This window comes from Dioscorea cayenensis, chromosome 5 (genome assembly GCF_009730915.1).
Source record: "Dioscorea cayenensis subsp. rotundata cultivar TDr96_F1 chromosome 5, TDr96_F1_v2_PseudoChromosome.rev07_lg8_w22 25.fasta, whole genome shotgun sequence".
Lineage (NCBI taxonomy): Eukaryota > Viridiplantae > Streptophyta > Magnoliopsida > Dioscoreales > Dioscoreaceae > Dioscorea > Dioscorea cayenensis.
Genome location: NC_052475.1, coordinates 10,542,355 through 10,614,443, shown reverse-complemented (window position 1 = coordinate 10,614,443; position 72,089 = coordinate 10,542,355). Strand labels below are relative to the sequence as shown.

At 37.1% G+C, this 72,089-nt stretch overlaps 2 protein-coding genes and 2 non-coding genes across 4 annotated transcripts in view; 2 read left to right on the top strand and 2 right to left on the bottom strand.

Annotated features, from left to right (window-relative positions):
- Window positions 1-1,884, bottom strand: part of LOC120260715 (surfeit locus protein 2-like) — a 6,298-nt gene extending 4,414 nt beyond the window's left edge. Inside the window, 4 exon segments of the mRNA XM_039268271.1 lie at window positions 683-967; window positions 1,432-1,477; window positions 1,479-1,530; window positions 1,599-1,884. Of these exon segments, the coding sequence (XP_039124205.1) occupies window positions 683-967; window positions 1,432-1,477; window positions 1,479-1,530; window positions 1,599-1,831 (616 nt within the window). The 5' untranslated portion in view covers window positions 1,832-1,884.
- Window positions 1,885-43,032: 41,148 nt separating this feature from the next.
- LOC120259975 lies at window positions 43,033-55,035 on the bottom strand. The gene is made up of 5 exons (XM_039267425.1): window positions 54,784-55,035; window positions 44,732-45,674; window positions 43,812-44,615; window positions 43,253-43,354; window positions 43,033-43,175 (listed from the first exon to the last, which is right to left on the bottom strand). Exons 1-5 carry the CDS (start codon window positions 55,033-55,035, stop codon window positions 43,033-43,035), a joined length of 2,244 nt encoding a protein of 747 aa, XP_039123359.1.
- Window positions 49,921-50,027, top strand: LOC120262651. The gene has a single exon (XR_005536912.1). It is a non-coding gene; the product is annotated as a small nucleolar RNA R71 (small nucleolar RNA).
- Window positions 55,036-60,386: 5,351 nt separating the features above from the next.
- Window positions 60,387-60,493, top strand: LOC120262532. Its single transcript, XR_005536801.1, has one exon. It is a non-coding gene; the product is annotated as a small nucleolar RNA R71 (small nucleolar RNA).
- The last annotated feature ends 11,596 nt before the right edge of the window (window positions 60,494-72,089 follow it).

Below are 72,089 nucleotides of genomic sequence, written 5' to 3'. Positions count from 1 at the left end.
AAATAAATCTTCTAACTTCTTTGTATTGGTTGATCATAAACCCTCAACACAGTCAAAGACTATCATATATGTTTATCCATCCTTTTATCTTTGCAAGAGACTTTGAACAATAAAATTCTATTTTCTAATGTCTCCTTTTTTCCCCAAATTGCCATTCATCCATTAGCGCATATCCATTTTTCAATGACCATTCTACAAATAGTTTAACTTCTTTAAAGCCTACAATTTAATAACATGATAAAAGGTTAATAATGGCATTGAAGCATTCATTTTTCAAAAGCAACCTATGAACATAGAAAATTCCAATCACATTTACATCACCCAACCAGTCATACTTTTCTATTTCCAAAAATCAGGCTCATAAAAATCAGGCTCATAAAAACTTCAAATTAATATGCTATAAATTCTGCACACAACCACTTGAATAGAAAAACTGTAAATTATTGCATAGTTTGCTTTAAGCTTCACGATATAAGTTTAGCACTACTATCCATGTTCCATAAAAACTTGTACCTTTGAAATATTCCCACAATCAAAGTTTAAGAAAAATATAAAGGCAAATTTGAAGCCATTTATCCCACAGTAAATGTTACACAAAAACATGGTAGTCATAGAAAGAATAACAGAATAAATAAAAACTAAAATAATAAGCAAAGTCATGAATGAAACATCTTTAAATTACCTTGACCAATGTCATCATCAGTTTCTTCATTAGAGTTTTCACAGGATTCCCAGCGATCTTTTCCATCATCAAAGTCCCAACGACTTCCAACAGGTGGTACCCAAAAATCAGGCTCTTCAGAGTCACTATTGTCTGCTTTAGGTTTACTGTCCAGAGATCCATTTCCATTTGAATCCTTCCCTTTCTTCTTAACCGTGATCTTGCTGGACTTTTTTAATTTCTTTGATTGCTTCATGTCCTTTTTGACTTCTTTTGGTGATGCCAACTTGTCCGCTTCCTTTTGTTCTGACCATAAGAGCAGACACGATGTGATGATCAACACAAAATAATAGTTGGTTTATCATACTTTTACGTGCTCGCTATTTAATCAATACAAAATTTCATGTCTCCTACCATCAACATCGGATATTATTATATTAAAAACAAACAAATAGACAATAAGATGTTGCTCGACTCAACAGTAGTCAACAAGTATCTCATACCATTTCTAACCAAAAACTTTTTGTCACTTATGTGTCTAAATTTCCATCATCTTCAGCACTTTGAAATGAAACATACATGTAAAAGATAAGAGATAGAACTAGAAAGCATCCTTAAAGTGCTCAAAATAAAAACACTGAAGGAACTCTGCAAAACATAAAAATCCAATTCCCAGAAGAAAAAAAAAATTCCCCATTTAAATTAAAGTCCATAACCATCAATAGATTCAGCCACTCTGAACAATCACAACCATCCTTCTCTACAATTACCTAATTTGTTCAGGAATCTCCTCCCATTAATGTGCTTCCAGATATATTTCCTCCGTCTTGTTAATCGAATCCCCCGTCAACTCACACATCAGTTTCGACCTACAGATCAAGTTGACAAAAACAAAATAGCAAGACAAGAGAAGTACAAAAATCAAAAGGATTCCTACTTGGAAACAGGATCAGGGCGGAACATATTGAGAGGTGGCTTCTTCTTCGCGACGGCGGAGTCGATGAGGGCGAGACGGCATGCCTTGCTCCGAGAGTAGGACTCTTTCTCTCGGGCGGGTAACTCGTGGCCCGTCTCCAAGCAGCGAAGCCGCCCTCCGTCGAGCTCTGTGAACTTCGGGGCGCCAAGAAGGAAGGACCCCTCTTTCTCCTTCTGGTTCTGTTCAACTGCCATTGTTGCGGAATGAGAGCAAGGTTGGGGTTTCGGCTCTGTTTTGCTCTGAAGCAAGGATTTAATAACCTCACCGGCTTGGCTAACCGGGTCGTGGTTCAACCGATTCAACCGGTTCGACCGACCTATTTAATAATTTTTTATTATTTTTTTTAAATGCATAAAATTAAAAAATTTCATAAAACTATAAAAAAAAAAATCAGAAAAAAATGGAGAAAAATATTAAGCCAAACAAAAGAATTTTTGTCAAACATTGACTTGTATTTGCAATCATTGTTATTAGTAATTAAACAGCATCTAAAATATTAAGCCAAATAAAAGAATCAGATAATAGTGCACTTCTCTGTTTTCATTTTCTTTTTTTAATAAAAAAAATACAAAAGTAAATCTCACAACACTTTCATGAATTCCATAAATATATATGTATATATATATACGTATAATCTGAAAATAAATATTTAACAAATAACTAAAATGAGAGAAGGTGAACATGCAAGGAGAAAACCAACATTGGTATACAAAAGGTAAATGGCGGGGCGGAGAGTGCGCATGCTCGGCACTATGCTGTCTGTGAGGATTTTTTTTCAGCTCACTGCGAGCTCGCCCACGAATGGATGACAAGATGATCAAGTGGCTTCTTTGCCGCAGAGCCTTCCATAATCGCCCGCCACCACTTTGCTTCACTTCCCGATTCCTGCCGGAGGGGATCGAGTCACTTCTGCGCCCGAGTTCTCATGCGTTGTTCTTCACTCGATGCTCATGAAGGCGGCCATGGCGGAAGAAGATGACGAGGTTGGGATGAGTCCGTGAGAGACTAGTTTTAGGGTTTGATTGTTTTAAGGGAAAAATCAGAGAATGAAAAATCAAATAATTTTTATTTAGAACCGCTCGCTCCGGTCGAACTGGTTCACTGATTCCCGGTCCTAAACTGGTTCATGGCAGGTTCAATTAAGACCTGATTCAAGCTATATGAATGAATCGGATTGGCGGCCGGTTCCTGGTTGAACCTGCCGGTGCGGTTCGGTTTTTAAAACCTTGTTCTAAAGAGGAGCCCCTTTTTCATTAACACCACTTGCAAGATAAATAAATGTAATTTTTGAATTTTTGAATAATTAAAATAAGGGATTTTTAGATCTGCCCTTGGAAAAACTCTTAATTGTTTGTATATATATAGAAAAATAATATTGGTAGAATGCCCTAATTGATCCTTATATTATCTTAAATGTGCCCCTTTTAGTCCCTCTTGTTTTATTTGCCCTTCATAAGGTCTCTTTATTATTTCAATGAGTAAAATCAAGACTCATCGCATGTCGAACATTCGATTTTTCCGTCCATGGGGCCTGCATGGCATATATATATTATTAAAATATTATTTCTTAAAATTAAACATGAATGAGAATTAACTTTTAAATGAAGTTTTTATCCAGTACGCTAATGACCATCGTCCTCCCAACCCCATCGTTGTCGTCCGACCCAATGCCAGTCGCGATCGTGATGGTCGTTGTCATTACCGTCATCAACACGCAGTGGATATTAGCCAATTTTTTTTCTACATATAGGATGGCTCTTCCTCCACACCAAGCATATCCCCTTGGTCGCTATCGCCAATTGTACGTCACTTTAGTAGCGCGTAATCGCTTCTCGCATCGGCAACCACGAGTATCGATATGCTCATGCCAAAAATTCACCAAAAGCGAAGGCAGGAAACAAACATCAAGCATGAAACATTAGAATTATCTTCATCCATATCAAATCACACCAAGTTCCTTCTTTCCCATATAAACATAAATATGGATGAATGAGAGAGAGAAGAGAGAGAGAAGAGAGAGAGATGGAGAGAGAGAGAGAGAGAGAGAGAGAGAGAGAGGATCTCTTCTTCTCCATTGGTTATGAACAAACTTGGTTATCTATATCAAATGCTCACAAACTCACACGTTCGAGCAAGAGCTTAAAACCCACAACACAAATGGTAGGAAACGCATCCAAGTATCCCACTCCTCACGTGTCATTTCCCCTCTACCCTCGCTTGGGTGTGATGAGTGAAATGACTCTGCCCATTGCCCAACATCTCCCACATCACTCGCACATCCTTGTACTTGCAGGTGAGCATCTTCCTCTTGACCTCCTAAGCCCTACATCCCTAAACCCGACTAAAGCGATTTTTTTAGTACTAAAAAGCTAAAAAATAGCCAATTTGCAAAACTACGATTCAAACCATATTGCCTATTTTTCCTCGCCCAAAGCTTTGTCCTGCGCCCTGATTAGAACCCTCCTCTCCTCCTCATCGCCGATTGGTTACAATGGGAAGCTTTTGAAAACTCTCTCTCTCTCTCTCTCTCTCTCTCTCTCTCTCTCTCTCTCTCTCTCCTCTATCTTTCTCTCTTAACTATTGTTTTTGAATTTGAAGAACCAGACCTCATTATAAAGGGATCATCATAAAAAGGTCTGAGGCAGAGTGTGAGAAAATTGGCATGTGATAATAGAAATAATATTTTTAATAATATAATATGTATATAAATGCCATATCAACCCCATGAGCGGAAAATCGAATGCTAGTCACTTATTAGGACTTGATTTTCTTGATTGAAATAATAAAAGGGACCTCATCGAGGCAAATAAAACAAGATGGACTAAAAGGGCATATTTCAGATAATACAGGGATCAATTAGGGTATTCTACCAAATAATATTTGCTTTCACACCCAATAAAAAATTAATATTTGTGCTTGTACCTCTCCCAGTACTTGACATTAAGATCTATTAGATATATAAAATATGCACAAATATGAATAGTTTGCATAGGTGTGCACACAAATAGGCTTTTTTAATATTATATTTTTTTATAAATATTTATTTAAATGTGTATTTTTTAAAATATTTACCAAAATACGTAAAAAGTACCATGTTATGCAGGGTACTTGCATGGTACTTTTTTGCACATTGTGCTTTTTCAGTTTTTTTTAATTTTATAATAGATTTTTTATATAATATTTTACATTTAGAACCTTATAAATTTTTTAAATTAAATTTTTTCACACAAAGTTATTTAAATTTTACAATGGTTTTTTATATAATATTTTACATTTAAGTTCTTAAATTTTTTTAGTTTAAAATTTTTCTTTCAACCCTATTTAAATTTTTACAATGGGTTTTCTTACATAATATTTTATATTTAAGACCTTATAAATTTTTTAATTTCAATTCTTTCTCAAACCCCTATTTAAATTTTGACAGTTAAAACCTGCAACCATCAGATGTTATGGCTGTCAAATTTGTGTTTATTTTAAATATTGTTCATTTTTTTTACTTGTTCCTTTCTTAATAGTCCCCAATAAAAAATCATTTTCAATTTAACCATGACAAACACATATCAAACTCTAAATGGATGAAAAGGATTACATATATTATAAAACGATTACGACAATCACATATTATGAATGACTACTTGAACCTGGTGCATTAGGATAATTCCAACAACTATGACCTTCATTCCAACATAAACCACAATGCTTCCGCTGACCAACTTTTCTGATATCCATTGTATTACGAATTCTTGTAGATTTGGGACACCCTTTCAAAGATCTTCGCATTGTAATATTAGGTCGTAGACATGGACTACTATACAAGGTCCAATACCCCTCATTGGGCACTACTTCAAACTCTTTATAGTATACATTAAAAATAGTTTCAAACCTGTAAACATTATCCACATATTCCTGCCAATGTAGTTGGATAGAAGCACATGCCACAATAACATGGCCGCAAAGAAAATGAAGTGTTTGAAACTACCAAATTGCACCATTGGGCCCTCATATCAATGCAGTGAGTACTACCCACCCTACCATATTGTGGTGGAGACAATTCCTCTTCCATGAAGGAATTCTCTTCACAGTCAAATTAGTGAACATAAATGTTACTCACCGATTGTTGATTTTTCTTGAATTATCTACAATAGTACTTTTTGAGAATGTTTGGCCTAATATAATCCCGAGAGCTTGTGCTTGTTTACCTTTCCTCACAAATAACTCAGCCAATCGGAAATATGTTAACTTAACCAGAACTATTATTGGAAGATTCTTTGTCCCCTTCAATTCTAAATTAATACATTCAGCAAGGTAGGTTGTCATCATGCCCCATACCTTGACCTTCCTTATCAAATGCTTAAGTTCACTTCTCCGCGGTATATTGTCCAACTATCTCTTTGCCTCCACATTCTATTCTTGAAACAAACTATACTAGTAGTTATAATCACGAGTTGTTCTCAAGTAGCCTATGTCAATCACATAAAGAAAGCAAGTCAGTAAAAATAAAAAATAAAAAAAAGATAACATTATTTATTTAAAACACATAAACAAGTCATTTTCATAAACAAGTCATAAACAACTATCCCTTGCATTTCTTTATTTTTGAAATGATGCATGAAGTTTGCGGAGATGTGCCTAATGCAATAAACATTGTAAGCAAGTGGAGTATTCATCCTCTGCCCAATTTCTTAGAATGCTCCCTTGATAGCTTTATGGAGATTAGAAATAAAACAAATTCCTTCTTGTGGTGTCACATATATGCTCAAAAATGATCTAAGAAAAATATCACGCATCTAATGTCTCTCTTCCACAATCGTCAAAATGCGATTGAAGGATATTTTTATTTCCATCCCTGACTGATCGCCATCAATAAAATTCCTTTACATTTTCCATAAAGCTGTGTACCATCTATCTGCACCACCTGCTTGCAACATTTGGAAGCCTCCACACATGAAGGAAAACTCAAAACAAGTCTATGAAAGCAACTACCACGTACCAGGTAACTTCCATTATATGTAGCTTGTGTCTAGAGATTAATTATTGTTCCAAGGACAAATTGATGTAGTGCTGATAACCATTTTGGTAATCCGTTGTATGACTCCTCCCAATTACCAAATGCTGCCTCAATTGGCTTTTACTTGGCAATCCATACTTTTCTATACGTCAAAGTGGAGGCATATCGATTTCTAATCTCTGCTATCAAAATAGACACATTGATACTTGGCTTTTCCTTGGCCAAAGACTATGTATGCCGAGAAATCATGCTAGAATCCTACTTTGAATGATCTTGGGAAATCATTGTCGAGAGCATGTATAAGGGGCATTGTACTTTGTAATCTGCCAAATATGCTTATTTTTGCTAAATGATGTATGCGAACACTCAAGTTACATCAAAAGTGCACCATATAACTTACATTTTGACTGAACACGAGTTCAATTAGACTCGATAACTTCGTACTCCACTAACACCGCCTGAGTAGTACGTTGGTGTAGTTGGTGGTTGGTGTGGGTTAGTGACCCTAACATTGCATGGTGGAATATCTCTATGTTGATTTGTTGTTGTGGGAGGAACAGCGAGCAACACCTAGCTAGGCGCTACAATTCAAGAACTTGAATATTGGGAAATATATTATTTTAATCGAACATCATTGAACATCACTATCAATGCGAAATTTAAATGATCGATAAGAAATGTTGTCTTGGCTTGGAGAAATAGGTAATCTATATTTGATGCGTGTAACTCTTTCACCGTCTTCTTCTTCCAAGTTCTCTTCAAGTAGCCTCTTTAAAAATTCTAAAGATATATCATTCTCAACATTAAAACAATATTGCTTGTTAGAGAAATATACAACGCTATCTTCATTTCTAGAGTGGTGGAACCGTTCTAGTAATCTAGAACAAGTGATCTTTCCATCTAATGAAAGGCAAAGAGTTACTAGGATGGTAATGCCCAAAAGCAAATATGGTAAGAACCAAATATTACAACAAGGTTTATATTGAGAAGGGTTAAATGTATTCAGATTTGAACATCATAGTTTCTGATGGTTGTAGGTTTGGTTACGAAATCTAGCAATTGTCGAGCCTGGATGTCCTAATTATTGGCGGTTACTGAGTTTGATCGCCACACTCGCCCGATGTTGCAAGTTTCGATCATCATAAAATTTGGCTGCAATTGTCAAGTTTGATTGTCATTAATATTGTAGTTTACGAAATTTAATCAGCCGTAATTTCCGGCCCGAGTTTCTGTTGCGTGTTTGATCATCATAACTCGGCTCATTTGATCAAAGGGTGTGACTATCCTAATCACTGAGCGACAGTCTGGTTCCAGCCATCATAAATTCTACGTGACGGTCAGAGGGTTTCGCCGTTATAAATCTAGCAGGTATCAAATTTGGTAGCGTCCCTAATTATTATTGGTGGTTGTAGATTTACGCCATAATTTCCATGGCGTTTGCAAGTTTCTACGTCATTATAAATCCAACAATTTCAGTTTGATTATCCTATTATTGATGGTTCGCGGTTGGTACTCCGCCAAAATTTCATAGCAAGGTGTGCGAGTCGACCGTCCTGATCCCGACGATTGTCGAGTTTGGACTCGTCCTGTATGTTAGGTGGTAGCGCAGTGAGACATCATAATTTTACGGTCGTTTCGCCAAGTCCTCGCGACAATTGTTAGATTTGACTGCCCTAATTATTTATGATTGCAGATTTGACAACCTATTTAAATTTGCGTAGTTTGCAGCGCTTTGACCGTCATAACATGATAATTACTCGGTTGGATCGTTCCTAATTAATGGTGGTTGCTTGACCGCCCATTTACGTTCTATGGATGATCGTAAGTTTGCTAGAGAAAGAAACCATTGTAAAAATTTAATAGGGTTGTGAAAGAACGATTTAAATTTAAAATTTTATAAAGACTTAAATGTAAAATATTATATAAAAAGAACCATTGTAGAATTTAAATAGCTTTATGAGATGACTTATTTGCTCAGTACATAAAATGTAAAAGTATTATATAACAACCTATTATAAAATTATAAGAAAACCTGAAAAAGCATCGTGCAAAAGTACCATGCACATACATTTTGTAGGTATTTTAGTAATAAAATATTTATCTAAATTAACAATTTTGTATGAAATATTAGGCATCACCAAATATGTTGAGAGATACACACAATATAAATCAGTGATATACAGTCTAATGTTGTGTTAATGTGGAGATATTAGCAACATATTATGCATAGTAATAATTCACATAAGAGATAATAACAATGTAGTTTTGATAGATAAGCATCACATAATTTAATTAAATTTTAAGCACCAGTCAAATATCATTCTACTAGAGTTACTTTTGCATTCAAAATCAATATACCTTGTATAAATTTTAAAATACTTCTTCATTGGTTCTCCTATCACTTACATATTGTGCACATCTAGCCAACTAAAGAATTTCTTTGACCACATTAGAAGTTTGAGAAATAATAATAAAATACAATGTATGGGCACATTGAAATGATATAATTAATAAACATGCGACACGGATATAGATTGTGCATTGTTAAAATCCTTAATTGGTTTTTGATTCTCTAATCAAGGTCAGTAGTCATAGAATTAATATTAATATTTGTAATAAATGATAAAATCAAACACATCAGCCTTCATCAAATTTTAAAGATAATTCTTTGAGGTTTTGGATGGAGTTAAAGATAATCGAAAACACTGATAAAATTATTATTTATAGATTTGCAAAAGTAGAAACTCCATTATAAAATTCTTCTCCAATCACCAAATATTTATTTATCTTCTTTTTCACCCATTTATTTTCTTTGGAATTTAAGTAGTTGGAGAGCCATCTACTATAATTTCGAGGAGAGCTAGTCATTGAATATGGTAAAGAGAATTTATCAGAATCCATGTGGAAATGCTACAAAAATACCTTCAAGTCAGCATATCATCAGTGTATTAAAGTCAAAAGCACATTCAATCCTAAAAATGTTATTTTTACAGACGACCGATCACAGACATATCAAGTATAGAGGTCAATTATAATAACTAATTTTAACTTTACACTCAACCTAGTCAGCTATAGCAACTTAAACATGTTTTGATATTTAGCTTGTGTGTAGCTGACCTCATAATCATATAGACTTCATTACGTTGGCTGATACTATGAGTTTTGATTTAAATTTTAAATGATATCTTCTTCCTAGACCAAACCCGCCACGCCATTAGGATAGGATCCATCTATAGGTGTCTAAAATTAATTATATTATTACTTTAATACAATAGTTATGTTTGTTATGTTTGTTGGTATATACTTTCTATGTTGAGTTACAGTTATCTTTGCCAAATCATCTCCGAAAATCCTATTAGCAGTCTACTAATTAGCAAACAAATACCGATGATATTGTAATGACAAAGAAAGCACTGCAAGTCCCATTCGTAACTCTTATTTGGACTTTGAATCTAGCGGGCACCACCCAACTATTAACAAAGATTATAAATAATTGTGTTTAATAAGGATGTACTAAAAGATACACACAGTTACTCTACCCTAAGAGTCCCTATAACATCGAACTGTCACCAAATTCACTAAAATATTTTGCTAGTAAAATCAACTTTCTTTATACCATCTCTTTTACTTAAGATAAGTACCACTGAGTCTTGATCATACTTACTTTGCAATAGTGTGGGAAGCAGTATTCGCCAATAATTACTACACTTGGGAGCCAATAAGGTGCCAGGCATATCTAATCAGTCGTAAAATAGTATTACAATTGGTTTTATTTAACCAAAACAAAATATACAACCATTTAGTAGTATATACCTTGATTTATTTGTATCACTACCTCTATAGATTCTACTACATGATCTGTCAATATCTATCAGTTCTTTTCACTTGCATGGGTCATTAGAGATGTGCATAGTTGAAGGCCAGCATGAAAATTGACTTATCGCTTTTAGAGCTACAATCTTGTTTACTCAAATACTCTTCAAAAAGAATTAATTAATCAATTAGAGTTTAGATCATGATAGTACGTAGTAATCTCTCAAAAACTATTCATTAAAAATTTAACTATATTAAGTTGGAAACTCAATAGCATTTTTACCAAGCCATCTCACCTCAGTAGCTTTGTAATATAATAAATATTACATATTCTAACCTGATACTTACTAATAGAACAATTTTTAATTCAATTATATATATTAGACAAATAGAATTTTTATATATTTTGCAACACAAATATAACCTCTAAATCTAACGAGACATTTGATAATTATATGCTCTCAGATACTTTTCATCTTTTTGAGATTCTCCATTAATCTCATCTACGATGAGAACAAAAATACGGCTGAAGCTTATTTTTCTAAAAATATACACTAATACCCATTGTCAGATATTTACAAATAAGATTATGATTTAACATCTAAATTAATCCTCACAATCTTCATATAGTAAATTAGATTAAAGAACCACATTGTTTACAAAAATAATTTGTTCTACGTCTATATTTGGTAAACAAAAAAAATACTAGAAAATGTTCTAAATATAAGACTTCGGCTTGGAAAGTTTTCATCCACAGTATCTATAGCATTTGTATTTAACATAAACTTTATTTTGAACTTATGGTTTCCGTAATGTTTTATTTTCTTTCTTTACATGAAAAGGATAAACCACTTTAAACTGCTGTGAGAGAGGGAATTGATCCCGGCCTCTCACTCTAGAAGGATGGTTACTATCTTTCATTGCCGAGGTAGTCTTTTTATTTCATATAATTGTATTTAATTGAAAATTGTGGGTGTATAGCTTTCCTTCATGCGAAGTATTTTGAATCCTTAAACCTTTCCACCTTACAAGTTTGGTGAAAATTTTAAATAATTATACAAAACGAATTTTTTTATATAAAATAAAGTAAATTACATACACACGCAATTAACTTTAAATCATGAAATGGTTACCTATGAGAATAATACTATGGCACGAATGAGTCAACAACCACCACGAGAGTAATTGGTATTTCATCTCTTCCAACCTTACGGTCATCAAGAGTCTGCCTATACCTTGCCCACATTTCTACAACACAAAGATTTACAAAAAATTTCAATCTTTTTAGTTTGGGAATGGATAGAACACATTCAAGACATTATCAAACAACTTATTTTTATCCGGCTTGCAAAATTACTCATCGCTATTAATTTAAATTAATCTATGGAGACTCCCCAAAGCCTTACAATTAAACTTTCATTATTATTATCACGTCCTGTTAAAGATTGATTTAATTAATAAAAATCAATTGTTTTCCATGTTTGAAAAAAGTTATTTTTTTTAAATAGTTCAGAAAATAAATAGAAATGTTATAACAATGGAAAACTTATATAAACTTCACGAAGTATACAAAACCAAATTAAGTATAAATAATTTACTTAGTTTATTGATGTTAATTTATTATAAAATAAAGAAATCTATTTCAAAAATTTATTTTAAAAAAACATAACTAATAAATTATAAGGATATTGAAATTAAGAAAAATTATTTAACGTAAATCACCTTTAATATATTATTATAAGAAAAATAAACCAATCATATTTCGAAAGTTATTTTATCAAATTGAAATAATAATTGAGAAAAATAATTTAATATACTATGAGATAAGATTAACCATCTCCATCTTCTAAACTTATTTGAAAATTAATCTCAAAATTTGGAATCAATATTTAAATAATAAACGATCAGAAATTTTCAATTATTATATAATATATGATAAGATGAATCTATTTTTATAATATTAATTTTGCAGAACTTGAAATGAAAATAAAGGCCCAATTGAGAACATGATAGGATATGAAGATCAGATAGCAAGAAAAAGATATGGGTATGATACATTTCTCAAAACCCATATGCACCGTGAGCAAGGTTATTGTATAGCATTTTGCTATCATATATTTTTATGCCTTGAAGGAACCGGGGAGCACTATTACAGGATATAAACAAGTGAAATCAGAAAAATAGACAAAATTAACCTACATACTAGATATATATATATATATATATATATATATATATATATATATATATATATATGGTATATATATATGTATTTCTTTTTAAATAGTCTTTTTTTTGGGACAAACATGCCAAAAATTAAACAAAGTATCCTAGAATCCATACATAACAAAATAAATGTTCGCCTTCACATCAAAATTAATTAGAACAAAACCATCGATGAAACTAAAGATAAGAATCAGAAGCAGATTCGATGAAAATACTGTTCATGCATATCAAATTGGAGAAACCCTTTAATACTTTAGATGCGTAACCCTACGCACTTGTGAATGGGTGTCATATCTACTTGTTGACAAGCTTTTTTATTTCCGCCTTGTCTGGACAAAACAAGAGAACAATGAAACTCAAGATGAGGGAGGAAAACCCAAGTAGCAAGCCAAAAGCGAACGAATTTGCATCTTATCCTCACCTTTCATCCCGGTGACTTCTCCAGGATTTGCTAGTACGTGATTACAGGATAAAGTGGTCAGAATAAAGCCATACCGCCGCGTCACAAATTGTTGTAAAAAGCAAGATATGATAGTTTATTCTATCCTATCATCCTTGTCAAATCAAGAAGTTCAAAATTTATTTATGTAAATAAATTAATATAACATAACCATCAACAAAGTTAAAAAAATTAATCTAAAAAATACATCATTTACACATCAACAAAAATTAACTTTAATGTAATATACGAAATAACTTCTATCAATATTTTAAAAGGTTTTAAAATAAGATCCTTAATATATTATATATTATATTATATTATATTATATTATAATATATTAAGAAGTTTTGTAGGAAATTTTTCCCATTACTTGACCACGTGACAAACAACTCTTTACTTCTTTAATATATAGTAATACTATTTGATTACAAGAGTTATTCCCATCTAATGCACTGAAAGAAATAATTGCAATATAATACCTGATGATATCGTTTGAAAGTCACTGCTAGCCGAATTAACTCCAAATATTAAACCACAAAGTATATAACATTCTATTAAATATTGTAACCAAAACTTTCACAACAACACATTTAATTTAAATTTTGAAAATTCTTTCGTTGGTTCCTCCCATCATTGACGATGGTCAGCCTATGCCTCCAAACTTCTTCTATGAAGACCATTACTATAAGTTTATATATACTTAAAAATTTATGGACATAATAAAATGATATACTGACGAAATCGCGACGATGTCGCATGGGATGGTGCATGGCTCCACCCACTCAATTGGCATTTTGATTCTCCAATCAAGGCTCATAGACTTTGATTAATATTCATAGCGCTAACACAATTAAATAATATTACCTTTATCAAACCACTGGGCTTAAAACCAAAGGAAACACAATGCAAATAATCCTATGTACAACAGAAAACACCATGATCAAAATTGTTCATTACATTTTGCCTTCATTATTTCAGCGCTTTACTCATTGAGTAGTTGCACTACCATCTATTGTTTTTCTAAGAAAAATTTATCTTCAACTATAAATGAATTAGATTGTTTTGTAAAAGTTTTACGTAGTTGCGAGGAGGTTTTTGAGAGTTTTGTAAGGTAACGTTGTTCCACAACCCACATTTGGATCCATGTTTAAATGGAGAGTATAGCATGAGAGGGATAAATGGAGGGTTCTCAACCCTCCAAATCGGGGGTGAAAAGGTTTTAAAATTTTATTGGATGAAAATGTCCTCAATCTTTGCAAATTATTACACCTATGTCCCTTCATGTATCTTCTCAATCCCTAGTTTGAATACTTGACCGAGAGCACCTTGCATAGTCGGCAGTCTGGTCTTCACTTTTGTTTCGGTTTTTTGATCGAGCTCTCCATGTCATGTTTGTAAGCACTCGGATATTCTAAATTTTTTTCAATTTATTGCATAGTATCTTCAACTGGTTTTGATGATCTTTTGTCCCTTTTTGTTTCTTAGATTTTGTGTTTGTTGTTAGGATTAAAAGTATGCATTGTTCAGAAAAATGTTTAAAGGCATTCACTGAGTTTTCATTTCCGTGGAAAAATGTTAAATGGTCAAAATGGTTTTGCTTTGTTTGATAATTTGTGTTTAGTGTTTTTGGTTTCTTTAATGTAAAATTTAATATAAGGTGGTGTTTTGATTTGGGCAATGATTTTATTAATGTTGTTCTATAATTTTCATCATGTTGGTAGTGTCAAGATTTGAACTTTTACTATCAATTGATCAATGTGGATTTTTTGGACTACTTTGTTTTTATTGTGCATAAGGCTTGAGTTTTCTGATAATGAGTACCATTTTGGTTTGAAATTGGAACTTTGATGACTCCTCTTTTATTGTTTATGAAATTGTTTTGTTATGTAAAATTAATTATTATATCATTTAATTTAAGCATAGTTTTTATCATTGTTGTTATGTAACTTTTATCATGCTTGTATTATGTATATTTGAACTCTTATTTCCCAAAGATCAAAATTAACCTTTTAATTGCTTTGTTCTCATCTGACATATAGGGCTGAAGTTCCTGATAATACAAGCACCAATTTGGTTTAATGTAGAATGCTTCTATTTTAAACCTTGTAGAATGCATCTTATCTCCCAAAGATCAAAGTTAACCTCTTTTACAAATCTGGTGCTTAGATATAATATTTGAGCATGTTTGATGAACCTTTTGGACAAGGATATATTTGGTTTGCTCCCTTGACCTTTTTGTCCAAGACATTTGTTGTGGCCATCTGTTATGTGAAATCACTTCAAAAGTAGCTAGATTTTTATACTTAGTCAAACTGAGTTTCGTTTGCAAGATGATCATTCATGAACCTTCACTATGCAATCAGTTTATTGAGTTATAGCTAATTTTTTGTCTTGGTATCCTATGGAGTTGAGAAGGACAAGATAACTAAAGAAAAGGTAGCATTTTCATTCTTATACTACTTGTGGTTGCCTTATTAGTTTCAGTGGTTCTTTGATAAATGGTCACCTTAATTGTTCCTTTCTCAGTCAAGATTTTTTTGTAATAACTCCTTTGCTCTGTAGGTATGAGGTGGCCAATTAGTAATGCCTGTTGATTCAACTATATATGAATAGCTACTCATACATTTTCTTATCCTTTTTCAATTATTTTAATCCACTATTTTTTTTTTGGTTGTGGGAATGAAGCACGGTACTTGAAAATCTCCAAGCCTCCTAATGAAGTTCACATATATTTATATATATATATATATATGCATGTCTTCTTCTTTTAATTTACCAACGAGGGAAAATCTCAGACATCACATATATATATATATATATATATAGTGTGTGTGTGTGTGTGTGTCTGTGTGTGTGTGTAGTTTTTCTTTAGGACTTGTGATCAATTGTAAGATACAGGCAAGTACTATCATTTTCAAGGTATCACTATTATGGCTTCCATTTGTATATGCCATTTATGAAGATATATTTTTGTGGTGATATATGCACTTTTAATTGTATCATTCTATGTTTTCTTTTCTTTTTGGTTGATTGTGATGTATTGATTAATAAAATCAATGGCTTGGTGTAGGTCAGATCATATGCCATTGGATTTATTCATTTTTGAGAATCATATATATGATGTTGTTATTTCTTAATATTTGCTATCATCTTTTTTCCTTCTAACTGCAAATATTGATAATTAATTTTTTGTAAATGGTTAATAGAAAAAAAGCTGTTAGATGATCCTTTCATAAAATTGCAATGGTCGCACCATTTAGCAACAACTCAAGTTATTATTCTAGTGATTAGTTGGATTGTGAGACACAAGAAGGAACATAAATATGTTAGCAATCAAATTACCCATGAATTATGGCTTCAAGGAGACCAAGCAAGAGATGAACTAATGCCACATTTCCTTTCAAGGGATCTATGCACTAACATGATAAGAATTAGTACTACAGCTTTCCTAGGATTATGTGAAATATTAGTTAAAGAGGAAGGTCTTAGACTAACTTTCCAAGTGTCCGTCGAGGAACAAGTAGTTATACTTCAGGTGAAATTTTAGGATGATCAAAGCGGGTTTTGGTATCTAATGAACTGTTTGATCTAAACTGCAATTATATGGAAAAATGCAGGTTTTGCCTTCAAAATTTACTCTATGTTCCTTACTTTTTTTTAAATCTCTTTTTCTTTTTTCTTTTGGTTTTTTTATGCTTCTTTTTTTTTACTTGACCTTATACTCTTTAATGAGATTTGCATGTAGTCAGTTAGAGCCAAACTCACAAGAGTCACTTATAAATTTATGGAAATATGTCTTTATTCAATTTGAAAAAAGAAATAACATGATAGAACTTGTGTTTTTCCTCAAGAAGCATACAAAATTCTTGACCAAATTGCTCAAACAAAACCCACTGAACATTCTGTCATAGATAAACACAAGTCCCATTTTTTCTATTTTTTTTATATAAGTTCATATCATGGCTTGCACGTATAGTAAAGGTAATATTTTTTTTTTTTAGAAATCTAGCGTTGATAGGTGGCATAGGCCTTCTTTCATCTACATTGACTAGTTGATAAGCTCTTCCCTTATCAACTAGCTGATAAGCATGCTTGTCAGTTGTGAGATTGAAAATACTCGCCCTGGCGTCATGTCTGTAAAGAGACACCCGGGCGATATATCGAATCACAAATGTTATTTATTTTATTTTGTGGACTCTCCATTTCTAATAGAGGCAAGCCTCTATTATTAATTACCTTAGATCAAAATCTTGAGAACATCCGATTAAGGGCTCGAGTACAAGTAAAGATAAGAACATTGTGAATTATTTATTTTATTTATTTATTATATATATGTAAATATATATATTACATCATTAATATATCAACATATAACTTATATATATATGTCATATAGTGTTGTCGCTGCATGTGCCTTGTCACTGTGTTGCATGCCTCGTTGCCATCTTGAGACATGTCTCATTACTGCCTTGAAACAAATTTAGCCACTGCCTTGACATAAGCAATTTTGTTTTCACGTCAAAATGAGAACTTTTTTTAAGTCTGAGTAAGTTGATCATGAATTTCTCGAACAAGTTATACATTAAAAAAGAAATCAACTTCTCCATTCGCCTCATTGAAAAGGATATCTCTATCATCAATATGCATTATATGGAGGAGACCCCATTATTACATAATGAAACATTGGATTCAAAGCAAATATAGGTTTTCTCATTCATGCATACTAAGTACGCAAAGCAGACAACCACCTTCATTCTAGTATCAACTCATGAGTGATATAATGACCCACCTTGATTTCCTTTTTCATGTATTTCCTGACCAAATGTAGTTCCTTTCCAAACACGGCCTGTGACGAGTTAGAAAGGCTGGGTGCTTATCTCATGTCCAGATACCGCAACACCAACAATAACTGATGTTCTCAATCCTTTATGGCAATATTCTAAAGCAAACGCTCATCACAGAACATTTCCTATGAATCCAAAGCTGTAATCAACACCACTATCAATGAAGTCAATAAGTACTTGTTGAATGATCTTTTGGATTCGTTAATTCAACAACACCAAATCTCTTTGCAGTGTCATATATATATATATATATATATATATATATATATATTTGCATAACTTTCTTGATATTCATTTTGCTTCCAATGATTTGTGACACAAAACACCAAATTAATGCTATGCTATGAATATCATGAGTGTAATATATATATATATATATATATATATATATATATATAGTGAGAATGGGATTCTGATGATTTTAGCTTTGCTATTGTATGCATATATTTTTTGACAAAGGCGACAAGCGCCACCCCACAACGGGGTGTCAAGGGACAGACAGGTACAGAGGTGCATCAGTTATAGTGGCTTAACGACCCCCTAGAGATTTATTAACTCGGCCAGATGTCACATGAGGCAATTAGATTCCTACCATGTGCACACCCAGAAGTTATTTCAGGAACCAAACCGAGTTAATAAATCCCCCCCTGCCCCGCAATCATATATTTATATATATGTATATATATACATATATTTGTTTTTTTTTTCTTTTACATTGCTTTATTAATATCATTATAAAAATACATGCATTGCATGCCTTTGTGGGTATATATATACGTTGAAAAGGTTGGCATTGCTTTCTAATATATATATATATATATATATTTATATATGTATTTTATGCCTCTGTTAGATGAAAAGATATAATGAATGTCTCCAACAACATTGTCAATAATGGATGGCTCTTTATGTATATAACCACAATTTAACCTATGCAACACATTATCTATTAATTAGCATCCTATTACTCAAGCTATTTCGGATGCAGTTATTACGTTTCTCATGCTCAATTAGCGCCTCTTCATAACCAGTCATCAAGCACTTCATTTCCATCACTGTCATCATCTTCATTTTTTCTTTGAAATCTCATGAGATCATGATCACTATCATCTTATTTAGCCTCGTTATCTACATAAGTTTTGGCAAGGTCATCTTTTGGATAGTTTCCCTTGTTAAGCATTTTATAGGGATAAGGATTATCATTATCCTTGCCATTGTCTTCATGAGATGAAGATAAATCATCGTTAAATTTGAGTTTTGAACTTTAACTAGGCAATGATGATGCAAAATAATCTGCTAAATTATCATCTGCAGTATCATCCAATGGGTCATTCTCTAAGTTTCCTCATTATTATTGTAAATCCCACAAAAATTGCAACTTGAGCCCTTGAAGGCAGCTTTGGCACTGATGGGCTTGCCCCATCAGCATAGATAACATCAAGACACCACAAAAACAAAACCACCAAGAACTTCAATAGGATTTTGAGCAATCTCATCCATCGAGGTTTTATAAATTGCATCAAGTATCTGGGGCATAAGAATATCGATCTTCAAAACAGGTGATTCCTTGAACATCTTAGTGGGAAACATTGATGTGCTCATAGATAAAAATGCTCGCGCAAAGTAATCAGCAAATTTCATCAGCTGAATACAAGCCTGAGAATCATACAAAGCTGAGACATCAGCAAGAAATATGACAAGATTTGTAGCATCGAAGTTAGATGCGACTTCTACGATAGAGACCTTAAGTTTCTTTGGTTTCTTCTGCTTGATCTTCTTTTTTATCCCCATAACTCTATTCTCCTTCCCCCCTCCCCAACGCTATCATCATCCTCATCAGAATCCACAGTGACAACAACAGTCCAGGGTATGATCTGGAGGATGCAGCATCATATTCCTTTGTGGCCACCTCGATTGCTTTATTGTGAATAAGGCATATTCCAACCTTGTTAGTGTTAGCAACGGTAGTTCATAGCAACGATGATAGCAAAGATGGGCTATGATGACCCTAAATGACATGGTGTGGGAGCTTTGAATCCGCGGTCAAAGTTGGAAGGCTAATGAGGGATATTCCACCATCGTTAGCATTGGCGACGGCGGTGACCAGTGACGGTGATACCAATGATGGCCAGTGATGACCCTAAATGACATGGTGTGGGAGCTTTGAGTCGGCGGTCAAAGTTGGAAGGCTAACGAGAGTCCACCCTCGTTAACATTGGCGACGGCTGTGATTAGGGACGGTGACGACAATGATGGGTAGCAGCGGCAACCTCTCTTCTCTTTTATATCTATATATATTTAAGATATGTGCTCTTGGCTGATCCTGGCATTTGAATATTGTAGATCACCTAGAGATTTGTGTTCTTGGCTTATATAGAGATTTGAATATTTTAGATCACTTCGAGATCTATGATCTTCGCTGATCCTGGTATTTTAATATTTTAGATAGCTTCGGGATCTATGCTCTCTGCTAATCTTGGGATTTTAATATTTTAGATTACCTCAATATCTGTATTCTTAGGCAATCTTGGAATATATCCTAATTCCTTTATGATTTGGATGCATGTGATTAAGATATATATATATATATATATATATTAAAAATTTTATTTGACCTGAATTAGTACATGTATTCGATATATGTATATCTTTTATTTTGACTTTTTTTTTATATAAACATCAGTGATGATTGGTCTCCTTAACACCCTAACCATCTCTTCCTTCTCAAACGTTCAAATGCAAGACGTTTTATTATAAGATCGAGCCATTCATTATAAGGCCATGCCATCCGTGCTATGTAAACTTTAAGATTTTGTTGAGCCTCTAGTCTCCTTTCATCTAAGGAGTCAAGTTCATCCAAATGTAAACAAACTCTGTATTCATCGGTGAGTTCAGTCTGTAAGGAAATTCTCAAAAATGAAATTTGAAATTCAAGTGGCAAAACAAGTTATGTATAAAAAACCAATGAATATGGTGTTGATTGCATTGGTGTTCGGTAGGTTGTGTAATATGCCCAGAGGACTTAAGGAAGCCTTTCATGCCAATCTCTCTGACTTTTTGAAACTACTTTCTTCAGCAACTTTGGTAATGTTTCATTGAAGACTTCTAACAAGTTCCCCTTGCTTATATCCCGCAAGTGCACGGGCTTGTCGAAGTAATAATCCCGGGTGAGCGGGGTCGAATCCACAGGGAGTAGGGAGTGAAAATATTTAATTTGATTCTTAGCTATGTGGAAGATCAATTGTGATAGGTGTGAAATTGATTCAATTCTCAACAATAAAATCAACAAGTGAAAGAGCAAAAGTAAGAAGAGGGTAAGGCAATCTATAAAGATGGGGTACTCGGATAATGCTTCACCTAGGATAATCGCTTCAAGTGCAAGAACTCTCTATTATGCTTCCTAATCAATGCAATGGTGAGTCATGGAAATCCTTACATACATAATCCCAAATCTAAGGTCAACTATGCCTAACTCTATACATGTCCCGGAGGAGAAATCGAACAATCTCAACACCTCGCACTCGCATAGAGTTGCAATGAACTCTAGGGATTCCAAGTGATAAATCTCTTCCTAAATATAGACCTAACCCTTTGGTCCAGACGGAAGGTCCCTAGCCACAATTAAGCCCTAGATACTAAGATCCTCTCAACGCTTCACTCCATTGCACACGCAACTAGGCCCCAGCGGAGGTTCATCCCTTAGACCACTCACTCTATTATGGCCGCAAAGAACTCAAGGAACGGAGGTAGAATCTATCACGCCGGAGGGGAAAGGGGACGCTCCTATACCTCTTGACTCACCTTCTCAACCCTCTCCAACCTAGCTTTATCTAACGCTCGTGGTGTGTCACTCACTCACAAGGTTACCAACAAGAACTCTCAACCCTAGTGTCACTCTATGGGAAATGTTCATACAATCAAGCATTCAAGGTTGGAACTCACAATAAACATCAATTTATTGAAAGCATAATAAAGAAGTTCAATGAAACGAATACATCCTAGGGTTCACAATCATCCAAGTAACCACTAGGGGTTTAGCTCTCCATGGAGCTTAATACAATCAAAGAAATCGAATGTAAAAGCAATGAATCCATAAAGAAACCTCCTCGATGGTCGTGTCGATAGTCTTGTGGAGAGTCCTCTACTCGTCGTCCAGAGATTCCTTCGTCCGGTATAGGATACGCCTCGATCGAAGCTCCCCTACCAACCTTCTTCCTAATGGAATCACGATGTCGGAGCCGTAGAACTTCTCCAAAACCTTAGCCAATACCCCTCGAAACCCTAGCCGAAGTCCTCTCACAAGTTGGGGAAAAGATGGAGAAAAGAATACCAAAATCGGGGCTGAAATCGGCTTTAAATAGGGCTGGAATCGGGTGACTGCACGGGCGTGTATGATGTCACACGCCCCTGTGGAATTTCCACACGGACGTGGATAATTTCCACACGCCCGTGTGGATTCTCTGTTTCTCTGATTTCTCGGCCGGGCTGCTACATACTTTTATTGGGGTAACGCAAACGGGCACACGTTTACGTCGTGAATCACTTGCCTCTTCAATGATGTGCACGTTGGTGGATCTCTTGTTCTTATATGCATAAATCAGAATGTTCAAGTGTAACTGCCTTTGTGCACCTCCAAATGAATGTGCTCATTCGAATACGAGGAGGTTGGCACACACTCTAGCATCTCACACCTGACCTATGTCTTCGCGTTTGAACCTTAGCAAGATCTCCTCCAAAATAGGTGCATTATGATCCACATTGGCCTATTTCCTTCATACTCGGCCTCACAACCCTACCTGCATAAAAGTAACATAAAAACACACATATTAATGTAAAAACCTGAGAAAAGTAATGCTCAACATAAGAAATGAACGCTTCGCATTCATATCGCACAAGCACTTATCAACTTCTGTAAGCCCGTTAGCTCTAGTATAGATGGAGGAGTATCTCCAGTTTATTTTGTGATGTTGATCAAATCTTCCAACCTTGAAATTTTTGAATAACCCATCATTGAAAATGATCTTTCGGAGTGTTCCAAACTTATAGAGCACATGGTCTTTGAAAATTTAAATAGCATTCTCTATTTTTACTTCTTTTAAAGGAATAGCTTCTGCCCAATGCAAAAAGTAATTTGTGGTAGCTAAAACGAAACTCTCTCCAACTTAACATTAGGAATTTGCTTCATTAGCTGATCTGGATTGGCTAACCCTATCACAAGTATGGCTAGAGTATTTTCCTTTCCATTAACTGATCTTGAAACTCTCTCTAACTTAACATTAGGAATTTGCTTCATTAGTTTTATAACTCTTGGATGATACTGATGAAGTTCTTAATAGGAAATTTTGAAAGTTCCTTCAACTTAATTAATGATGATCTAGGAATCACCATAAATGTGCAAACTTGGAATCCCCATTTTGATTGCTAGCTCTAGCTTAGAATAAAGAACTTCATATTTTGTCTCATTATTAGTCCATGGCTTTAATAAGGAAATATAGTACCTCAAGATCACACTCTTAGGGGAAATGAAGATGAGTCTAATCCCAGCTCTACCAGCTCTATCCTGAGGAATTTTAGGTCTAACTACTAGTTGGATCCAAGAAGCTACATCAAAGTGCATTTTCCAACATTATTTTTCATCTTCTATTGCCAAAGTCTCTTCATCGGGAAGATCGTATCTCAATGGAGAATCATCAGACAAAGGATGTGTTGTAAGAAAATTTGCAAATGCTTGTCCTTTGATTGTTTTTTTAAGGGAAAGTTACATCAAACTCCATTAGTATCAACACCCATTTTGATAATTTTCTTGTGAGCAATGATCTGGTCATCAAGTACTTGAGTGGGTATATCACTGAGATGAGAATTATCTTATGTGAGAGCAGGTAATGCGAAAGTTTCTTTATTGCAAAAACCAATAAGAGGTAATGCTTTTTGATAGGTGTATATTGGTTTTCCGCGCCTACCAACATCCTATTGACATTCTACTGAGGTAATAGAAGGCATTCTCCTTACCCTTTTCATTCTTTTGAGCTAGGATAGCTCCAAGGGATCCATCCAAAGGCATTGTATACAAGAACAATGAGTTTCCTGTAATTGGTACTACTAATACTAGGGGATTTAGTACATGGTGCTTAATTTCTTCAAAAGCATTTTGTCATTGATCATCCTATTTGAAAGGAGCATTCGTCTTTGCTAACTTTGAAAATGACTTGCATCTACCAGAAATATTGGTGATGAATCTTCAGATATATGCAAGACGACCTTAGAAGGCCTTAATTGCTTTAATGTTTTTAGAGGTGGCATTTCTATGATCTCTTTAACTTTGGAAGGGCAATCTTTATTGCTCAGTGCCATACGATGAACCCAAGAAATTTTCCAAATAGCACCCCTAATGCACATTTTATAGGATTCATTTTTAAGTTGTATTTTCTAATGCAATTAAACCTTGTTCTTGATGAGTGAATTTCATATAGACATGTTATATACCCTTTTTGTGTATTCAACTTGTCTTGTAGCATTCATTTGTTATGATTTGAAGCAACATTGGGAATTTGTGCTTAAATGTGCAGGCAAACATGTCTTGGGTAAAAGAACATGATTTAGTTCAAATTCGGCGTGAAAAGAGCACAACTGGACTTCACCTGCAGAAGCACGGCCTCAACATACCCATGTCCAAGTTGTGCAGATCTCAGGACTAAGAGAATTCTTCATAAGAAGAGAAGCATGGGCACCATCCTCAGATCACAACCATGCATTCTGAAGCACAGCCATGTTTAGGGCATGTTTAGGGTGTGCAATTTACAAGTTGGTTGATTTTCATGTCGACACAAATTCCCAGATGTTTTCTTAAAGTACACATGCACAAACATGGCAAAAACACGGCCATGGTTGTATCGTGAGATGCCTTTTTAAGCCCAAAGTTAGGTTTTCATAAGGACAGCTAGAGTTGGGGCTTGGGTTTAGATCTTCTGTGACCTCTGGAATAGGAGGAAAGTTAAGGTGCTAGGGTGTTGAGTGTAGTGGAGCAACACCGGTGGGAAGTTCATCGGAACGTCATCTTTTAAGGAAGTCTTATGGATTCTTACTTGTTTGTTTTTTTTACTTATTCAATGTTCTGTAAAACCATGAGGGGCTAGACCACTCTTCGGTGCCCTGGATTATGAATCTTGAGATGCTTTGTATTTAATTTCTTAATCACTTTGGCTATCAAGTTTTATTGGGTTCCTTCAATGGTTTATCTTGGATTGAAATTGTGATATGCAAGTTTGTCATAGTTGCATCTTTGCTTATCTTCATGATGGCTGAGAAATCCATCTTCTTAGGGCACACATAGAGAATTGAGATTAAGTACATACCTAGAGATAGGGCGTATGGTGTCAAACTTTCTGAATTTGGGTTAATCTCATTGAGGGATCCTTATAGCTTAATGCTATCATAGGGCTTCATTAGAACGTTTTATGGGATTAGGGTTGATTGCCTTGACCAAAAGGGTCAACTACTATTGATATCCATTCCGCCCAAGAAAATGTACCTAATAGCCAATGTAGAAATCAATGTAAATTCCTCAAGGGGAGTAGTTTAGGGCACTCCTCTATATCTATGTTTCCCACCTAATTCCCTTCTAGTCCTCATTTTTTTCCTTTAGATTTTTAGTACAATATCATTTCACAACCTCTTTGATTTGTCTAGATATTAGAATATTAACAAGTACTGAATGCTTTCTGACCCCTATGGACTTGACTACCTGACCTATTTGGGTGCACTTTAATAATTGTACAACCGGTGCACTTGTGGATAGCAAGGGTTGCTACCATTTCTCAAGTCATTGAGGTGTTAGTCTCTTAATTTTGTTTTCACCACCAAGTTACCTACATATCACTCATGACTTGGTGAATCAATTCATCAAAGTTCATCAAAGATCTTAGTTATGTCTCTTTGATATGTTGCCCTTGCATTCTTTAGCCAGAATGGCAAAATCATATAGGAATAGATGCCTATTAGTGTCTAGAACACAATATGTTTTTCATCCTCTATATCCATTTTGATTTGGTTGTACCCAAAGAAATCATTTATGAAAGAAAACATCTCATAGGAGAATGTATTATCAATCATGATCTCTAAATTGGTAGTGGAAAATCATCTTAAGAACATGCTATATTTAAGTTTTTAAAGACCACATGTATTATGATATGCCCATTCCTCTTCTTAACAGGAACTATACTAGCAATCCAATTAAGATACTTTTCTTCCCTTATGAAATTAGCTTCAATTAGTTTCTTGGTTTCCACAATGACTTTTTTCCTCCAAGTCAAACTTTATCTTTCTTGGTACGTGTTTCACTAGCGGAAAGTCTAACTTGATGGTGAGCTTATGCATAGCTATGTCCATATAGAGACCCAACATCTCCTTATAGATCCATATAAAATAATCAATATACTCTAAAAGAATACTTTAAATGGCTTCTTTTTCTTCCTGAGTTAATTGTGCACTTAAGAAAGTGGGTTTAGGATCATCCTCACTCCCTAAGTTGATTTCCACTAACTCATCAATTGTTGTCTACCCTCTATCTTCTAGCTTATAGGGTGCATCTTTCAATTTTATATCCTTTGCAGGATGAACAATTTCCGCATCTTCAATTAGATCTTCATTCTTTCTATTAATGCATTGATAGCTAACAACATGCGATATTCATATATTTGTCTATCTTGAAACCCAAATGCCCTCATACTCAAGAATTACCTTACATAGTAATCTTGAAAGGATGCCAAAATCTCTCAAGGGAAGATGTATATCCTTCAAATATTTCAAAATTATTCCAGCTTGCTTTATTAATCTTCTTAGTTAAGGAGAGTAATAATCTGGAATCCTCAAAGTCCAAGGTTTTTCATCCTATATTGTTTTGATCATCAAAATATCTTCATCATTGAACTCATTGGGATCAGACTTATAGAAGAGGATCCCTCTCACCTTGTGATAACAAGAAGGCACATAGAAAGTGATGAGTTGTTCAATCGAATTCACATTCAACTCATCAAGATCTTTGTAAAGGCCTTATGGTATTCTTGTAGGATGACTATAGGAATTTCATCATCATTCTTCTTCCTTTTGAATTGGTGGGACTGAAGCTCCTACGCAATCAGATTATCACTTCCAAAATGTCGGTTCCTCTTGTGTAGACAAGAAGATGGATGAGTAATCTGTATGTCTTTATCATCTCTTTCTTATTTTGAAAACTCCGTATCACTTCCAAAGTGTAGTTCCAAAAGAAAAATGGAAACCTTCTTCTAGGTGATCTTGGTAGTTTTAGTGACTTTCATGAGGGCATCATTATTAGCTTCATAGAGCTTGCCCCCTTTTGGTGTATCATCAAAATACCATGCATCATCATAATGTATTTCATGTACATCAAAGGGTTGTATCTCTTCATCTATGCGAATACATCAATGTCCTTTATGTACTTCAGGCATTGATGTAATATCAATGGGACTAAATAATTCTCATACAACCATAGTCATCCTAATAGTGCTCCATAAGAGGCATTGGCATTGATGACATGAAATTTTACCTCTCATGTCAGTTTTGCATTCCTAAAAGGAAGAGTAATTGACCCAATGATCTTTTGACTATGCTAATTGAAGCTTTAAATAGTGATCTTTTTAGCCAATAAGTGATATGTCTATAAAGCCGAAGCATGCAATGTCTTTAATGTTATCAAATTTATTGATGAGCCCAAATTAATAAGGATTCTATTAACTCTAGTCCCATCACAAGACCCAATAACATATAAAGGTATATTGAGCTCCTTTATCCCCGGCAACAAGTCCTTCTCTGAGAACTTAATTGCCAGTGAACCAATAACATATAAAGTTTCCGTCATATAAGTTTCAGCAAAATAAGCTTTATATTCTTCTGGGTTTTGCAAGACAAATTAGAGTGTCTCTAAGCTCTTGCGACATCATCAATGCATCAAATACATTTAGTTAAGATAGAATCTTCTTCAGGTGGATGGTAATATTGTAGTCTTGTGTCTTAGAATTGGAGGTCCTCCATAGTTGTATGATGTTTTCATTGATGTCAATCTCTTTTTCCTTTATTTTATCTTTTGTCCCACATGCTTGCTTTAGAAGCTTTTGAACATTATTAGTCATTTAGGGCTCCTCTTCCTCATCTTGGTTGTTGCACCATCATCATATCTTTATTTTATTGTCAAGGCATATCATGCACTTGATGTTTAAAAGTACTCTTTACGTAGAATTATAGCACCAGACTTGATTGCTTTGTCTAACCAGCTCTTGAACCCATGAAAATCTTCTAATGCATGTCCTATCAAACAATGAAGAGGGTAATTCTTAGGATGATACTTCATGTCTGGTGTAACATCCTCTTTCTTCTTTACAAGTAATTTCTCTTCCTTAACCATTTTCTGAAACAATTGTTAGATTTTTTTTCATTCTTTATAGCAAGTCTTCTATCTTTCATATTGCTTGGAGTTTGAGGTATACTTCCTTGCTCCATGACATCTTCTTGACCTTCATTACAATAAGGTTGGAACTCCCTTTGGCTTAAGGAAATACACCCAAGTTCTATGATTCCAGATTTATTTTAAAAAGTATTATTGTCTGAAATGAGAGGTGACAGACTCGTGAATTTAGTCTGTATATATCGCAAGTGCACGAGTTATCCAATAATACCTCTTGGGTGAGCAAAAGGGTCTCCTGAGGGAACAATGAGTGGCTGCTACTACTTCCTTTTTGTTTAATCAATAGCCTAAACATCTATGGTGTTTCTTAAGTTTACTTCTACAAATAAATTAATGAAATACAGTTGAGGATCGTTAAGTACAATTGGAAGGAGCGGGTGGCTGTATGAGGATTTTCTTAACAATTACTTATAAAATGACTTGAATCATGGCAAATTGTGTTCTAGTGTTGGACCAAGGAAATTCAAAGGCGTACTAGTCCCAATCTCTTGGAAACCAGGTCTAAAGCACTAGTAACTTAAGATGGAATCTCTTCCACCCTAGCCTCCTATGTTCACCTTAAGATTAGAGTTTTCTCTAAAAGGGCTAAATCAAACCCTAATCCGGAAATCTAGAAATGCCTAATCTCTTAGTGCATGCATAGATCTAACAAGACATGTGTTTTCTAATACATGGGAATCTCTTTCTCACATCAATAAGATGATCATTAAACAATCATGCATTGAATCACAATCAACTGGAAAGATAAATCAAATTGCAAATAAAGATTCATAAGTAAAAGTCAAAGTACATATACATACAATTCCCCTCGCATTGGGGTCCTATGGATCAAGAATAAAGATTTAAATAATGAAAATACAAGAGACAAAGAATAAAGAATTCCTAAAACTAACTTCCTCCAATAGATCTCAGACGGTTGAGGTTAAGAGAATCCCAAGATTGTTAAGATGGTGCCAAAAATCTTTTCGTGCTCCCTCCACTATCGATGCACATTGAGTTCCCCTTGAGAAACTCATCTCCAACTGCACAATTCTCCAGATATCTGGCCACCTCTATTCACTTCAGAAAAAGAACCCTCCTTTCTTGTAAACCTAGGGGTATTGATAACCTAAGTAAGCCACGGCCTCACCACACCCGTTATGAAGGCCATGGTGAGTAAGTTATGTTGCTTGGGCTGCAATTCGCGTCCTAGCATGGTTTGTCCTGCATTGTGTGGATTGGATACGGTGTTACTATTCACAATGGCCATTGTGAAGGCCGTTATGACTTTGATGTTATTCTCTGTGATTTCATACTAATACGGCTTGATAATGGTCATGATAGGAGTGGATAATGGCCATGGTAAGATGTCACCACGACCGTTGTGGGCCATGGTGATGCTCTGGTTTAGCAATTTGATCTATTTTGCTTTAAAACACCTCTATATTTTATTCTTTGACCCTAAGATAGAATAAAAGCTCATGGTGAATAAAAGAATGAATATATGTACTAGCTTGGTGCTGAACATGTAAAATCTTATGCTAAATGCAGTATAAATGATATGTAAAATACACACTTCCAAGCACTTATCATGAGGCTTTCTGTGAGGGAAATCACATGTCACCCTTTGGATAAAGTATGGAATTTTCTCACGTGGCATCACCTTTCTGAGAATCCTGTCTTGTATTCTCTTATATTTAGGTTCCCTTCTTGAATTCTCTCTTGGATAATGTTGACCTGTCTTAAAGGATTATGTTGGCCTTTTTCGCAATCTCGTATTCGTCATCCTAACACTTTCTTTGAAATCCTGTATTTTCCTTAATTTCTTATTAATATAAGGTGTCCCATATTGATCATAAAGTTTCTCAGTCATAAAATCATCTATATAAGGGTAATAGAGCTCAAGTTCACTTTCATCATCATCGCCTTGCATCTCATCTTGATAAATGGTGATGATCCTACATGTCTCGATTATGAGCTCTTCATCTTGAGACTATATCCAATATTGCAAGTATCTTTTTAATTTCAACATGAAAATAATCACCAAGAGTAATCAAGACTCTCTCCTTTTGTTATAGTCTTCTAATGAGTCAATATATTCTTCAATGATGGATTTCTTATGATGGAGTCCATGGGCTTCATATATTTTTGCTTCCTTCTCTTGTTCTTAATCTTCTTGTTCTTCTTAACTCTTTCTTAGGTACCTCACAAGGATCTTGAGCTCTCCGCCACTTAAAACCAGGGAGTTCTCCTAATCCTTTTAGCATCTTTCTTGACTTCTTTGAGATAAAAATTTCCCACAAGGCTTCTAGGACTCTAAGAGGAGCAAACTTCTTGGGAGGTTAAGAACCTTCTACAACTTGCATATTATCTGATGTGTCATCTGCATCTTGCCCCCACAAAGTTTCTCCTTGTGGCATGATTGGTATAAAATTAGTATGCTCTATTGCTAATTAAGTAACACACTCTTAGACAGAGTGATTTTTCCTTATTGATATTGCTAATCAATCCAGTCCTTGATTACATAGCAATTCTCAATTGAATGTCCTAGTATTCTATAACATGGACAAAATTTTGAGTAATCTTTCTCGTATGCTTCCTCTGACCACTTGTTCTTTGTCAGTTGTAGACCCACATTTAATGCATCTTTACATATATTGAGCACTTTGTCCCTTTTGAAAGAATACCTTTTGCTCATCCTTTCTTGAGGAAAGCTTGAAGGCTTAGTTGGTTCATTTCCACTTCCAAGTGTAGCTGACTTTCTCTTGTTATAGTTTGATGGTGTTGTCTCCTCCATTACTTTATCAATTACAAATGTCATGTGTTTGACACCTTTTGGCTTCTTTGGTTTTTCCTTATACATCCTAGTGGATTGCATCATAGACACTACCTTTAGATTAGATCATTCAAGCTTGTTCACTTGAGATATCAATTCTGACAAAGTATGGATATCAGATGAGTTGAGAAAGGGTGTCATCCAATTGTCGATGTTCCCCACCAACAATCCTACTACTTGCACTTAATCAAGCGGTGCTCACATTTAATGCTCTTGTTACACCACCTCATCACGTAGTCAATAAACTTTTCATTTTTGTTTTGCCTTGTGTTTGCGAGATTTGCTATAGTAATTTTATTAGTCACTCCATCAAATTAGACCTTGAAAGCATCCTTCATTTGCTGCTATGTTTGGTTAAATTTAGATGGTAAATTCTCATAGCATTCAAATGCTACTCCAGTTAGGCCAGTAGCAAACTGACATAACAAAAGAGATGGATTATTACTCATATCTCAACAAGTTGTTACAACATGAGCCAAGTATTGATCTGGGTTCCACAAACTATTAATTAAATTGCTTAAACTTAGGAATGTTATACCCATTAGGGTAATCAACTTGATCATGAAAGCTTTAGTATGGTTTATTGCCATCAATTTTCAATGTGTCCCCTTTATCTTGTTTTAACTCAGTAGGCACCATTTTTTTTGGATCTCCTATCGAGTTAATGGTTAAGAGTGGCACACCCCTTGCTTGTGTATACCGCAAGTGCATGGATTATCGAAGTAACAAAGTACCCAACTGGGTGGGTAGTCGAATCCACAGGGAATAGGCTCTAAGAACAAGTAGTATTGCTAAATAAACTAAGTGACAAACAATTGATGAAATGCGTTCAGATGTTAACAATTTAAAATGCAAGTAAACAATTCAAGCAATAGGCAGGAGGAAGAACAATCAGTAGAAAAGTAGGGCACTCAGACAATGCTATCCCCAGGTTATTTTGTTTCAAGTGCAAGACTAGAACTAAGCTTCCTTAATTGAGAATTAATGAGTCGTGGAAATTGAAAAGCACACGGTCCCAATTCTAAGGTCAACCATGACTAGTCCTCTATGTATGCCCCGGCGGAAAGGAAAACTCTCAACACCTCACACTGCATGGGACTGCTTGGGGCTCTGGGGACTCTAAGTGATAAACCCTATTCCTAAATCTAGATCAAAACCTTTAGTCCAGGCGAAGGATCCCTAATCACAACTAAGCTCTAGAGGAGAAGGTCTCTCAACACTTCACTTTGTTGTGATTTCAAAGAACACTTGGAATGTGGAGGTAGGATGAATCGCGTCAGAAGGGAAAGGGGATGTTCCGCTACTTATCAACTCACCCTCTCAACCCTTGATGAAGCGTCTCACTCTGTACCATCGAATACAAATATAACAACTCCTGAAGGCTTAGAACTCCCATACTATCACCATCCCGTTCACTGATTTGCTCAGAATGACGTGGATGTATCTGTATGCAGGTCGGGAGAGTCAGGTCGCCTTGGACACTCCCGGCTTATACTATCCCTGTCCATATAATGCTCTGTATGCGCACTGTGGCGTCAAACTACCGGGATAATCTGTAGGGAGTTTCTCATACTCCTCTGTGTCCGTATATGCCTCATCATAGAGCCCCAATCGGACCGAAAACTGAGTCACACTCATGCTATGGTACTTTTCGAAGGCTTTGAACTGGATGGCATCGATGCTCACAAAGCTGCTATAAGAACTGTCAAACTCAAAAGATGCGAGCACCTCTAATGTGAATATACGGATAGACAGCTCTCAGATAGACAATAACATGTGCCAACTACCCACAATGAGCAACTCCTCAACCTCATCGGCCATCTCATCACCCAACTGTATCTCCCGTAATGCACTCAAGTCCGGGAATCGCGATTGTCCAAATATGAGTTTCGACAACCACTCGAATCTTGCTTGATGTTCGGGAATGGCGAACTCGAGCTGCTCTGGTGAAGGTTCGTGACGACGTTTGCCGGCCATCTTCTTTGAATGGGGAGCCATTCCAAAGAAATGAAAGTGAAGAACTTCGAATGCGGCTAGAAAATAACCCAAGAACTCTTTAAATAGATGGCAAAGGGGTCGGAAAGTGAAAATGAGTGTTCGTTGAGCGTTTGGGAGTTAGAGAATGAAGGGACGCGAGTAGGTTTTTAAAGAAAAGTCGCGCCCTTTGATGTTTTGTGCATCCACACGGGCGTGTGGAAATTACGCACGCCCGTGTTACTCCCACAGGGTCACTCACAAGGGCATACACATTCCCCTGTGTGCTCTCAGGATAACTCTGATTGCCTCTGAACGCATTTACATGGGCATGTGGAAATTCCCCATGATCGTGTGCCCGACCACTGTTCTCCCTAGAATTTGGCTAAATGTTCCACACGTCCTTGTGGAAATTCCACACGGGCATGTGAATGTTCATAGGGGGACTCATAGGGGCACTCACATGTCCCTGTGTGCTCTCAAGATGGAATAGAAGTATCTCCAGAGTTTCACACGGGCGTGTGGAAATTACCCATGCCCGTGTGCTATTCACAGGGTCATCCACAGGGGTATTCACACACCTCTGTGTCTTCTCGGAATGGAGAGTTGGAACTCTGTAGAGATCCATATGCCCGTGTCGAAATTATCCACGAGCGTATGACAGTCAGAAGGTCCTTCACAAGGGCGCTCACACGCCCCTGTGTCTTCTCGGGATGGAGAAGTTGAGCTCTGAATGGAAACACACACCCGTGTGGAAATTTCACACAGCCATGTGTCTTCGCTGGATGACTCAGAAAAATTATAGACTCTGCAGAAAAATTTATGCAACACTTATACATATAAAGAGACTGCATAAACACTGAAAATTTGACCAGAAACTCATGAAAACATGCTCAAACGACCTAAAACTTTGCCAATCACATTTAAGCACATTGAAAACACTAATGATCCACGAGAAAAATATAGCAATAGCATGTAAAGATCAAGACACCAACACTAATGCTTTTATTCATGCAATTACTAAACTAAAACTAAAAAACAGTAAAGACTTGGGTTGTCTCCCAAGAAATGCTTGTTTAACGTCACTAAGCTTGACATACCTCTTCTTACCTCACGATGGTTCATGAATGAAAGTTGCCCTCTTACCTACAACTTGAAAGTATAATGAACACAATTTTTTCAAGGTAGAGGGGGAGTTATCGAGGTTGTTACCACACAAGGGTTCGTCACTCTTATTCTGTGATTGTTTATCCCCACTAACATTGGGGTGTTTCTTGTGACATCTCCTTGCTCTTTTTAGCTTTTGGATCATCCTCTTCATGACTCCCGGCATAGGTTGCACCTTGTCCTCTAGACCAAGTGTCAAAACTTCTTCATTCTCCATCTCTTGATCTAGCCATCCTTCCAATGGGTCCGGACACAACATTTCCTACACATAATTATCAATCAACTCATCAGTGGTTTTAAGAAAGTACAGAGTATCATCAAAATCAAGAAAATGTCACATGGTTTCGGCAAGGCGGTATGTCAACTTTAAATCTCCAACACTTAGTGTCAACTCCCCACCGTCCATGTTAATAAAGTCTTGGAAGTATGTAAGAATGGCCTCCCAAGTATCAATGGAACCTCGACATCCTCATCAACATTTAACACCACAAAATCTGTAGGAAAGATGTACTTATCAACTTTCACAAGTACATCCTCAATGATGCCCCTCGGATGCCGAACTGAACGATCGGCTAATTGGAGTGTTATCCAAGTGGGCCTAGGCTCTCACAAGCCTAGCTTCTAAAAGAATGTATAAGGCATGATGTTGATGCTATCCCCTAAATCCGCCAATGCCTTTTCTTCACCCAAGTTACCAATATTGCATGGAATGATGAAGCTACCGGGGTCTTTATTCTTGTTCAACATATTATTTTGTAACACTACTGAGCATGAAGCGTCTAAGATCACAGACGCACTCTCCTCCAACTTTCTCTTATTGGTCAAGAGGTCCTTGAGAAACTTTGCATAGCGAGGCATTTGAGACAATGCCTCCACAAATGGGACGTTGATGTGAAACTACTTGAATAGACCCAAAAACTTCTTGTATTGCTCATCATTTTGGTCATTTTTCAATCTTGAAGGATAAGGGATTCTTGGCTTGTAAGGTGGGGGTGCCACCTCCTTCTCTTGAGCTCTTTCCTCAACCTCCGCTTCCTTGGGTGACTCAACCATTGTCTTCTTGGTAGGGAGCCTATTCTCAACTTCATGACCACTTCTCAAAGTGATCGTCTTCACATGTTCTCATGAATTGGTTTTCATGTTGCTAGGAAAACTTTCTTGAGGTCTTTCCAAAAGTGACTATGCAATTATCCCACTTGATTCTCCAAGCTGTGCAATGATGCGGTGTGGTTGCGAAGTATGGCTTAAACCGATTGAAATCTCATATCTAACGAATGAATGAACTTGGTCAAAGCCTTATCCAAATCTGTCATCCGGTTCTCCAACCCTAAAACTCTATTCTCCATGTTTGGGGCTTGTGTTTGTTGTTGGAAACCCAGTGGTGCCATAGCCTTTTGTTATCCTTGATTACTCCAGGAAAGGTTTGGGTGGCTCCTCCACCCCGGATTGTATGTATTGCTATACAGATTTCCTTGACCTCTTATTGCATTGCCTACAAAATCCACCTGCTCCACTGAAGATGTACCACCAATAGCAATTGGGCAATCAGATGAAGCATGTCCTCCCCACACCCAGTGCAACTCATCATTACTGCCAATCTAGGAGAAGTTAGAGTGTCTAACTTCTTACTCAAAGACTCAACCCAGGCCGCCAATGATGTGATTGCATCAATCTCATGAAGTCCAGCTACCTTCTTCTTAAGGAGTTTTGCTTCATAAGGTACCTCCTGCTATAGCATTAAGTAATTGCTTCGTGCTTGGGTTCAAACCATTGTAGAAAGATTCTTGAACCTATCGCATATCTCAAAAAGATACTCCAATTAGATTTGACCAAAGGAGGATATTTCATTACTAAGCTTTGCATATTTTTTAGGAGGAAAATATCGGGCAAGAAAAGCTTCTACCATCTCCTCCCAAGTAGTGATCGATGCTCTAGGTAATGAATGTAGCCATTACTTTGCTCTTCCCTTCAAGGAAAATGGGAAGGCCCTTAACTTGATAGCATCATCCGTGACTCCATTAATCTTGAGCATGTCGCATACCTCCAAGAAATTCTCGATGTGGTTGCTCGGATCCTCATCGGCTAAACCATTAAATTGTGCCAACTGCTGAAGCATCTGGATTAAGTCTGGCTTGAGCTCAAAACTCTGATCTGTAATCGGTGGCCACACAATACTAGACCGCGTGCCAAGAACTGTAGGTCTTGCATAATCTGAGAGTGTCCTCTGTTACTCATGTTGTTGTGCCATATTATCTGACCCTTCAACTTCTATCTCAGCTTGATTTGTCTTTTCTTACACAGGTTCTTTTCCCCATCTAGAAATTCTCCTTCCAATGTCTGGATCACCTTCAACCTATATCAAAGGGTTGCCTCAGGTTATAACCTGGAGTTGCAATCAAAGAAAGAAAAACAAATCAGAAAGATGGAAGAATAAAAAGTGTGAAATAGAATAAGTGATGAATAGCTAAAATAGCAAAGTGCAAAATGCTTCCAAAATGCCTATTCCTGGGCAACGGTGCTAAAAACTTGACACACCCCTTGCATGTGTGTACCGCAAGTGTAATAAAGTACCCCGGTGAGTGGGTACTTGTATCTGCAGGGAATTGTTGTTAGCAAGCAAGTAGTGATGCTATTTGGCTATCAAGTGAATCGATTCATGATTTGGGTGGACAATATCAATGCAAATAAAATAAAGAAAAGAGAAAGGAAACCCAATAGGAATAAGGAGAGGTAATCGATAGAAAGATGCTCACCATAGGACTATTGTTTCAAGTGCAAGACTAATCATTATACCTCCTAAATGATGTTTAATGAGTCGTGAAAATCCAAAGACACATGATCCCAAACCTAAGATCAACGTGACTAACCCTACACTATGCCCCAGCGGAAAGGAATGCTCTCGACGCCTTACACTGTGTAAGGTTGCTTAAAGCTCTAAAGTCTCTAAGTGATAAACCCTATTCCCTAACATAGATCTAACCTGTTGGTCCAAGAGAAAGACCCCTAGTCACGATTAATCCCCAGCACTAAGGATTACTTTAATACTTTACTCAGTTACTTGTGCAACTAAGCCTCATTGGAGTTTGTCTCTTAGCACTTCACTCTATCATGACCACAAAGAACTCTTGGACATTCCTCTACCTCTCGACTCACCCTCTTGACCCTCTACAACCTTGCTTTGTCTAACCCTAATGAAGTGTCATTCATTCACAAGGATTACTAAGATAGATTCTTGACACGTCCGTATATTCATGTAAACCGCAAGTCCATGGGTGTCAAAGTAATAATCCCAGATGAGTGGGTATCGTATCCACAGAGAGTAGGGCATAAAGACACCTAAGTTGTTTCTTAACTAATGTGGAAGATAAATAGTGATAAGTGTGACAAAATATGAAATAACGGAAATAAAAGCAACAAGATAGAGAGCACAAGTAAAGGAGAAGGTAAGGCAATCGATAAAGATGGGGTACCCGGATATTGATCCACCTAGGACAATCATTTCAAGTGCAAGAACCCTCCATTATACTTCCTAATTAATGCAATAATGAGTCATAGAAATCCTTAATTACATGATCCCAAATCTAAGGTCAACCATGCCTAACTCTATACATGTCCCTGAGGAGAGATTGAATAACCTCTCAACCTCGCACTCGCATAGAATTGTAATGAACTCTACGGATTCCAGGTGATAAACCCTATTCCTATGTATAGACCTAAATCTTTGGTCCAGGTGGAAGATCCCTAGCCACAATTAAGCCCTACGTGCTAAAATCACTTCAGCGCTTCACTCCGTTGTACTCGCAACTAAGCCCAAGCGGAAGGTCATCCCTTAGCCAATTCACTCTACTATGGCCGTAAAGAACTCTTGGAACGTGGAGGTAGGATAGATCACACCGGAGGAGAAAGGGGACGCTCCGCTATCTCTCGACTCACCCTCTCAACCCTCTCCAATCTAGCTTTTGTCTAACCCTCATGGTGTGTGACACGTCCGTATATGCGTGCGTAAACCGCAAGTGCACGGGTGTCGAAGTAATAATTACCCGGTGAGTCAGGTAGTCGAATCCACAGGGAACAGAAGTACTAGTAATAACCACTTCTCAATTATCTAGTCGGAATCAATGAATATAATGAAGTGAACTAATTGCAAGCAAAGCAAACAAGTATGCAAGAAATAAAGTAGAAGAGTCTCAATCACTAAGGATGAGGTATTCGGGCAATGATCCCCCTAAGATCTTCTTTAAAGCTCAAGATTCACTAAATGCTCTAGAATCGAGTCTAATGAGTCGAGGTAGTCCAACGATAACCAATCCTTGTCTCCAAGCAAAAGGCACTAGTCCACTACAAGGTCCCGTGGAGAAATCAACCAATCTCAACACTTCACACCCCATATGACCGCAATATGCTCTAAGGAAACCTAAGAGTGAAACCGATTCCTAAATGTAGATCCAACCCCTAATTCCCGGCGAAGGATCCTAACCCCCTACAAGGTCCCGGCGGAGAAATCGAGCAATCTCACGCCTCACACCAAATATGGTTGCAAAGAGAATATGGAATACGGAGATAGGAAACACTCAATCGAAAGGGAAAGGGGACACTCCTCCATCTCAAGGCTCACCCTCTCAACCCTCTTTAATCTTGGAAATCTAACTCTAATGGAGACCTCTCACATTAAAGTATTAAATCATGCAATGTAAATCAACCACAAGGATTAACAACACTAGCAAGCAATTAAATCACAAGATTAAAACTCAAGACAACTCGGATTAACTAGAAACATTAAGAGAATCAATCCAAAAATATAAATCATAGAATTCACATGCCCAAATACCCACTAGGGTTTAGCCCTCCATGGGCCTAGTTACAAAAACAATAATGAATACAATGAAAAGCAATAAAACCCATAGAGAAAACCCCTCGAATTCGCTGGATTGGCCTTGATTGGTAGTTCTACGTCTTGAAGGATTCCTCTCCGAAGCTAGGTCGCCAATGGCTCCCCAAAAATGCTATGACGTCGAAGGAATCTATCAAAGTTGGTGAAGAACTCCCTATCAATCGGGCGAAGACCTTCTCCTCAAACCCCTAGCCGCTCTCTCTCAATGTCTATGCTCAAAGCTCCGCAAAAAGTCCCTTTAGAATCGGCCAAAAGGTGTATTTATAGCCTCACATCGCGTCTGTCACGTGCCCCCCACGCGCCCGCGTGGGCTGCGGGAATTTCCACGCGGCCGCGCGGAATTTCCGCGCGGGCGCATGAACAGTAATTCTGCTACAGTGACGATAAAACATTCTCCTCTTAAGGCCACACGATCGGGCACACGATCATATGGTAGGCTATACGGCTTTTCCTTCATCAATGCGTCTTGAAAGGTCTTGAAATCTTTACAAAGAGGAGGAATGTGGAGACATGGCTGCCTTTGTGCCCTTCCATTAATAACTTGGCTTGCAAAACTATGGAAGTTGGCACACATCTCCTCATACACGAACTCCTCTTGTGTCTTCCAACTTGATTTGCACAAGAACTCCCAATATTATGCCATGATAGCCTATCTTCGCTCCCTTTTGAAATCCCAATGCCTTCACAACCTATATGCATAAAGTAACACCCAATACACGAAATGAGACATAAACCGTATAAAATATGATGCTCAATGTATGTAAAACATGCATAAACATGTTCACTCAATCACTTATCAGTGTGTCACTCACTCACAAGAGTTACCAACAAGAACTCTCAACCCTAGTCTCACTCTAGGGGACTATTTATACAATTAAGTCTCCAAGATTAGAACTCACAATAAACATCAATTAACTGAAAGTATAATAAAGAGATTCAATGAAACGAATACATCCTAGGGTTCACAAATACTCAAGTACCCACTAGTGGTTTAGCTCTCCATGGAGCTAGATACAATCGATGAAATCGAATGTACAAACAAGGCATCCATAGAAAACCCCCTCGTTAGTCATAGCAATGGTCTTGTGGAGAGTCCTCTACTCATTGCAAGGGTTCCTTTGTCCGGCCTAGGATACACCTCGCCGGATCAGTGCCAACGAAAGCTCTCCCACTAACCTTTTTCCAAATGACGAGTGATATCGGAGCTATAGAACCTCTCCAAAGCCCTAGCCAATATATCTCAAAACCCTAGTCACCACCCTCTCTTAAGTTGGGGAAAAGATGGAGAAAAGAATGCTGAAATCGTGGCTGAAATATGCTTTTAAAGGGCTGGAATCGGGAATCCACACGCCCATGTGGGCGCCCCTGTGGATTTTTCACAAGGGCGTGTGGAATTTCCACACGCCCGTGTGGATTCTCTATTTTCCTGTTTTCTCGGCCGGCTGTAAACAGTGCTGCTGCAGTACTTTTGCTACAGTGTTTTCTACAATACCCTGCTGCAGTACCGCCCTGGAATACTCCCGAATCCATACTTTCAACGAGGTAACGCAAACGGGCACACATTTACGTCGTGGATCGCCTTGCTTCTTTAATAACGGACATGTTGGCGGAGATCCTGTTCTATATGCACAAGTCAGAATGCTTGAATGTGACTGCCCTTGTGCCCCTCTAAATAGTTGTGCTAACTCAAGTACGAGGAGGTTGGCACAAATTCCTGCATCTGGAACCCGACCTATGTTTTCGCGTTTGAACCTTTGCAAGATTTCCTCCAAATTAGTGCATTACGACCCACATCAGCTTCTTTCTCTCATAATCGGCCTCACAACCATATGTACATGAAAGTAACATAAATACACCCATATTAGTGTTAAAACCAGAGAAAAGTAATGCTCAACACAAGGAAAGAACACTTCGTCTTCTTATCGCATAAGCACTTATCAAACTCCCCCACACTTAAGCTCTGCTTGTCCTCAAGCAAAGATTAAATCATTATATGCATAGATGAAGGAAACATTGGAAGTGCTTGGGCATAGGTTCACCAAAGCATACAAAAAGAGCATTCTGCAAGTAAGGAAAATTTCAACACTCAATACGAAAAAATCAATGCTCTAGTTAAAAACTTGAATCAAAAAGGACAACAAACCCGAAATCGTTTAAGTGCGTGAGTTCACTCAAAGCAACCTACAGTATACTCCTCAAAGTTCTAAGCACAAGGGACTTATTGATCTACACAAAATAACAAAAACATTTCAAAGGTGGTAGTAGCTTCACACATCCTCTAAGGTTGCTCTTTCCAAAGCGGCCGCTAAGGTGGCTTTCACACTTTCGAGGTGGTAGCTCTTTCTACCGGAGTGGTAGCTTTCACCCATCCTATGAGATAGCTCTTTCTCTCATTAGGGCATAACTAGTATCCGACTTATGAGAGTAGCTTCATACTTTATAGGTGGTAGCTCTTTCCACCCAACAAGCACAAATAAGAAATAAAAATATTTTGATCTTTTTTTTTAATTAATGAAAGAAATAACTATACTTAGTCCCTTTATCATCAAATTTGAGTTTCCAAAAGGGCTTCAAGAGTGAGAAGTACAACAAGTGTTAATCGGGCAAAAATTCCTAGAAATTCAAGCAAAAACTAGAGCATGAGTATATTCAATGTTAAAAATTCTCCTAACTCACGAATACAATCATTGCAACTAAAGTGAATCGCCATTGGCTATGTGAGCATGTATATCAATCAAAACTAATATAAAAGATGTGTGTACTATGAAACTCCCCCCCAACCCACACTTAAGTTGTACATTGTCCACAATGTACTCATGTAAGCTCACTCATAATGTATATTAATTAAATTCAAATGTGTGATAAGCAATCAAAACAATACTCCCCTGACTCCTAGTGTTGCATTTGATGGAGCTGAGTCCTTGGAAGTGTTGTTCCAATGGGTTGTGAAGCTCACACGGCCAAGTGCCGAAACACCTTGGCCGTGCCCATGACAAAGTTCTCAATTCCCATGATGACAAGACCATCCAAGGTTGTCAGACCCGGCCCGGGCATCGACCCGACCAAGCCTAGGGGTCAGGGTTCGATGGGTTCGACCGGGTCGAACCGGGGTCGAACCGGGATCAATAATGAAATATTAAAATATATATTTTAATAATTAATAATTAGAAAATAATCAAAATATAATATTAATAACCATAATTATAATATAAAAAAATATACAACTACTTATATTTGATATCCAAATTCATTTTATACTCATAACAAGCACACATCAACCTAATAAAATAATAAAAAATACACACTCAAAGCAACCATCATCAAAATATAACAAGCACATATCAACCTAACAAAAAAATAAAAAATACACACTCATAGCAACCATCATCAAAATATAACATGCACACATCAACCTAACAAAATAATGAAAAATACATACTCAAAACAAGCATCATAAAAAATAACAAGTACATGATTTAAAGTTTAATTTCACACAAAAACAAACACATACGGACATACCAATCAAAATTCAAAGATAACAAAATAGTCACAAATACATAATCCAAAGATACAACAATTACCATAGTATTCAAATACAACTAACAACAATAAGACATAAAGTTTAATTCCATACTCAAAAGTCAAAACAAGCACATACCAAGTATAACAAAATAGTCACAAATACATAATCAAAAGATTTACCCAAGTATTCAAATAGACAAACACAACTAACATGAGTTAGGTCCATGAACTTCGATCAAAACTCAAATTAATATCATCATTTCCATCAAATCTTTGATCAAAGCTTGCATGGCCACCAACATCACCACCAACATCACCAAAATCTTGCAAATTTACTTCTTCTTGGATATCCACATCATCTAATAAACAAAGTAAAAGCCATTTATTAAAAAAGCTTGTTATCAAATATACATTTAATATTAAAACTTTTGCTAACCTTGACCATGACGATCATCAAATATAGGAATAGCATCATCTCCATAAACATTATCATCCATGATTTCTTCATAATCAAGTTTGAGAGGACATTCATCTTCCACTACCCAAAAATCCGTCTTATCGATACAATCATAATCAACCGGATCATATCTCCTTTTCTTGTGTTGATGTCTATGCATATTTTAAAATATAAGAAATAAATTTATCTAACTAAAAATAACAAAATTATAAATGAGAACATGTAATGTTAATACATTTGTCGTAAACGTAAGTTATAAGTCACATACACAAGATCATTTAACCTTTGATGCTCCAATTTGTTCCTCGTTTAGTGTGAATGTGCTCAAAGAGACTCCAATTACATTCACATCCTGATGAAGAAGCAGTTTGACTAAGGAGTCGAATAGCCACTTTTTGCAAGTGAGGCGCACTATGTCCAAATAATTTCCATCATTCATCTACAAAATGTATGAAAAGTTTAAAATATATTAGTAAATAACAAGATATAATTCAAATTAAAATTTAACATCAAATACAATTTGGAATGTAGAACTAACCTGGTTGCATATTTTTAGATGCCGACAAAGGGGATTCACGACTAAAACTCCCTAATCGATCTCGATATATTTTGATCTCCTTCATCACCTTCTCACTATTGCTACATATGCTTCTTTGCTCTAACAAGTCAAGTAGGCCTTGCATTACTTCTGGAGTTTCTACAAATGTGCTTTCATCATATAAAAAAGCCGGGTTGAGAAAATAGGCGGCCGCATGAATGTTGCGAAAATGTTTATCCCATCTTTCATCAACAATTTTGATGTAAGGATCATACAACCTTTGCTTGTCTCTAAAGATAGACATGATTCCTTTACGAATTCTAAGCATCCCCTCATAAACATAACCAAGAGAAGGCTTCTCATCGGCATCCACAATACGAAGTAGCTTAATTATTGGAGCTGCTATTTTCACCATCAACAAGCAATCATCCCAAAATTTGTTGTCCAAAATAATAGAACAATCCAATTTACCAATGGCCGATTTGGTCAATCTATGACAAGTATAGTATTTGTCGGTCACCAAAGCTTGCAAATCATGTTTGTGATCATAAATGCTTTTTAGAGTGATAAAAACGGTAGCGAAACGAGTTGCTCCCAGGCGCACAATTTCTTTCCAACCCAACCTTTTTCTTAACCAACTAAACAAATAAATATGGTTGTACATAAAAATGGTTACCTTAGAAGCCCGTGAGGCAAGGTCAACCATATGATCCATCTTCTCAATGTCTCTCAAAATCAAATTTAGGCAATGTGCAGCACAAGGAGACCAATAAATGTGATTATATTTTTCATGCAATAGTCTTCCTGCGATGATGAAAAAATATATCAAATTAGTTTAGAAAGAAGCATGGTTAAGGAAACAATATAAAAATCTATAACTAATAAAATAGCAAGCAAGCTAAATATTTTAAATCACATACCTGCGGCAACATAATTACTAGCATTATCTGTCACCAAATGTACAACATTTGAAGGCCCAACCCATTCCACAATCTCTGATAACAAATTCATCAAATTTGTGGCATCCTTAACGATATCCGATGCATCAACAGATTTTATGAAGGATATGCCATTAGGACAATACACCAAAAAATTGATCAAAGTTCTTTGTCTTTGATCACTCCAACCATAACCCATAATCGTGCATCCAGAACTAGCCCAATTGCTTCTAAAGTTATCAACAAGCACCTGACATTCCTTTTTACAATTCTTTAGTAAATGAATCCTCATAGCATTATAAGATGGGCCTTTATATCCATATCCAATCCCAGCAATGACATCTTGCGCTACCTGAAAATAAGGTGACTTCAATGCATTAAATGGAATGCATGAATCATAAAACCACCGTGCAAAAGCCATATGTGCCTTTTGAATTGCTTGCTTGTTCGCAAATGCACTCTTGATTCCTTGTTGAGACTCTGGGGTTGTCCTTGGAACCATAAATTTTTCAATGGAATCCTTGGCCTTCCGTTTTGCCAAAGATTTTTCTATTGTTGTTGTCCTTTGTTGTGACTTCATTAGAGGATTAAATTCTTGAACATCATCTTCTTCAACTTCTTCATATGCATCATCAAATGAATCTTTCTCCTTTTGTTTTGATGAAGTAAGAAACCCCGCCATTTGCTTGCGAACATCATCGGGAACTTTTTTACAAGCCGCAATAATTCCCCGAATGCAAGCTAGGTGATACTTCATTCTATTAATTCCAACACCTTGATATTTTGATCCACAATAAAGGCATGAGAAAATCTTTTTTCCTTGTGCATTATTAGACACATTAAAATGGTCCCAAGCAGGATCAGTCTTCAAACGAACATTGCCACTTGAACAACTAGAAGATTGTGTATTGCCGGCCTCTAGATCCTACACATAACAAAATCAACCAATATATGTTCTCAATTTATAGTGTGATCTCTATTGTGATACATGTTTATGAAATATGTAATCTCAAATATTTTTTTTAGGCACATGATGTACTCATAAATTTTTTTAAAAAAATTGAACAATGAAAAAAAACTTACCATATGTCATGAGCAAAATTAGAGTAACAAAAGCCTCTTTTTAGATGTTCACCCCTTTCTAGAACCTACAAAGATGATATCTTATAAATGTGAGGTGAAGCCAAATTATAGAAAAATAATCGATATACCAAAAGACAATTCCCACTTTATAATCTCTAAACAATCACATAAGAAAGTTTAATATTTGACCACTAACCAGGCAAGCATCTTCCAATAAATCAAGAGTAAGGAGATCTAAAACAACAAAAAAAAAACAAGGATTACAAGATTTTCAAAGCATGGTACAAGATTACCTATCATTCAAAAAAATCTCTCAAAACTGTCAACATAATCTAGATGAATCTCTTAAAGCATGGTACAAGATTATAAATCTCTTACCAGGAGCAAGCACGAGGTTGGTGGAGTCACCAGAGCATCATCGGAGTTTGATGGAGTTGGCTAAAGAGAAGGCTGCTAGATGGATCCATGGAGGAGGACTGGAGTAGTGGAGTCTTTTGAGGGTTGAAACTTGAAATTTCACAAAGAAACCAGGGGAAGCTTGAGTTGAAACTTGAAAGCCCTAAATTTCCTTAACTTTATGACCCGGTTGACCCGGCCGGGTCAACCGGTTCACGGTTGAACCGGTCGGATCACCGGGTTGACACCGAGTCTTCATACACCCGGTTCAATGGGGCATGCCCATACCGGCCACATGGCCGATTCCTGGTTTTTTCGGTCAAACCGGCTGAGCCGGTCCGGGTCTGACAACCTTGAGACCATCTGCACGCATACACGAGGGGTTCAGTGAAGCTCAATAAAATAACTCGAGTATATAAAAGATGAAGCAATGAATACAACTCGAGACAGTAAAATAAAAGATAAACTCAGAAGGGGAGTCCTTTCTAAGAATACAAGTCCAAAATATAAGTGCAAAAGTAAAAGAAATGAAAAAAAAATAAATCAAGTGTCGGTGTCATGCTCTGGCTCCTCTGCTGGTGCTGGTGCTGGTGATGAAGTACATGGTGGATCAACTGGTGCTGGAATAGGTGATGGAGGTGCTGGACATGCCGGGGGAGTTCTCGGCTGTAGGACAAATAACAAGGCGACGTCTCGCTCTAAAATCCGCTGTAACATGTCGAAACATGCCATGAACTCTGTATGTTGTGTGGCCTACATAGCTCAAATCTCAGCAATCTCTGTCCGAAGCACCCCCACAGCACTCTCGAGCCTTTCAAAGCAATCATGGGCTCGAGATGGTGAAAATAAGTGTGCTGGGGGTGGATCCTCTGCCATCAGAGGTGCCTCGGTCTCTATCAGTGCTTGCTGAGGCTCGGGGGTAGGCTCGGAAGCATCGGCATCATCACTCTCCTTCTCGGCTATCTCTGGAACCGGTAGCACCAGAGCATAAACCCCCATCCGAACCCTGCGAACCATGCCCATCAATCTCATCGTCTCCAGGCTCAAGGGCACAAGTATACTCATCTTCTCGGCCCGCGAATCGTGCCCAAGAGACCCATACCCAGAGCTAATCTCGTAATGTATAGTCCCGAGAAGATCGCTCCAATCTGGCATACTGGCCTTGATGTCGAATGTACTCAGCGATGATGTGCCAAAGATGGATCGGTATGCGCTGCATCATCGAATACAAGTACAGAAGCTCTTGCCGGCTCAAAACGCCAGTTTGCCAAGTCTTTGTAGGAAACCACACGCCCGTGCAAAAATTACCCACGAGCGTGTGAGAATCACAAGGTCGTTCACAGGGGTGAGTCCACGCCCCTGTGCCTTCTCTGGATGAGCTCGCAATACAAAACCACGGGCGTGTGTTAATTCCACATGCCGGTGTGTTTTCTCTGGATGCCTTAGAAAACTCTGCAGGCTCTGCAGAAAATTTCTGAACATGTTTACACACTTAGAGCCTGCCCTAATATGCAAACTATACAAGTTAGAAACATGATAGATAGCTCAAACGACCAAAACTTCATCAAATTCACATGAAAACAAACGGTGAAATTACAAGTCCACAAGAAAATCATAGCAAAAGCATATACAAATTAAGACACCAACACTCAGCAATTTATTCAAGCAAACACTAAACTACCAAATTAAGAAAATAGTAAACACTTGGGTTATCTCCCAATAAGTGCTTGTTTAACGTCACTTAGCTTGACGTAACTTGTCTTATCTCATGGGGCCCATAGATGAAGGTTGTCCTCTTACCCATGACTTGGAAACATGATGAGCAAAGTCTCTTGAAGGTAGAGGGGGAATTATCAGGCTTGAGACCACCTAGCAATGATTCATCCAATTTGTTAGGTTCACGCACGTCTCCAACAGCCTTGGAGCGTTTCTAGTGACGTCTCCTAGCCCTCTTCATCTTCCGCAGCACCTTTTTCAGGATCCCCGAGGTAGATGGTAATTCTTCCGTCGAACCAAGCATCATGATTCCTTCATTGTCCACCTCTTGGTCAAACAAACCCTCGTACGGGTCTAGATTGAACATTTCCTGTATATATTCATCAACAATCTCATCAGTAGTGTCTAGAAAATACAAAGTATCATCGAAATCAAGAGAATGCCGCATGGCTTCAGCAAGGCGGTATGTGAGCTTGTCATCTCCAACTCTCAATGTTAACTCTCCACCGTCCATGTCAATCAATGCTTTGGAAGTATGCAAGAACGGCCTACCAAGTATCAAGGGTACATCCGCATCCTCATCGACGTCTAGCACCACAAAGTCTACAGGAAATATGTACTTGTCCACCTTGACAAGCACGTCTTCAATGATACCCCTCGGATGTTTCACTATTCGATCCACCAATTGCAAGGTCATCCGAGTGGGCCTAGGCTCTCCCAAGCCTAGCTTCTGAAAAAACGTGTATGGCATGACATTGATACTGGCCCCTGAGTCCGCCACTGCCATTTCTTCACCCAAATTGCCAATGTTACACAGAATGATGAAACTTCCTGGGCCTTTCTTCTTGTTCGGCATATTCTTTTGCAACACCGCCAAGCAAAAAGCATCTAAGATAACTAAAGCACTGTCCTCCAACTTCCTCTTGTTGGTCAACAAATCTTTCAAGAATTTTACATACTTAGGCATTTGAGTCAATGCCTCAACAAAATGAATATTGATGTGGAGTTGTTTGAACAAACTCAGGAACTTCATGTACTATTCATCCCTTTGGTCATTCTTCAATCTAGAGGGATAAGGGATTCTTGTCTTGAAAGGTGGGGGTGCCACATCCTTCTTTTTACTTGCTCCCTTCTCAACCTCTATAACCTCGGGTGCGTGTTCATTGGGCTTCTCACTCAGAAGCTTACCCTCAACCTCACGACCACATCTCAAAGTGATCGCCTTCACATACTCTCTAGGGTTGGTCTTGGTGTTACTCGGCAAGCTTCCTCGTGGCCTTTCCGATAAGGACTTCGCAATCTGCCCTACTTGATTTTCAAGATTATGCAAAGGTGGTATGGTTGCGAAGTGTAGCCTCAACTGATTGTAACCTTGTATCAGATGATTGCACAAAACTTTTTAAGGCCTTCTCCAAATCGTTCATTCGGGTCTCCAAATCTGAAACTCTGTTTTCCATGTTTGGGGCTTGCTGTTGTTGTTGGAAACCCAGTGGCCCATGGCCTTTTGTGGACCTTGGTTGCTCCACAAGAAATTGGGATGACTCTTCCAACCCGGATTGTAGGTGTTGTTGTATTGGTTTCCTTGATTACTCATAGCATTACCTACAAAATCGACATTCTCAACCGAAGATGCATTACCAATAGAGATCGGGCAATCAGAGGGAGCATGTCCTCCACCACACCCGGTGCATGTAGTCATGGCCGCCACTCTATTTGAAGTTAGGAGATCTAACTTCTTACTCAATGATTCCACTTGAGCCGGCAATGAGGTTATTGCATCTATCTCATGGATGCCAGCCACCTTTTTCTTCTCCCTAGCATTCCATTGGTAGCTGTTTAACCCCATTTCTTCAATTAGTTGACGGGCCTCACCGGGGGTCTTACTACCTAAGGTACCTCCTGCTGCAGCATCCAAGAGTTGCCTTGTACTCGGATTTAAACCATTGTAAAAGGTCTGAATAATCATCCACTCCGGGAATCCATATTGCGGCCACTTTCTCAGGAGCTCCTTGAACCTTTCCCACATCTCAAATAGAGACTCCAATTCCAATTGTACAATGGATGAGATCTCATTGCTAAGCTTTGCAGATTTTCTAGGAGGGAAATAACGGGCAAGAAAAGCTTCTACCATCTCCTTCCATGTGGTAATTGATGCTCTAAGTAATGAGTGTAGCCACTGCTTCGCTCTCCCTTTCAAGAAAAATGGGAAGGCTCTCAACTTGATGGCATCATCTGTTACCCCGTTTATCTTAAGCATGTTGCACACCTCGAGAAAGTTCTCTATATGACTGTTCGGATCCTCATTGGCCAAACTATTAAACTGTGCGGATTGCTGCAACATGTGGATGAATGCTGGCTTTAGCTCGAAGTTCTGAGCTGTAATCGGGGGACGCACAATGCTCGATTGTGTCCCCAATACTAAAGGTCTAGCATAATCGGATAATGTCCGCTATTGCTCATTCTGTTCTCCCATGTTTTCAGATTCTTCTACTACCAAATCAGCTAGATTAGACTTTTCTTGCACAGGTTCTTTCCCTTTCCTTCTAAGTGTATGCTCGAGCTCGGGATCTCCTTCAATCAATATCGAAGGATTCCCTCGGGTCATAACTAGGAGCAGCACCAAAAGAAAGAAAACAAAATCAGAACGAAAATAGAATAGAAGATATGAAATAGAATGAATGAATAACTAAGAAAACAAAGTGCAAAGTATCTCTAAACGCCTACTCCCAGGTAAAGGCGCCAAAAACTTGACACGTCCATATATGCGTGTAAACCGCAAGTGCACGGGTGTCGAAGTAATAATCCCAGATGAGTGGGTATCGTATCCACAGAGAGTAGGGAATAAAGACACTTAAGTTGTTTCTTAACTAATATGGAAGATGAATAGTGATAGGTGTGACAAAATATGAAATAACGGAAATAAAAGCAACAAGATAGAGAGCACAAGTAAAGGAGAAGGTAAGGCAATCGATAAAGATGGGATACCCAGATATTGATCTGCCTACGACAATCATTTCAAGTGCAAGAACCCTCCATTATACTTCCTAATTGATGCAACAATGAGTCGTGGAAATCCTTAATTACATGATCCCAAATCTAAGGTCAACCATGCCTAACTCTATACATGTCCCGGAGGAGAGATTGAATAACCTCTCAACCTCGCACTCGCATAGAATTGTAATGAACTCTACGGATTCCAGGTGATAAACCCTATTCCTATGTATAGACCTAACCCTTTGGTCCAGGTGGAAGATCCCTAGCCACAATTAAGCCCTACGTGCTAAAATCACTTCAGCGCTTCACTCCGTTGCACTCGCAACTAAGCCCCAGCGGAAGGTCATCCCTTAGCCAATTCACTCTACTATGGCCGCAAAGAACTCTTGGAACGTGGAGGTAGGATAGATCACACCGGAGGGGAAAGGGGACGCTCTGCTATCTCTCGACTCACCCTCTCAACCCTCTCCAATCTAGCTTTGTCTAACCCTCATGGTGTGTCACTCACTCACAAGAGTTACCAACAAGAACTCTCAACCCTAGTCTCACTCTAGGGGACTATTTATACAATTAAGTCTCCAAGATTAGAACTCACAATAAACATCAATTAACTGAAAGTATAATAAAGAGATTCAATGAAACGAATACATCCTAGGGTTCACAAATACTCAAGTACCCACTAGGGGTTTAACTCTCCATGGAGCTAGATACAATCGATGAAATCGAATGTACAAACAAGGGATCCTTAGAAAACCCCCTCGTTAGTCATAGCGATGGTCTTGTGGAGAGTCCTCTACTCATTGCAAGGGTTCCTTTGTCCGGCCTAGGATACACCTCGCCGGATCAGTGCCAACGAAAGCTCTCCCACTAACCTTTTTCCAAACGACGCGTGATATCAGAGCCATAGAACCTCTCCAAAGCCCTAGCCAATACCTCTCAAAACCCTAGTCACCGCCCTCTCTTAAGTTGGGGAAAAGATGGAGAAAAAAATGCTGAAATCGGGGCTGAAATATGCTTTTAAAGAGCTGGAATCGGGAATCCACACGCCCATGTGGGCGCCCCTGTGGATTTTTCACAAGGGCGTGTGGAATTTCCACACGCCCGTGTGGATTCTTTATTTTCCTGTTTTCTCTGCCGGCTGTAAACAGTGCTGCTGCAGTACTTTTGCTACAGTGTTTTCTATAATACCCTGTTGCAGTACCGGCCTGGAATACTCCTGAATCCATACTTTCATCGAGGTAACGCAAACGGGCACACATTTACATCGTGGATCGCCTTGCTTCTTTAATAACGAACATGTTGGCGGAGATCTTGTTCTATATGCACAAGTCAGAATGCTTGAATATGACTGCCCTTGTGCCCCTCTAAATAGTTATGCTAACTCAAGTATGAGGAGGTTGGCACAAATTCCTGCATCTGGAACCCAACCTATGTTTTCGCTTTTGAACCTTTGCAAGATTTCCTCCAAATTAGTGCATTACGACCCACATCGGCTTCTTTCTCTCATAATCGCCCTCAGAACCATATGTACATGAAAGTAACATAAATACACCCATATTAGCATTAAAACCAGAGAAAAGTAATGCTCAACACAAGGAAAGAACACTTCGTCTTCTTATCGTACAAGCACTTATCAATTCTGAACCCTTGAGTGCCTCTGATGAGTGCACTTTGTATACATGTTTTCATACCCTAAATTCATCATTTTGCTTGTTCTCAAGTTTACTATTATACATGAGCAGTGCTATTATGGGTATTTTTGTTAAATGTGTAGAAATTTGGGGCCATAATACATTGTGGAGTGAATTCAGGAAAAAAAAACAAGAAGCTATTCAAAAGGAGTTCGAGTACTCAAGCTTGACACGGGCTGGACACACTCGTGTCATACCCTCTAAAGTTCTTAGCACAATGTTGATCCAGCAAGAATTCTGTGTAGAAGGACACTTTCAATCTTTACCCAGTCAGGACACGACTGTGCCCATGCCTCAAAAAATCACAGACCAAGGATGATTTTAGTGAAGAATTATTGACACGCGCTGGGTGCCCCTGACACGATCGTGTCACAGCATTGCATGGTCAGGACACGATCGTGTCCCTTCCACGGAACTTTCTGGGCAAAGATACTCCTTTTCACCCTACATGACACGGTCTGGACACAAGCATGCACAGACTGTGTCAAGCTCGAAACCCCTCTTTATAACTCCAGTTTTTTAGGTTTCGTGATCATCTTTATTCGGGGATCTTCTTCTCTACCATGAGGACTTTGATGAGAGTGAAGATCAAGCTTATCCACACCTTCTAAGGCATAAAGGAGCAAGTTGGAGGCACAAGAGAAGTAGTGTTCGCACACAAAACTCGACATTAGAGGCATATCTCAAAGAGAAGGGAGTCATGTCTTCTTTCTTTAGATCTAGTCTTATCTCCTCCATGTTGTACCCACCAATGAGGGGATAACTGGCCACGGTGCTCCATGGTGGGAACTTTGTACTTTGTATGCTTAAACAATTTTACTCTTCATGATTTACTGAGTTCTTTTGGTTCTTGTGTTTAATCTTGTGTTTGCATAACTTGATGTGTTTGATTTGCACAGATACTTAGGTAAAACTTGGTGTGTGGATTACCATAGTTGTGATTGCATTGTGTGATTACAAAACTTGATGTCCATGAAACCATAGTTACCTTAGTAAAACTTGGTGTATTTGAGAACCATAGATGCTTCATTGCTTTTGAGCACACACTAGAACCCAAGAATGTACCTGGTAAACCTTGAGGGTTAGTGAGCATTACTGAGTGCAAAGGGAACATCCCGGGGTATTGTTCTCTTCTATTGACTCTTAATCCAATTACCTTTTATTTCCATCTATTATCTTTTCTTTTTCTCTTTTAATTGTTCTGCTATTTATTCAATCTCATCACCTACTTAATGTTCACTAGAGATCAATGTTATGTGAGTATTTTTAGTCCAATCTCTGAGGTTCGACAAACCTACCCCTTACGGGGTACCATTATATTACTTGTGTGTAACCCATGCACTTGTGGAGAACGCATTAGCCTCTAAAGATGGGCATAAGATAGGAAAAAGATTCTTATAGACTCCTTGAAACGCGGTACTTATAGGGGCTGGAATCAGGCATCCACACGGGCGTGCGGAATTTTCACAAGGCCATATGGATTTCCAGAAATCAGTTTTCTACGAGCTATAAACAGTAACTATTTTATTAATTTTACAGTAGTAAACTGCTACAGTAGTTCACCAAAAAATGCTCATGAATCCACTATTTTCATCAAGGCCACATGAATGGGCACACATCCATGCGGTAAATCACATCGTGTCTTCAATAAAACCATATTGACGGAGCTCTTGCTAATGTTGCACGAGTCAGAATAAATGACTGTGACTGCCTTTGTGCCCCTCCACTTTGTGTATTTGCTTGAGCACAATGGAGGTTGGTACACACCCATATGTCTTTGAGCACAACTTGTGTCTTTACCTTTGTTCAATCCAAGAACTTCATCATAATCACATCAACGATCTACTTTTGCTTTCTTTCATCCAACTTTGTCTCCACAACCCTACATGCACAAAAGAACACAAATACATACGAATAAGCGATAAAAATTGATAAAAGTGATGCTCAATGTAAGAAAAGAATATTTCGTATTACTTATACACAAGCACTTATCAATGCAGAATCCCGCTCAGGATCTGCTGAAGTAGTGTTAGGCGTGCCATCACCTCCATCTGATTCGCGACCTGAGTCATGCGTACCACTGCCAAATTGGTTTGAAGAACTACCACAGCAATCTCAAGCAAAGAGATCATGGGCTCAAGGCGAGGAAGGTACATGTGTCGGAGGGGCCTCAAAAGCTACTGGGTGAGCATCAGTCTCCATGGGGTTCTGATGTGGCGGGGGTGCTGGTTGGGAACCCTTGGACTCATCACTCTCATCCTCAGACTCATCTGGAGAAGGAAAAACAAAAACATACATGCTAGGTTCAACCCTCTTCACCATGTCCATCAGTAGTATAGTGTCTAGTCCAAGGGGAGAAGAAATGATAGTCTTTTCTGCTCCTCGAACCACCTCAATCAATCCCATCCCATGGATGAGTCAAGTGATGTACGGTCTAGAAAATAGCACTCCAACTCGGGTATACTGACCCTGATGTCGAAGATAATCGACCACAATATGCCGTAAGTGAAGGGGCTCACTCTACACTATAGAATAAAGGTACAAAAGCTCCAGTAGGCTCAAAACTCTAGTACTATCCTCAGGGCAATTCACTGACCTGCTAAGAACGATGTGGATGTACCTAAGTGATGGACGAACGAGGCAAGAAGCCTTGGAAATCCCTAGCTCATACAGGCCATCTCCATAAAGCATCCGGTATACACGCTGTGGAGTCACTCTAGGGGATAATCAGTAGGAAGCTAAGTGTACTCCTCGGTGTGGATAAAATCATCATCACACAGTCCAAAGCTAATTGAGAACTACATCAGGCTCATGCTGTAGTACTGTCCAAAAGCTCTGAACTGAATCGTATCCTCTCGGCCAAAATTGGTGTGAACCGGTCAAAATCAAAAGATACAAGCATCTCCAAAGTAAGGGTGTGGATGGTTGGATCCCTGATGGAAAGAAGCCTCTACCAACCACCTACAGAAATAAGCTCACGGACTTTTGGTGCCATGTCATCTCCTAATTTGATCTCCTCTAATGCACTCAAATAAGGGATTGACAATTGTCCAAATTTGAGCTTCGAGAGGCGCTTGAATCTTACTTGATGCTCAGGAACAGTGAACTCAACCTGCTCTGGAAAAGTCTCATGATCTTCATGAGGACACTTGCTAGCTAGCCTCTTGGTTCATGGAGCCATTCCTATAAAAAGATAAGTTAAATGATTAAATTTATCTTAAAATCAATACTGTAGGAATCCACATAGCCATGTGGATAAGCCACATGCCCGTGTGAATCTTCATGCATGGTAAGAATACCATGGTCGTTTGAAAATGAAAGGGTGCATATTAAAATGTGAGAGATAACGCACCCTTTTAAATTTAAGAGATCCACACTGCGGTGTGAAAATTCCACACACCCGTGTGACTACATAGGTGATACACCCTTGTGTGTGTACCGCAAGTGCACGGGTGTTTGAAGTAATAAAGTACCCAAGGAGTGGGTAGTCAAATCCATAGGAAATAACCTCTAGAAACAAATAGTATTGCTAAGTAGCTAGAGTGATGATCCATTGGTGATTGTATTCAAGATGTTGATGAAATTACATAAAAAGAAAATAAGCAAAGGGTAAAAAGGAAGAAACACTTAATGATATAGTGGAGTACTTGAAAAATGCCCCCCTAGAACTATTGTTTCAAGTGCAAGACTAACATTATGCTTCTCTAATTAAGATTTAAAGAGATGTGGAAATCTAAAAGCACACAGTTCCAAATCTAATGTCAACTGTGACTAGCCCTCTATGTATGCCCAGTGGAAAGAAAAACTCTCAACACCTCACACTGCGTGGGACTGCTTGGGTTCTAGGAACTCCAAGTGATAAATCCTATTCCCAAATCTAAATTAAACCCTTTGGTCCAGGCGAAAGATCCCTAATCACAACTAAGCCCCAGCAGAAAGGATCTCTCAACACTTCACTCTATTGTGCCTACACAACTAAGCCCCAGTGGAGAAGATCTATCAACACTTTACTCTATTGTGATTGCAAAGAACTCTTAGAATGTCGGCGTAGGATAAATCATATCAGAATTGAAAGGGGACGCTCCGCTACCTCTCAACCCTCTTCAACCTTGCTAAGTCTAACCCTAATGGTGATGGTCACTCATCAAAAAGATGACTAGATGGATTCTCAACCCTAGTGTCACTCTAAGGGAAAATCAAACTATAAGCATACAAGATTGAAACTCAATTAAAAACTCAATTAAAGGAAACATAATAAGAGTAAATAAAACAAAATCATCCTAGGATTTACAATTCCAAGCACCCACTAGGGGTTTAGCTCTCCATGGAGCAATATAAAATCAAAGAATAAGTCAAAGATAAATACAAACTGTCCATAAGAATAACCCCCATGTTGTCCGTGATGATGGTCTCGAAGAGCCACTTCTCCTTCTCCAAGGACTCCTTGTCGAAACAATGTCATCGAAAGATTCCCCAATAACTCTCCTTCGAAGGAAATCGATATTGAATGGGTTAGAAATGCTCCAAAATCCAGCAAAAACGTCCTCCAAACCCTAGCCACGCTATCTCCCAAAGATAAGAAAAAGCCCCTTCATAACTCTTCAAAGTGACTTTTAAAAGAACAAAAATCAGGATTTCACATGCCCATGTGGAATTTCCACATGGGCTTGTGAACTCTCTATTTCTGTGAATTTACACTCTGTAAACAGTAACATCTACAGTATCCCCCAAACATTACTTTAATACAATAATTGCTACAGTTGGGCACACACCCATATGGTAGGTCATGTCACTTTTTCTCTTTCAAATGTGTTGATGACGCTCTTGAAAATTCTGCATAAGCTGGGACATGAGTTTGTGACTGCCTTTATGCCTTTCCAATTTGCATATAGATTTGCACACTCTTGGAAGTTGGCGCACACCCTCATGTGCTTAATCACAGTTCATGTCTTGACCTTTTTGCCACACAAGATAATCCTCAAAATCTACGGTCGTGACCTATTTTTGCTTCCATTCTTCTTATACTATCTCCACAACCCTGAATGCACAAAAGAACACAAAAAACACATGAATGATACATAATACCTAGTAAAAGCAATGCTCATTGTAAATAAAACATATTCAATAATATGCATACACAATCACTTATCAATAGGGGAGGTCACAGGAGCACTCACACGCCCCTGTGAATCCTCTGGATTGCACCACAACTTCTGAAATAATTCCACACAGGTATGTGCAAATGCCATACACCCGTGTGCTCTGTTTGGTTAAGCACAAGGAAGGCCACAGGGGCACTTACACGCCCCTGTGGAATCTCTGGATTCCCCTGAATATCTCTGAAACCACTCACACAAGCGTATGAAAATTCCACATGCGCGTGTGACTACACAAGGAAGGTCACAGCGGTATTCACACGCCCCTGTAAAATCTCTGGATTCCCTAGAATATCTCTAAAACAATCCACATGGCCGTGTGGAAATTCCACACACCTATGTGGTTTACAAAATTAGTTCAAAAATTCACAGTTTCTGCAGAAAAGTCTGAAACAATAATACAAGTTGTAGAAATTTCAAAAGATAAGGTAGAATTGACTAGATACTTGTGAAAACACAATCAAACAACCTAAAACTTTGTCACTCACATTAAACAGTGATGAAACACCAAGGATCAATAAGGAAAACATAGAAACAATGTTTCAAATTAAAAACACCTACTCTAAGGCAATTCTTACTGCAAAACTTAATCTACAAACTAAAAATGAAATAGACACTTAGGTTGCCTCCTAAGAAGCTCTTGTTTAACGTCACTTAGCTTGACGTACCTGTGACTTATCTCACAGGGGTTCGTGAAGCATTGATGTCCTCTTACCTACAACTTTAAAGCACAATGAACAAAAATTTTGTATGTTAGAAGGAGAATGATCAAATTTGTGACCACATAAGGAGTTATCACCCTTGACTCATGACTGCACATCCCCAGTAATGTCGGGGTGCTTCTTGTGACATCTCCTCATCCTCTTAAGCCTTTGGACCATTTTTTTCATTATTCTCGGAGTAGGTCGCACTTTGTCCACTAAATCTAATTATGAAACATCTTCATTCTCCGCTTCTTGATCTAGCCATCCCTCCAATGGATCTAGACATAGAATTTCCTACACATAATCATCAATTAACTCATTAGTGGTGTCAAGAAAATATAGAATGTCATCAAAATCAAGAGAATATCTAATGGCATCAGTGAGGCGATAAGTCAACTTCTCATCTCCAATCCTCAATGTCAATTCCCCACCGTCCATGTCAATAAGAACTTTGGAAGTGAGCAAGAATGGCCTCCCAAGTATCAATGGTACGTTGACATCCTTATCCACATCAAGAACCACAAAATCTACAGGAAATATGTACTTGTCAACCTTAATAAATACGTCTTCAATGATGGCCCTTAGATGTCGTACTGAACGATCTGCCAACTGAAGTGTCATCCGAGTAGGTCTTGGTTCTCCCAAACCCAGATTTTGGAAGAAAGTATAAGGCATGACATTGATACTGGCCCCTGAGTCTGTCAATGTCTCTTCCTCACCCAAATTATCAATATTGCAAGGAATGGTGAAGCTATCGAGGTCTTTCATCTTGTTTGGCATACTCATTTGCAACACCACTGAGCATGATGCATCTAGAATTACCGCTACACTCTCTTCCATCTTCCTCTTGTTGGTTAAGAGGTCCTTCAAGAACTTTGCATAGCGAGGCATTTGTGACAACGCCTCTATGAACGAGATGTTAATTTGCAGCTGCTTGAACAAACCCATGAATTTCTTATATTGGCCATAATTTTGGTCATATTTCAGCCTTGAAGGATAAGGAATTCTTGGTTTTTAAGGTGGGGGTGCCACCTTCTTCTCCTTACCCCTTTCCTCAACCTCAACCTCTTTGGGTGAGTCAATCACAACCTTTTCAGCTAGGAGCTTATTCTCGAGTTCACAACCTTTCCCCAAAGTGATTATCTTCAGCTACTCTCTTGGATATGTCTCTGTATTGCTTGGTAAACTCCCATGAGGTCTCTCTGAAAGTGACTTTGCAATTTGGTCTACATGATTCTCCAAATTATGTAAAGATGCGGTGTGGTTGCAAAGTGTAGCCTCAACTAACTAAAAGCGTGTATTAGAAGATTGGACAAACCTTGTTAATGCCTTTTCTAACTTTGTCATCCGATTCTCTAACCCTGAGACTCGATTCTCCAAATTCAGGGTCTGTGGTTGCTAGAAACCTAGTGGTGCAGAAGTCCTCGGCTGCCCTTGATTACTCTAAGAGAAATTCGGGTGATTTCTCCACCTTAGATTATAACTATTGCTATAAGGGTTGCCTTGTCCTCTCATTGCATTCCCCTAAAAAATCCACCTGCTCAACAGGTGATGCACCACCAATTAAAATAGGACAATCAAATAGGGTATGTCCATCCCCACACCCATCATAGTTTATCACTACTGCCACTCTTGGAGAAGTTACTATATCCAACTTCTTGCTCAAGGACTCTACTTGGGCTACTAAAGATGTGACTGCATCAATCTCATGAAGACCGGCTATCTTCTTCTTGTCATGAGCATTCATTGATAACTGTTTATAGCTATTTATTCTATGATTTGTCGAGCAGCTTTTGGGGTTTTACTTCCTAAGGTATCTCCTGCTGCAGTATCAAGTAGTTGCTTCGTACTTGGGTTCAAACTATTGTAGAAGATATGGATAATCATCCACTCGGGAAATCCATGTTGAGAACATTTTCACTAGAGATCCTTGAACCTTTCCTATGTCTCAAAAGGAGACTCCAATTCCATTTGCACAAAGGAAGATATCTCATTTCTGAGCTTTGCAGATTTTCTGGGAGGGAAGTACCGAGCAAGGAAAGTTTTTACCATCTCTTCCCATGTATGATCGATGCTAGAGGTAATGAATACAACCATTGTTTTGCTCTTCCCTTTAAGGAAAATAGGAAATCCCTCAACCTTATGGCATCACTAGTGACCCCATTGATCTTAAGCATGTCACACACTTCTAAAAAGTTCTGGATGTGATTATTTGGATCCTCATCGGCCAAACCATTGAACTATGTTGACTACTGTACCATTTGGATGAAGCCTGACTTGAGCTCAAAACACCAAGCTGTAATTGGTGGCTTAACAATACTGGACTACGTGCCACAAACTTTGGGTCTTGCATAATCTGTGAGTGTCCTTTGTTGTTCATTCTACTCAACTATATTGTCAGACCCTTCAATTTCTATTTCAGCTTGATAATACTACTCTTATACTGGTTCTTTTCCCTATCTATGAAGTCTTCGCTCAATCTCTGGATCATCTTCAACTAATATCGAAGGGTTTCCTCAGGTCATAACCTGGAGTTGAGATCAAGAAAAGAAAAAGAAAAAGAAAAAGAAAACAAATCAGAACGATGAAAGAATAAGAATATGTGAAATAGACTAAATAACGAATAGCTTAAATATCAAAGTATAAATGTTCCAAGCACTCTTATTCTCCGGCAACGGCACCAAAAACTTGACACACCCCTTAAGTATGTGTATCGCAAGTGCATGGGTTATCAAAGTAATAAAGTATCCAACTGGGTGGGTAATCGAATCCACAAGGAATAGGCTCAAGAACAAGTAGTATTGCTAAATAGACTAAGTGACAAACAATTGATGAAATGTGTTCCGATGTTAACAATTTAAAATGCAAGTAAATGATTCAAGCAACAAGCAATAGGAAGAACAATCAGTAGAAAAGTAGGGCACCCGGACAATGCTACCCCTAGGTTATTTTTGTTTCAAGTGCAAGACTAGAACTAAGCTTCCTTAATTGAGAATTAATGAGTCATGGAAATCCAAAGCACATGGTCCCAATTCTAAGGTCACCCATGAATAGTCCTCTACATATGCCCGGTGGAAAGGAAAACTCTCAACACATCACACTGTGTGGGACTGCTTGAAGTTCTGGGGACTCCAAGTGATAAACCCTATTCCCGAATCAAGATCAAATCCTTTGATCCGGGCGAAGGATCCCTAATCACAACTAAGCCCCGGCGGAGAAGGTCTCTCAACACTTCACTCTATTGTGATTACAAAGAACTCTTGGAATGTGGAGGTAGAATGAATCACGTCATAAGGGAAAGGAGGCATTCGACTACCTCTCGATTTACATTCTCAACCCTCTTCAACCCTGCCAAATCTAATCATAATGAAGCTATCACTCATCAGAAAGATGATTAGATGGATTCTCAACCCTAGTGTCACCCTAAGGGAAAATCAAACAATAAGCAAACAAGATTGAAACTCTATTAAAAACTCAATTGAAGGAAACAAAATATGAGTCAATAAAACAAATAAAACCTAAGGTTCACATGGCCAAGTGCCCAAAAGGATTTAGCTATCCATGGAGCAATACATCTTTAAGAATGAAATAAAATGATAATATAAGTATTCCATAAAGAAAATCCCCTCTATTCTCGTGATGATAATCTTTAAGAACAGTCCTTCCTTCTCCAAAGATCTCTCTGTCAAGCTTAGGGTACACTCCGACGAAGCAAAGCCGTCGGTGGCTTCCCCAATGGCTTTCCTCCGAAGATAATTGATGTTGATGGTTGAATCATCTCTCTAAAACCTGGCAAAAACTTCTTGCAAATCCTCACCATGACCTCCTCCAAAAGTTGAAAAGAAGGCCCCCTCTAAAAGCTTCAAATCGGCTACTTAAAGTCTGAAATCGAGCATCCACATCAGCACTCACACGGCCACATGCCCATGCGGAATTTCCACACTGGCCACCACACAGCTGTGTGAATTCTCTGGAATCCAACACTTAGCGAAAAATTGTCCCAGACTTTACTTCTTTGTCCATTGAGGCCACCCGGGCAGGCACACACCCGTGTGGTAAACTGTGTGACTTTCTTTGTCTTCAAATTCATTGGACGAACTCATGAAACTCTTGCACAAGTTGGGTTATGAATATGTAACTGCCCTGGGTTCCCTTCCAACTCTTGTTTGACTTGTAAATCATTGGAAGATGGCACACACCTTCATGAATAACGCAAGCATTGTGCCTTATTCATTCTATCCTTGCAAAAGAACTCCAAAATAGATTCTCCCCAATCTATTTTTGCTTCATTCTTCCTTAGGACGCCTTCACAACACTATGTGAATAAAAGAATACGAATACACAAGAATCAGCTATAAAATTTGATACAAGCAATACTCATTGTAAGTAAAACATACTTAATAATATGCATACACAAGCACTTATCAAAGAGCTATTGATGTCTTGCCTTGTTCATGCACCCGAAGCACTTCCTCCTCATCATCCTCTTCTTCTAGGACAACTTGGGCTGATGGGACTTACCCATGCAAATTTCTTGAGTTCTCTTGAAATAGATTTTGAACTTGATCACTTAAATGAGAGATAACATTAGTCAAAGACACAACAGTGTATATTATAGATATGTGTTCTTTCTTGTGTTGATCTAACTTCTTCTTCTTCATTTTTGCAAATACTGAATTTCTATTAGATGTGAAAATAAGGTTGTCATCTTCTTCATTGCTTGAGTTATTGTTCCTCATAGAGAAGTTTGGAACCATGCTTGGGATGTGGCTTTTCCTCTTTCTTGTATTTTCTCATTAAGGTCATCTTCTGGCATGCCAATTGGACCAATTATCATTTTCTTTCTTAGCCTAGTGAAAGAACATTCTGATTTAGGTGGATGTTATGATTCTTCAGTAATAACCCATGGATCTATACCCGGGTCTCTCTATCTCTTCAACTTCTTTTCTCCTCCATTAGAACTTAAAGTGAGAAATTGGGAGTGTGGTTATTTGTACCCCCTTTAGCTTCTTGTATGCTTGCTTCTTTGGTAATGCAAGTCTGTTAAACATAGATGCCCTTGACTTCAAGAGTAGCTTCTTCTTCCTTAAGTAGAACTCCTTCTTCTTGTAAGAAATATAGTTGTTATAGATTTTCTTTACAAAAAAGTCTCCGTAGGTTTTTCTAGAGTTTTCTCCACAAGCTTAGAATGAGATGGAAAACTCTAGGACTTGGTGGAGACTTAGATATTTATGTGGGAGGTTGTAGAGTTCTCTAGAGAATTAATTAGGATCTTTGGATTGAGTCAATCCATTGAGAAGATGCATAAATGAGTTTGATGAATCATTCTTTAAGTCTTGTAATGAGACAAAACTTGCTTTTTCTTGAGTTGATGCCATTTTTTCCCTTAGTCAGCCTTGGGCAGCCTATTGTAAAGGATTTTATTGGGGTAGCATTAGGCCAATAATAGTGAATGAAGGCTCCTCTTAATCCTCTCCCTTCTTTATGTTCACAACTCTTTTAGGAAAGGTAGGCATATCAAAGACAAATTGTATAGTAGAGGTACTTTATCTTGAACTTTAGCAAGTAGTATCACATTAGGGCTTCAGCTATTTGATGGCTGGTGTGACACATGATTTTCAATTGGTGATGGTGGTGGACTCGGCACAAAAGTTACATATTCCAACACTATCCCAAATTTTATTTCTGCTCCAGCATAACTAGTACAGACATACACATAAGGAAGCTTCACTTGTGTGCACTCTTCTAGGAAACTGGTGTAAGAAGTAGTATTGAAGTCATTTGTGGATGCCATTGCAAATACCTGAAAAGGACACATCTCATTAACACCATGAATTGATTTTCATTTTTCCACTGTAAAAGAAAGTTATTTCTCATTTAAACTATCTTTCACAAATGAGAAGGGAAGTCATGTTCCTCCAGGTGTACCAAAATTTGTGTGGTCCTTTATTCTTACCTGGCCTTTAATAGAGTTAACCAGTTAAAAATAAGTGGATTCACAAATCAAATTTAATTTTTTTTTAGATTTCAAGAGATTGTAGGTTTATGAATTTCATTAGGGGAAAGCCTCTAATGTTAATTACCACAAATTAAGTCATGAGAACCTCCGATTAAGAACATGTGTGAATGAGAAATAATGAACATATGACAGAAATTGATTTTATCAGTTTCAAAAGTAAAGGAAAAAATTTACATAAATACATAAATTTGATCAAGAATACAAGGATTAAAAACTCTAGCTCTTATAATCCAACTTTCCTGATCTTCCTCTAGCCTCACATAATTTGAGTCTATTTTGACTCTATTTTATCCTAAATTTTTCACCGAGGATATCTCCTTTGGCTTTGTAGACTCTGGTCTACTTTGATTTTTTTTTTCTTTATGTTCAACATCAGTAGGATCTCAAGTTGTAATTTCTTTATGTTTGTTAATCACAAACTTGATTTCATTTGATTTAGACTTTCAAAGACTCCGACGTTTAATGCTTGTAAAGCTTTCAATCTTGAACTTGTGAAGCTCTTCGACACTTTGACTTTTCATGTCTTGAGGCTCCTGAGCTCATTTAGGTAATCATTTGAACTTTTAAAGACTTGACTCTCCCATGCTTTTGAGCCTTGGCTTGTGTATCTCCAAGTCATGACCATTCATATGATTAGGTCACTAATTTGATTGCTTTGACTTGTTTGTTCTTAAGATATATTGTGGAATTCTGGTGGTGATTCACCTTTGTTTTTGAATGATAAACTCGATTTCTTGTGGTATAGGAACTTTAAGGCTTTGGTGTCTTACACTTGTGAAGCCTTTTTCTTCATCATTATCAAGAAAATAGTTTTTTCATCACTTCATGTGAAATATTTTTCTTTTGCTCATAGGGTTTTCATAGGGTTTTTCAAGGATCTCAGCCCGCAATGTTGAAGAGTGGAGAAAAGAGCTGCTGAACAAGAGAAGATTACCCCCACTTTCTTGGTATTTCATACTCTAAATTTCAAAAATTCCATAGTTTCTTCATGATTTTACTAAGTTTTATAGTTGGTGTGTTCTAATTTATATAAACTTGCTTTGTTTTAATTCATGAAGCAAACCTAAAGGTTTAAATTTTCCTTGTATTGATAAGATTGAATAATTGATTGTTCTCACAGTTTTCATTGTACATTCATCAAAGTTTTTTCAATCTCCTTTCTCCATTTCCATGTATGGATATGTCATCCTGGATATAGTCATTGCCACTTTCATAGTAGTATAATGTTAAGATAATAAATTTTGTGGTGAATGTTTTTATATTTCTGTGAAAAAGGATAAAATTATTTAGAGGACATGTAATTCTTACCTACTTTACATTAAAAGTTGAAAATATTATTTGTTTTTAAAATAAAGTGAAGGGGTTTTTTAGTGCTATTGCTCATGAATTGATACATTTAATATTTCTATTTATTTTTTTTTTCTAATCAATGCATTTAGTCATCAAAGTCTAATTGCTTCCTATTTTAATTGTTTTATTTGTTTGACATCATTCCTACCGAACTTAATAATGTGTATAATAATTGACAAACCATGTCCACTTATGTGCACTAATGTTGATAATGTTTATACTTTAGTTGGTGTGTTTTTATTCATTAGCATTCTTACTTTGAATTTATTTTTTCCCCAGTTTTTTTAATATTTTTTGCTATTTTAAAGTTTACTTATAGATGATTTTTATTTGTTTAGTTTATATGATTTGGACACTAGAACTTAGAAGTTGGAATTTGGGAATGGAAGACACTGATGGCAGCTTAACACCAACACGTGCAACACTATCATCAACTTCGGCACCACTAAGCCAAAATTCATTTGAGCAATCTTCCGGCCAATCTATTTATTCAAAATCCTATCCAGCATGGGGTTATATTAGTGAATCAAGAAGTAATGATGGGAAATAAATCTTCATTTGCAATTTTTGTGCTAAAGTGGTGAAAGGTAAAGACATTCATAGAATGAAGATGCATCTTGTTGGCCAAAGAGGTGATGTAGGGCCATGTAAGAAAGTTCCCGAAGATGTTCGTTATAGATTGCAAGAAAGCTTAAGGGAATTTCAAGAACAAAAAAAAAAAGGCTAATGACCGAGAAGTAATGAACCCATTTGGGTGAAGTATGCATCCATATGAAGACGACATGGAAAATCTAGAAATTGAAAGTCTTCAAGATAGTGGGCCTAGTAATTTATCAAGAAAGAAGAAAATAACCAGAATTGCATCTTATTTTCCTAGTGGTAGTAAACCTGGATCACAACCTACTGTCAAGCTGGCATTACAAAGTGTAGAAAGGTGGCATGAAGTTGACTTAGCTATTGCCCGATTTTTCTATGATGCTTTTATCTCGATAAATGTAGCAAATATATTTTATTTCCAACCAATGATAGATGTTATGACATGTATGGTTTTGGGATACATAGGTCCTACCTATCATGCTTTGAGAACCAACTTGTTAGAGGAGTCAAAAAAAAAAGAATTGCAATTACTTTTTGACACTTATCGAAGTAGTTGGTTGTGGATTCACAATAACAAAAGATGGTTAGAAGGATATTCGACAAAGATCTTTGATCAACTTTCTTGTATATTCTCCTAAAGGGATATCTTTCATCAAATCTGAGGATGCATCAGACGTAATTTGTGATGCTCAAAACCTTTGCAATTTGTATATTGAGATTGTTAAGATTGTTGGTTGGCAAAATGTGGTTCATGTTGTCATAAATAATGCAGTCAATTATAAAGCTACAAAGAAGATTGCTTAATGAGAAATATCCTAGCATCTTGTGGACACCATGTGCAGCTCATTGTTTGAATTTCATGCTTAAGGGCATTCCTAAAATGCCTCACATAGAGAGTTTAGCTTAGCGAGCCTCTTCTATTATTGTTTTGTGTACAATCACAAGTGAACTTTGAGCTGGTTGAGAAATATAAGAGGTTTGGTGATACTCGTTTTGTGATGACTTTTGTTACTTTGAAGAGTTTTCATGATCATAAGTGTGATTTGCAAGCTATGGTAACTTCTATAGATTTTCTTCGTTGGAGTGGGTTTAAGACCAAAAAAAAAGCAAACGAAGTTCAAAATATTATCTTAGATAATCAATTTTAGAATGATTGTTTGATAATTGTCAAAATTGTGTCTCCACTTATACTATTATTACGCATTGTGGACTTCTATGAAACATGTCCCACCCACCCCTTCTACGGAGGTAAATGTGGCACCCATCAGTTAAAAACCCATTTTAACTGGAAAACTGACACCCTTGCAAAACAAAATCAGACTTACAAAATACAATTGACAATTTTACATCAACTATAGGTTCAAATACACAAATACAACAAACATAGTTACTCCAATCTACAAGATCACAATACCAACAAATAGAAAGGGACAAACTGCAACCCTGAACTTAACCCAGACTAGCTCTATACTCGCAAAGGCGATCCATTAAGGTCCTGCTCCCGCAACTGTAACACATTTCAGTTGGTTGATAGTGGCTCAATAATTTTAAATAATTAAATATAGCGTATATAAAGTATATAAAGATCAATTTCTCAAATAATTTTGCAACTTTCACAAATACCAAATTTTTGACAAAATACAAGTTTTAAGAGCTTTTAAAACATAAACTCATCACGAATCATCATCAAATCAATTTTTCAAGGAAATATAATTATTGTGAGAAACTGCCCTCTTAAGAGCAATAGATGTTCTTTGCCCCCTCATCACAATCCAAAATAACATCTTTTACGCGATTGAACTGTAAAAACATTCTCAAATCATTGGCATAAAAACGCTCTACGACTTAGCCGCCATTACGACTAGGTTGAGAGCCATCAAGGTTTTCATAACCTTGACGTTGGCTATTAAGATCCCCGTGTGATGACCCCGGGTTTCTCAACAATACTAAACTCTGTCAATGGCTCTACGCACCCCTTGACTAGGGGTAAACTCAGGCCGACCACGCCGCCTCCCATCAGGTTAGACCTTGGAACCCCCACTGCAATGTCGGACTAAAGTCCGTAGTCACCATTAAAATCAAACGAAAGCTTAATAGCACAATGCATGCATAATACCCGTAAAGTCCATATCCAGGACACTATCCCTATACCAAGAATGAAAACCAATTCTATAAGCATTGACGGTAAAATCATTTTAATATGCAGACATGGTTTCACAAATCATTCAAAATCAAGGCATATGTAACCATTAAAATAAATACATGGAATGAATAATTAAATCATATATACATGTATTTTCTACAGTTTGAAACTATGTATAATTATGCAAAACCAGATGTACTAATACAATTGCTATGACATAGCAAACTGCAAATAAATATAAGTATCATTTAACAATATAAATTGTTAAACATAATATAATGAAATAATTAAACAATTATATTAAAATAGTAGCAATGAGCCAATTATTTCAAAATGGTAACCACTATTAACTCACCCGGTTTCCCTTGGGTTTCCCGCTAAACCTGAAACTCCCTCCAAAGCCTGAACCACATCTAACTAGAGAATATAATAAAATAAATAAATATGACAAACTAAAGACATAACTGAACCCAAAAGAAAATACAAAAAAAAAAACAAATAACTGACTCTCTAATTGGTCTCACTCACTCCAACCGGTTCAAACCCGACCTTGCATAAACAAACTAGCCTCCATCTTGCACTTAAACCATATCAATTTGGGTTAAACCCTGCTGAACTAACCTGGACCAACCTCAATTTCACTAAACCAAGTTTAATTTAACTAACCGGCCTTGAACAAATTCCAATTCTTATACAAAATCTCTTGAACCAACTTGGTTCAACTGAACCCAATTCTCCTTAAATTGGTTCACCTCAAAATCATTAGCTCAAAACTTGAACCAAGCCTATATCTATCTCGACCAACTTAACTTAGCCAAAACAATTCAAGTCCAACCACAACTCATCTTGATTTGATCAAACCTAGACCAAATCAATTCAACTGAACCCAACCACATCAACTCTCATCCAAACCCAACTCCAAATTCAACTATCTAGGTTCAAACCCACTCAAAAGAACTTCACTAAACCAAATCAATCCCACTTCACTTGATTTGATTAAGCCTAACTAAACCAAGGTGATTAAACTCAACCAACTTATTCCCATTTGGTTTGATCCAACCAAAACATCTCATCTCAATTTGGCTAAACTCAACCAACTCTATTCCAATCATCATCATTACCATCTTAATCATCATCATCAATTTAATTAACCAAAACAAACCCTAATCTCGCTTGTTACACTAATCTACAATGAATCCCAGAATTCCATCACCATTCCAAGTAAGATTCAACTCAAATACGAAGGTTTTCCAAGCAAAATCAAAACAACAATCACTACTAACAACAATTTCATCATTTCCATCCTCAACCCTTCCTCCTTACTAAGAAAAAAAAAATAAGTTCTTTAAATTTAACATAACACACACATACATCCAAGTATATCAACAAATAAACCGTCAAAATTCTTACCAAAGAATGCTTAATCACATTCTCCCCTCCAAGCACCAAGCTTCAACTCTCCCATTTTCTTTTCCTTTCTGCTTTATTTTTTTTAACTGTTGCAGGCCTCCATTCAAGCAGATGAAGAAAACCATTCTTTCTAGTTTACCAGATTCCAATCTTTGCTTTTCATTGTATTTTAAAATTCACTTACAATCTCTATCAGGAAAGAGTCTTACAAAAAGTTCCTTGCAAACTCTCCAACGGTCCCTGCATCATAAAATAATATTTCCAAAAGGTCCCTGTCAACTTATATTTTAGTCCATGGTCTCTAGAAATAGTTTAGATCAAATCCTTTTAATTACTTGTGAATCCAAAATCTTCTTTAAACCCTCACACTTAGGTTCTTGTGCTTTCCATTTGGGTTTCTCAATACAACTGCTTTGTAGGATAGTTTCACTGCAACTGTGATAATACTATGAATATAATTTCTTACAGGTATCCAAAGGTTGAGGGTATTACAAAAGACCTTCTTTGGATTATGTTTAAGAGGGAATGATTAGAGAAAATAAAGCAATAAAAGAGACATTTAAATATACAAGAAGATTATACCAGCCTTACATCTCAATTTTGGAAGGAAGATGGGAGCGTAAAATGTGTTAAGATATTTATACTACTGCATTTTGGTTCAATCCAATATTTCAATATGATAAAGACACTATTTTTCAAGCACCAGATGTCATGGATGGATTTATAACTATAATTAACAACCCTCATATTGCATCGAACCATAACAGAATGATAGCTGAATCTTCTACTTTCTGAGAGCGAGTGGGTAGTTTTGAAATACTCTAACTCAATCTTCAAACAAAAATACAAGGCCAAGCACAATTATAGATTAATACATTCTATTTTTTTTTTTTTTTTGATTGCTTAGTTTTACATCTTGATTAATAACATGAAAGTTGTTTTTTTTTTTTACTTAGATGAATGGTGTAGTTCTTTGAACATAGTGCCCTATTTTACAAAAGTTGGTTATCAGAATTCTTAGGCAAACATCTTCTTCTTCGGATTGTTAAAGAAATTGGAGTGTGTTTGAGAGGATACACACAAAAAGGAGGAATAGATTGGGGCATGAAAGGTTACATGATCTTGTCTATATTCATTACAATCTTCGTTTGAGGAATAGGTATAGTATTCATTTATTTAATTAATTAGAGACTTATTATAAATTTGAGAAATTATTTCTATTTGTATGAACTTCAACAAGAACAACTCTCTAGACCCTATCTAGATTATGAGTGTATTGACAATATTGATACTTGGGTTGTTGAAAATGAGTCTCCACAAGAACCCAAGCTTAATATCCAAGAATTAGAAAATATGGCTGCTCATGTAGAAGGAGAAGACCAAGAACAAAGAGAATATTTAAGGGGTGTCCATGATAATGATGGTTAGTAACAAATAACTTATATGATAGCATGTTAAAGTTGACATTCTATTTAACATTAATTACTTACAAACAATGTCTTCTCATAGATTCACTAAATTTTGATGATGAGGATGTTTTGGCGGTTCAAGAAGGAATTAATTTTTCATCTTTTGATGTCAACCAAAGCAATGACGAAGATGAAATTCATGGAGAATAGTGGTTCTATCTAATGCTCTTGCTTGTGTTTCAATTTGGGAAAATTAGATTTGTGTTTGTATTTTGAAAACATGAGTTTCTCTTCTTTGTTGTGGACCTTGTCATTGTATTTGATTGTATTCCTCCTACTTGTGTACTTGGTAGATAGACTTTGATTTCGAATTTAAGAACATGATGATGATGTTGTATTTTATTTTGTTCCTTATGCTTGTAAATTTGTTTGAAAAGTTTAATTTTATGTATAGAAGTTGGCAAGTTGTTGTTGCCTTGTTGGTTTGTTAACTTTCTTGTTATTGGTGGTGTGTTGCATTTTATTTTGTTACTCATGTTTGTGAATTTGTTGAATGGTTATATTCAAAAAACTTGAATTTTATGTAAAAGTTGGCAAGATGTTGTTGTATTTTATTTTGATGGTCTTGCTTATGAACTTCTTGATGGTTGTATTTTTAAAAATTGAATTTTA

Bases quoted from the DNA above. Each gene is read 5' to 3' on its own strand.
- LOC120259975 (XM_039267425.1), bottom strand. From the start codon at position 55,035: ATGGGATTGATTGAGGTGGTTCGAGGAGCAGAAAAGACTATCATTTCT. The intron at 45,675-54,783 runs GTACCTTCCTCG...TGTTATGTGTAG, and splicing joins TTGAGGCCCCTCCGACACAT to GATCTAGAGGCCGGCAATAC. The intron at 44,616-44,731 runs GTATGTGATTTA...TCATCATCGCAG, and splicing joins TAGTAATTATGTTGCCGCAG to GAAGACTATTGCATGAAAAA.